Source organism: Miniopterus natalensis, chromosome 7, assembly GCF_054644295.1.
Source record: "Miniopterus natalensis isolate mMinNat1 chromosome 7, mMinNat1.hap1, whole genome shotgun sequence".
Lineage (NCBI taxonomy): Eukaryota > Metazoa > Chordata > Mammalia > Chiroptera > Miniopteridae > Miniopterus > Miniopterus natalensis.
This window is the reverse complement of record NC_142087.1, coordinates 15547356-15609518: the sequence shown is the minus strand read 5'-3', so window position 1 is coordinate 15609518 and position 62163 is coordinate 15547356. Positions and strand designations below refer to the sequence as shown.

The following is a 62163-nucleotide window of genomic DNA, read 5'->3' as shown; positions in this document are numbered from 1 at the left end:
AAACGTTCTCCTCACAAGGAAAAAATATTCTGTAACATGTACGGTGATGGATGTTAACTAGACTTATTGATCATTTTGCAATACACACAAATATCGAATCATTGTGTTGTATACCTGAAACTAATAGTGTTGTATATCAACTATACCTCCATAAAGAGGCAGATTTGAAAAAGAAATAAATAGAATTTATAGAAGTAAAAATTATAGCAAATGCTTGTAAATTAAAGAGAAAAAAAAGAGTACATTTAGTGCAGCTCTGGAATACAGAGCTAGGGCAGTGGGTACAGGACATAGGGAGGCAGGCTGGGACTCGGCAGGAGGAAAGTGCTGCTTGGGATTCTTCCAAGCAGTAGGCAGTCCACGGAGTGTGGAAGCCCAGCCCAGGTGGTCAGGGAGGCTGCGGAAGGGGCTGCTCTGCTCAGCGGTGGGGCCTGGGCCTCCTTCCGAGTGTGAGATGGACGGGGCACGAAAAGGGGTGTCGGGTAGGAAGCCAGGACACCTGGCTTCTAAACCAGCTCTACCAAGCTTCCTGTGTGAACTTAGACTTATCCTTTCTGTCTTTGGCTTAATGAGGCTCAGAACAGTTACTAAGTTGAGTTGCAAGAAATGTCACATTTCTTGTACGCTGGGGCCTACAGCTGAGATGCCTTCCGACGGCCACACGCGAGAACATTTTATATCAGTTTCTCCTTCTCCAGCTGCCACTCTCTAGAACCAAAGAGGGTCTGAGAAACTCTCGCCTGCCACAGTCACACCGCTTCTGAACACAGGGGGCAGAAATGATTTCCTCTCAGCAGGCTACCAGGTTTCATGTCGCATGGCCCTGTGACTACGGAACAACTGTCTGGATGAGAGGTGGCTGCCTGTGCCCAAGGCAGTCACCGACAGACTGGACGGGAAGGAGATCCTGCGCTTGTGGGTGACCGGTGCGAAAGGAACTGAGTTCCAGGTGGTGACCAAGGGAAGGGGCAGGCAGAAATCAGCAGGTGGCAGGAGCTGGAGCCAGGAAGTATGGCTGGGTGGCTGTGGCAGGAGACCAAGAAAGAGCTAGAGACTTGAAAGATAATGTAGGACAACCAAAATTTATGGATCTACTCTAGACCAGGAATCATGCTAAGTCCCTGCCATACATAACTTCATTTCATCTTCAAAATCTTTAGGCTCCAATTCCCAAACCATGTGCCATGGGACCCTGAGGCATGGCAGAAATCTCACAGAGGCACCGCAAAATATTTTAAAATTTCAAGGGAAACACAATAACATCTGTTGGGTACTGTGCGAACTACCATTATTAAGTTGTATAAAACTAATTGCTTAATAAATAACTGTTAGGTATTTCTTTGGGGCTGGCACACTGTGAAAAAATTACTGAAATGCTCAGGGTAGTGTGAACTGAGGAAGTTTAGGAACCTCTGGCTATGAGGGAGCTGCCATTGTTATCTGCATTTAGAGTCAATCACAGATAGATCCTATTATTAGCCCCTTTTTACAGGTGAGGAAACTGACACTCAAAGATGCACGGATTTTCCTAGGATCACCCCTGCAGGTAAGCAACAGGTCTGGAATTAGAACTGGTTCTCCCTGACCTGTGTGGAAAGTCTTGCCTGTTGTCTTAAAGTGATGGAGAGCTAAGCAGGGGCTCAAGCCAGGCCATCTGCTGACCACCTGGGCAGGTCCAGTGGGTTCTCTGCCCAACATAGTAGTGGGCAAATAGGAGTGTGTGGCAGTTAGAGTCTAGAGCTCTGTCCTTGGCCTCCAGCGCTGACACCTAATTACCCTGGAAAACCTTTTCTCGTGGTTGTTTTGATGCACTTTCATTTACTTTTAATCCCTCTTAGGATTCTGGCTCACTTTACTTCATAGGCTCAGAAGGGCGTGGCATGTGGGGATAAGGGACAGTGGAACCAGGAGGCCTGGGAAAGGAAGGAACTTAGACTCTGAGTAAGGAAATGTCTTCACCAAATACAAAGTCAGAACCACCATCCATTTGCCATCTATGGGCAGCTAACATATGGCTCCCATGTGTCAGGCCCTGTCCTGGATGCTGGGGGTACAGAGGTGAGCAAGAAAGACCTTACCCGTGACCTCAGGGGGCTCATGGTCCAGCCAGTAAGAGAATTCATTAGCAGTCAAGTGGTTCAAAAATTGTACCCTATACCACAAGCCTGGCACATATATACGCAGAGCAAATACACGAATGAAAGAATGAATGAATTTGCAAGAGAAGAAACTATGGCTCAGGTGGAGAAATGAGTTGCCCAAGCAATTCAGCAGCTGGGACAAAAATAGGCCGTCCCTCGATATCCCTTCTCTTAGTCACTCATGGCAAAAGACTACATTCCCCGTATCCCTTGCAGGTATCTGTGGCCATGTGATTAAACCCTGGCCAATGGGATACGAACAGAAGTGATTTGTGCAATTTCTGGATCGTGACCTTAAAAGGAGAGAGGGTTCCTGCCTCTTCCCCCTGTGCGGAAAGTCTCGCCTGTCCTCCTGCTTACTGGAATGCAGCCATAAGGGCTGGAAGTGGCGTAGCCATCCTGGACCACAAAGTGGAGGATGGCAGAGCAACAAGATGGAAGGAACCCAGGTCTCTTGGGACTGGTAAAGCCACCATGCCAGACTTAACTGCCAAGTATACTTTTACATGAGACAGAATTAAGTTCTGTTTTATTAAAAACACTATTTTTTTCATTCCCTTCAATACAAGAGTCAAACCAATGTCCTAAAAATATAGCAGCAGAGCTAGCAGCAGAAGTCAGGTCCCTTGATTTCCCCACTCAGGCTCTTTCTATAATCCTCCCACCTATGTTATTTTCTTCCCAGTGTTTTCTTGTTCATGACCTGACCTGCTCCTCACAACAGCTCTGTGAAGTTCACAGCAGAAAGCAGTCTTCCGTGATGCTCAAGGGAAGACAGGAACCAGAGATGTGAGAGTTGTAGGTGACCTGCCCTGAGGCACATGGGCAGAGGTCTCCCATCTCCTGGATGGGGCAAGTGGACTCAGCGATGTATTTAGCTCTGCCTCTACTTCTGACTCCCAGTCTAGGGCCCTACCCACCCTTGGGGCTGTCTCCTCTCCTATCCTAGGCACCTCAGCCCTCTCTCCCACTTAGTAAAATGCCAATGAGGTAGACATTTAGCAGAGAGAAGCTTCTACATGTTAGGGCCCTCAAACCTTCCCACCCTCTCTTCCTCCCCACATGAGCACATGCCATCATGCCAGCCAGAGGAGTGTGGGGGTGCAGTGCAGTTGGCTTGGGGTTCCTCACACTGCCTGTCCTTCTGTGGCTGTTTATCCCCTTCTAGCAGGTCTCCCTTTAGCCTAGACAAGCAGGGCCGGGAAGCCATGTGTTTTCTGCCCGTCCTGTACCAGTTTACTCATGGCTACTGAGCACATGCTCTGTGCTCCTGCACTCTCTAGAAATGCTGCCAGGGCCCCATCCTTAGCCCTCAACACCAACCTTCTCTGTATGTGCCCAAGGCTTCCCACTGCAAAGCACACCTGACTCTGCTTAAGGAATGTGCTGGAACTGTGCAGAGGACAGGCTGGAAATGCTGGGAACAGCCCTTAATAGCGACAGTCAGGTGTTGGTGGATAAATGCCTCCCTTCCCTCAGCTCCTAGGTAGGACAATACTCAGTCTGGCAGGGTTGAGCTCCAGCTGCCCCCTGCGGGCACGTGCTCATCAACACACCTGCAGTGCGTGGGAACCTTCCCCTTCCTGTCTCACTTCCCCAGTCCTCTACTGTGCTTCCTGGGACCACCTCCCAAACAAACCACTTGCCCTCAAATTCTTGTCTCAGATCTAATTCTGGGGCAACTTAATCTATGACACATCCTATCCACGTGTGCCCTGTGCACACGAGTCTGATGCACCTCTTTAAGAGCACACCTGTGCTGGACATGAGTGTCCTGTACACGGGTATTCCAGCCCTTCCGTTCCATACACAGATGCCCTGTGTACATGTGTCCCACATACACCTGTCCCATGCCCAAGCATCCAGTACATAGTCCTATGTCCTAAGTCAGGGAAGCAGAGCCTCTGACCCTAACGAGGTGGTGGAGACTGGTGAAGCTGAGTGGGACGCTGGGAAGAATGTCCCTTGCCAAGTTGCCCAATTGATTTGAGCCACAATTCCCTCCCCAGGTGAACTCCAAGTCAGCCGGCTATCGGAGTCTGGTGAGGGGACCAGGTGAGATAATGCACATCAAGCCCAGCAAGGGACCCGACCACAGGAGGTGCTCCATCAAGGCCCCGCCTCCTCTCTTCCTGGGCTCACGTTCTCCCAAGGGAATGGTTTTAGATCCAGTTAACCCAGTGCCTCCAGTGCACCAGGATCACACTGAGGATAACATGCTACATTTAGTCATCATGTCTTTAGGCTCCACTTGGCTGACAGTTGCTCAGACTCTCCTTGTTTTTGATGACCTTAATAGTTTTAAGGAAAACTGTTGAGGTATTTTGAAAAATGTCCCTCAGTTGGGATTTATCATGTTTATCTCATGGTTAGACTAGGGTTATGGGTTTGGGGAGGAAGACCACAGGGGTAAAGTGCCGTTCTCATCACATCATATCGAGGGTATACGCTGTCAACATGATTTGAGTGTTGATGTTGACCCTGATCACCTGCCGGAGGTAATCAGATGTTTCTCCCCTGTAAAGTTATTCTGCTCTACCTCAACTCCCTTTCATACTGGACTCTCTGAAAGACACTAGGCTCAGCCCACACTTAAAAAACTGAGGAGTTATATTCCCTCTCCTTGAGGATGGAGTACCTACATATTTGGAATTCTGCATGGGAGATTTATCTTTTCTCCCCATTGTTTCATTTATCACACTTTAGGTTATAATCCAATATTCCTTTATTAATTTTGTTGATACAATTTTTCCAGGTTTTGCCATTGGGAGGTATTCCAGTTGGCCCCTATGTCCTTTGAAATACCCCAACCTTTGTGTGTGCGTGTGTGTGTGTGTTTTGCTTTTTATTTAAGCACTTCCTTACTTTCTGGAACTATATGATGCTCCAGGCTCATCTTGCATATTTGCTGTCCCGGTCCTAGAATCAGCCATTTCTCCTTGGTTCCTTTTATTGGCGAATGGTATTAGAAACCAAGATCTGGGCACTAGGTGTGCTCATGGTTATGCAGTATCATTGCTTCTAGGACCTTTTGGCTGACAGAGAAATGAAAGCTATGCATGTATTCTAACCTGGGTGAATATACATATCTGTAAATATTTTTATATGGAATCATCTGCATCTATATTAAGCCAAGCACAAGTTCATACTGATATCTCCATTTCTAATCCACTCCCACATGGATCATTCCAGCCTCCTCCTCAGGGGTCATTTTTATCACAGCAATGTTGCCTAGTAACATAGTGGACATATGTTTATCTGTTTCCAAGGAAACGGTGCTAGACAGTTAACTAAAGGTATAATTCTCATGCAAAAGAGGAAAAGGTTTTAACCCTTTACTCTCACTGATCAGTGGCTACTCACTGCTCGAAGGATGAAGAACTAACACTTTGCCCCACAAGGCTGGGCAGTGACCTGGCGGGCTGGCAGTCCAGCCTTTTCTCCTCCCACATTCCTTTCTGAGCTTCCATGGCAACCCCTTTAGTCTCATCAAGCCTCACACTCACCATACTCCCTCCTCTCCTAGGGCGTTTGCTCGCGCCAGTCTCTCTGCTGGGCCTCCCTTCCTTGCCCCCTTTACCTGGCTGCCTCCTACTCATCTCTCCGACCTCAGCTCAGTCCTCCTGCTGGGGAGGCACCCATCTCCCAGGCTAGGCCAGCACTTCCTTCCAGGCTCACACAGCCCATGCACCCTTGATCCGTAGCACTTACTACAGTAGCAGCGCTACATTTCCTTTCCCTCTCCTCCCACTAGAACACAAGCTTCTTGCGGGTAGGGATGACGTCTGCCTAGTTAACCAGCTCTTGCTGTGTTCATCCATTCTTCCCCCAGGTCAGTGAGCATCTTTATGACTATTACTTTGAAGCCTCTGTCAGGTCAAGTACTTATCTCTATTTCATTGAAGTTTTTTTCTGAGGTTTTTATCTTGTTCTTTCATTTGGAACATATTCCTATGTTTCTTCCTGTTGCTTGATTCTCTGAGTTGGTTTCCATACAGTAGATGAAACAATCACCTCTCTCAGCCTTAAAGGGGTCGCCCTGCGTAAGAGATGAACTTTGTTAGTCAGCCCTGCCTCAGCTCTTAGTTATCTCTCAAACCTCTGTACTTGTCCGAGCAGCCGATTATATTCTTAATAGCTCCCAGTAGTTGAGGATGTGCGAAGACCTGTCAGTGGCCTAAGGGGGGGGGGGGGGGGGGGAGGTCCTCAGCACCTAGATATAGGCAACTGGAAGCCAGATGCTTGGGCAAAAATCAGGGCTCCAGAAGACTGTATAAGCTCTTTTCTGGGTGATACTGATGAGCTGTAGCAAGGCGGAGGGAGAGTGCCCAGATGGCATCCACAGCAAACATTCCTTGAGAGCAACTCTCTAGGCCACTAAATGTGCGCCTGACCCGAAGCCTGCCCCCTCAGACCAAGGATCCAGGATAAGCAAAAAGACCTTCCGCAGAGAAAGACTGGGGGCTCTGCCTTAGTCCACTGTTTGTGCAATACTCTGGGGGCAGCAGCTTGACAAGAACTGTCTTTCCAATTGCCATGGTCCCAGAATGCAAGCCCCCTTGGCCACCAGATCCAAGCAATCAAGGGGTTCCTCTGGGCAGCAGCTGCAAAAGCCAGTGTATCAGACTCACATAAAGCTCCTGTCAGGTGACACTGGTGCTCCTGAGCATGTCAGAAGGTGAGTGTAAAGGTGGAACCTGCCCTCCTGCTCTCTAGAAAGGATTACAAGCAGCCCCTAGACGTGTACTTAATTAGAAGCCTGTCCCTCAGGCTTCAGTCATGATGATTAGCTAATAGTGTCCTTCACAGGAAGACTGAGCTCCTGGGTCTGTGACCTCTTGCTCTGTGCTAGGGCAGCTGTTTAAAAACTCTTTCTCTAGTGCTTAGTCCTGTGGGGCCCAGGAGCATAAGCCCCACTGGCCACCAGAGCCAAGGCAGGATAGAGGTGTCCCTTGGCAGTAGTCATAAAAATTGGGGTGCCAGAGAAGGGTATAAGCTTCTTTCTGGGTGACACCAAATATTATAGTCAATGGCTCCTCTGGCCTCCAGAGCCCAGCAACAAAGAGGTGTCCCCTAGGCAGTAGCCACAAAAATTGAGACATCAGACACATGTAAAAGCTCCATTCTTGGAGATACTGGTGCTCTGGAGCATGGCAAAGGGAGAGTGTGAAGATGGCACTTGCCAGTCTCTATGTAGAGTCTTCTCCATAGAGAAGGCTGCCAGATATGTGTGTTAAATTACATGCCTGTCCCTCAGGCTCACACAGGTGAGCCTCCTTCGCTTTAACTCTGGGCATGATCGACTGCCTCTGAGCTGGGCCCTGGGATGAGCAAGTCTGAGCATGTGAGACCTTTAAAAGCAACTTCTCAAACTGTTTCAGTCTTGTGGGTCTCAGGAAGTGAGGCTCATTGGTTTTCAAAGTTAGATATTTGGGGGGTTCACCTTTCAAGTGTATGTCTTAAAAGTTGGAATGCCCAATGTGAGGTTCAAACCCTTTGCTTCTAAGGAAGAAGCTCTGGGTTTTGAGTTCCACTCATGGTGAATTGCCTCACCAGGGGTGGGTTTGTGGTGAATTGTTTCCCAGTCTCTCCTACAGGAAGCAGAAGATAGGATCAGTCAACTTGAAGACAAGGCAGTGGAACTCACCCAATTAGAGCAGCAAAAAAAAAAGAATTAAAAAAAAAAGTGAAGGTTGCTTAAGAGACTTATAGGACACTGTCAAACAGCCTAAGATTCTAATCACAGGGCTCCCAGAAGGAAAGAGAAAGAGAAAGGGGCAGACATATTATTTGAGGAAACAGTGGCTGAAAACTTTCCTAACCTGGGGAAGGAAACACATCCAGACGCAGGAATCCCAGAGAGTTCCAAATAAGAGGAACCCAAAGAGACCCACACCAAGACACATTATAATTAAAATGTCAAAATTTAAAGATAAGGAGAGAATATTAAAAGCAGCAAGAGAAAAACAACTTCTGTACAAGGGAACCCCCATCAGACTATAAGCAGACCTTTCGGCAGAAACTTCACAGGCCAGACGAGATGGCATGATATATTCAAAGTGCTGAAAGAATGAAACTTCCAACTAAGACTATTCTATCCAAAGTTATTCAGAAGTGAAGGAGAGATCGAGAATTTTCCAGAACGGCAAAAGCTAAAAGAGTTCATCACCGCTAAAACGGCCTTACAAGAAATGTTAAAGGAACTTCTTTATGATAAAATGAAAGGGCACATGTTATAACGAGAACATACATTAAAGAATAAATCTCACTGGAAAGGTAAATATATAGGAAAAGTAGTGAATGAATCACTTATAAAGCTAGTATGAAGGTTAAAAGACAAAAGGAGTAAAATTAACTATGATTCCAATAATTATTTAAGGGATACGCAAGATAAAAAGATGTAAAATGTGACATCAAAACCAAAATGTGTGAGGGAGAGTAACAATGTTGAGTTCTACAATGGGATCAAACCTAAGTTGTTATCAACTTAAAACAGACTGTTATAGATATAAGTTGTTATTATGTAATCCTCATGGTAAATACAAAACAAATCCTATAGTAAATAAACAAAAGAGAAAGAGGAAGGAATAAAAGCATGCCACTAAAGGAAGTCATTAAACCACAAAGGAGGAGCAAAAGCAAGAGGAAGGGGCAGCGGGGAACTACAAACAGCCAGAAAACAATGAACAAAATGGCAGTAGGAGCATGCCTCTCGGTAATTACTTTAAATGTAAATGAACTACATCCTCCAATCAAAAGAAAAAGTGGCTGGATGGATTAAAAAAAATAAGGCTCACCTACATGCTGCCTATAAGGGACTCACTTTAGACGTAAGGACACACAGGCTGAAAGTGAAGGGATGGAAAAAGATATTTCATGCACATGGAAACCAAAAGAAAGCTGGAGTAGCTATACTTGTATCAGATAAAACAGATTTTAAAGCAAAGACTGTAATAAGAGATAAAGAAGGGCATTACATAATGACAAAGGGGTCAATCCAATAAGAAGATACAACATTTGTAAATGTTTATGCACGCAACATAGAAGCCCCTAGATATATAAAGTAAATATTAACAGACCTAAAGGGAGAAATATAGCATATAGTAGGGGGCTTTAATGCCTCATTTACATCAATGAATCCAGACAGAAAAATCAATAAGGAAACACTGGCCTTACATGACACCTCAGACTAGGTGGACTTAACAGATATTTACAGAACATTTGGTCCAAAAGTGACATAATACATGTTCTCCTCAAGCGCACACTTTTAAGACAGATGATAGGTACGGCCACAGAACAAGTCTTAATAAATTTAAGAGGACTGAAATCATATCACTCATCTTTTCTGACCACAGTGGTATGAAACTAGAAAATAATTACACGAAGAAAACTAGAAAATTCACAAATATATGCAGATTAAACAACATGCTGCTGAACAGCCAAAGAAGAAAGCAAGAAAAATAAAAAATACCTTGAGATAAATAAAAATGGAAATATAATGCACCAAAATTTACAGAATGCAGCAAAAGCAGTTCTAAGAGGGAAGTTCAGAGCAATAATGCCCATCTCAAAAACAAGAAAAACCTGAAAAAAAACCCACAACCTAACTTTACACTTCCAGGAATTAGAAAAAGAACAAAGGCCAAAGTTAGCAGAAGGAAGGAAGTAACAAAGATGAGAGCAGGAATAATTGAAATAAAGACTAAAAAGATGGTAGGAGAGATCAATAAAACTAAGAGCTAGACTCACCAAGAAAGAAAAAAGAGAGAGGACCTAAAAAAATAAAATCAGAAAGGAGGGAGGAGATACAACTGATACCACAGAAATACAAAGGATCATAAGAGTCTACTATGAACAACTACCTGCCAACAAATTAGACGACCTAGAAGAAATAGGTAACTTCCTAGAAACATACAACCTACCAAGACAGAATCACAAGGAAACAGATCTGAACAGACTAATCAGTAGTAAGGAGATTAAATCAGTAATCAAAAATCTCTCAACAAACTAAAACCTAGGACCCAATGGCTCCACTGGTGATTCTACTAATAATTCAAAGAATTAATACCAATCCTTCTCACACTCTCCCATTTAATAGAACAGGTGGGAACTCTTCCTAACTCATTTTAATCTAGATACCAGCCTTACCCTGATACCAAAATCAGACAAGTAGTCCACAAGAAAAGAAAATTACAGGCCAATACCCCTGATGAACATAGATTAAAAAATCCTCAAAAAATAATTAGCAAACCAAATTCAACACAACATTAAAAGAATCATGCACCACGATCAAATGGGATTTATTCCAGGGATGCAAGGATGGTTCAACACCCACAATCAGTCAACATGATCCACCACATTAACCCAATGAATGATAAAAATCATCTGATCATCTCAATAGATGCAGAAATTTTTTTCGACCAAATTCAACATCTATTAATGATTAAAAAAAAAAATCTCAACAACGTGGGTATAGAGAGAACGTGTCTCAACATAATAAAAGCCATATATGACAGCCCACAGCGAACATCACACTCGGCGTTGAAAAGCCGAAAGCATTTCCTGAGACCAGGACCAGGACCAGGACCAGGGCCAGGGCCAGGGCCAGGGCCAGGACCAGGACCAGCACCAGCACCAGGACCAGGACCAGGGCCAGGACCAGGGCCAGGACCAGGACCAGGGCCAGGACGCCCGCTCTTACTCGACGTGGTCCTGGAGTCCTGCCAGTGCCACCAGGCAACCAAAAGCATCCCAACTGGAAAGAAGTGAAACTCACTATTTGCAGATGACATTATACAGGGTGGGGCAAAACTAGGTTTACCGTAGTGAGTACACGAAACACAGAGCACCTCTCTTGGGCTGTGCACCCCACTGAGAAAGCGGGGAGTGGGGGGGGGGGGGTCGTCAGTGGCTTTCTTCCAGTCTTCAGGCGGCGCCCTTGAGCCTCTGGGCTGCACGAATCTGTGAAGACCGTTCGGACCAACGGACTTGGGTCCTACCTGGGGCGTTGTGCGCCGGGCAAGAGAGGCGAGGGCCGGGGGGAGGCCGCGTCCCAGCGGGGCGCAGTCGGGCTCCCCGCGCGGAGACGGCTACGCGGGGGAGGGGTCTCCCTCCGCAGCCCCGCACGCCCCGCCCCTGCGCCCGGCCGCTCGCGCTCCGCGCTTCGGTTCCCCCAGCCTGCAAATGAGCCCCAGGGGAAGGGGGAGAAGGTCGGCGCCACGTCCCCGCGTCCTTCCCCGCGTCTGTAGCCGGCCTCCCTTCCCCTCCCCACGCTAACTCTCCGGGCGCCCTCGCGGCCGCAGGCGGAGCCCATCCTCCGCGCCCCGCGACCCCCGGCTCCCGCCCCTTCCCCGTCCCTCCTCTCCCGCGCCCCCGGCCGCCGCCGTGCAGCCCCGCACGGCGCGAGCAGGTACGTGCGTCTCGGCGGCGGCTCCGCGCGGGGCCGGAAAGGGGGCGGGAGCCGGGGGCGGGCGGTGGCGGCCGGGCCCGCGCCCTCTCGGGCTGCGCCGCAGCGGAGACGCCGGCGGGCGGGCGGGCGCCGGCGGGGAGGCGGGCGGGCGGCGGGGAGGACGCGCCCTCGCCTCGCCCTCGCCTCGCCCTCGCCTCGCCCTCGCCCCCGCCCCCGCCCTCGCCCCCGGCTCGGGGCCGCCCGCGCGGGAGGCACGGGGCAGGAGGCCCGGCACAGGTACGCGCGGAGAGGACTGCGGGGAGGCGGAGGCTGGGGCCCGAGGCGGGCGGGGCGGCGGCGGGGAGCCGGCTGACCTCGCGGCCGCCGAAGGACGTGCGCCGGCGACCCGGGCGCACGCGGAGCCTCGCGGAGCCTGGCCTCGCGGGCCGCCGGCCACCCTGCCCCGGCGCCTCCCGGCCCGGTTCGGTCGGGCCCGGCCCGGCCGCGTCTGCGGTCAAGGGCAGCAGCCGGGGTGTGCGCCGCGGGCGGGCCGCGGGTGTCGGCGCTTCCTGCGCGGAACTTCGGGGCCGCGGCGTGGACCTGCGCGCGCGTCTGTGCGCGCCCCAGGGCTTTGTGTACAACTCGCGCGTGTATCTGTCGATTGGGTTTCGTGCGGCTTCACCGGCGCCCGCTGCACGTCTGTCTTTCCGCGTGTTCGTGCTCGCGCGTGGGTGGGGTGCTGGGCCCAGGCGGGTCTTGGTGAGTCTGGCTTAGATCTTGGCAGTGGCAGCCCCGGGGGTTAACTCTCTCCCCGTCCTCCCTCCCCTCCCCCTCCCGCCCACGTGCGTGAACGGCCTTATCCCTTGGGGTGTGGGTTCCCGCGTGGCCCGCGCACCCGTGGGTCACGCGGGTGTGGCTTCCCGTGCCTGCGGGCGCTGCGTGGTGTGGAAGTGGGGTGTGCCTTTCAGGTGCGGCTGGACCGGGGGTGAAGCTGGAGTGTCGCCGGTGCAGTTGCGGGGTGTGAGCAGTGGACCCCAGCGCCTTTGTCAGTTTGTTTCTCCTCATGTTTTGAGTAATTGGTTGGGCATGTGGGTAGCTCTGGACCTGGGTGTGAGAGGGAGTCTCCTTTTTCTCTTCCCTCTTCTTAACTCTGGCATCCTAAGGAAAAAGTTTTGGGTTCCTGCTGGTGAAAGCGCCCTGCTGCCGGGATTTGGGTGCCCTGGGTTTCCGCTGGCAAATGGAGGCATCAGTGTGGATGGGAAGGGAAGGTGGTTCCTGGGCCGCTCCAGGAGCTCAGTTCTCCAGAGAGTGCTGAAAACTTGGGGTGGGGTGAGCACACCTGGCACCCATTGGGCAGCAGCCGTCATTGCCAGTCCCTGTACGGGTCTGGGCACTCAGGAAAATGCTTTCGGTGCAAAGAGTAGAAAAAGCTAACAGTATACCTCTTCTTTCATTTTACTGGGAGTGGGAGCAGTCTGGGCAGAACCTGGCCTTGAGTCAGCCTCCCTCACCCCTGTGTGGGACAGACTGTCTCCCAGGGCAGGTTGCCAAGCCATTCCTGGGGGCTGGCTGCCTGTGTTCTAAGCCCTGTGCAGGGCCTGGGGACCCGGGCGGAATTCACACATATCCCTGCACTCAAGCTGCTCATAGTGACTTGAACAGTGGGATAAAGTAGAGAGTCTAGAGAGAGGGCTGGGAGAGCCAAGGAGGGAGGGTGGAACGATGCCACCGGTGCAGGAGTGTGTGGGTTTGCAAGTTTGTGGGTGATAACAATTCTTAGGGAACCTGTGCAAGCCAGAGGATCTCCGCCACGTTTTGTCAAAGAGAGATAGTAATTCCCGTTCTCGGGGCGGGTGAGGGTTCCTGAGGGCAGTGCCCGCTATAGGACCCAACAGGGAGTGTAGGTGCTCAGTAAACATTTATTAAATTGGAACTCAAGAAAGAGGCATGTGGTGATAGAAATGGGTTGTAAGTGGAAACCCATGGCTTTGTACTCAGATGAAAGGCCCTGTGTGTGCTACAAGGTGTCCAATCCAAGTCCATGTTGGAAAAAAGATCAGAAAGATCGAAAACCGTGTCTTGCTGCACTGAGGCTCTTTGAGTTTCATTCATTCATTCATTCCATTCATTTTTCTTTTTTTCTCATTAATTTACTCATACCCCCCCCCCCCACACACACACAGAACAATGCACTGGAAAATAAACTCAGGCATGGCAGTGCAGAGAAACATCTAGAATCATGTGTATGTGTGTTTGTAGACACACAAGAGCATGTGAGCCACTCTGCAACGGGAGGGGTGTCTCTGTACAGGGTGGGGACTTGGTTCTTTGTGCCTGGGGCTTGGGTGTGTGTACTCCCAGGACATCGATGTGTACGGGGAACAGAGAAGCTCTGCTGTGGGACCAGGAATTGTGCAGGCCAGGTGGGGAAGGGGGCTTCGGTGGGACCTGTGGGGGACAGCGCGGGGACTGCCAATGGGAGGACTCCGTCATCAACTCCAGCTGAGGTGTTGAGAGGGCAGGAGGGCCTAGGGTGGTGAGATTCCTCCATTTTATAAGAGAAGCCAGGAATCCAAAACTTAAAGTGTAAAATATTTTGCTTTCTATATATTGGCAAATACTTTACCAAAAACAAATGAATAGAAACCAAAAAACCCCACAAATCTTCCGTGAGCCAGAGGTGGCCCACGGGCCGTAAAGTGGTATCCTCTGTCAGGAGTGCACGTGCTGCCTGCCTGCCTGCCTGTGTGCAGGCGTGTGTCAGGTTTGGGTGGGATGTCCCCCTTTGAGCAGAGTGCCCCCTTTTCCGCTCTCCTCCCCTCTGTAGTCCTCCCCAGCCCCCCATCTTCTACTTACATAAGGGCCTTTGGCTTTGACCTCCGTCATGGCTCTCAGGTGTGCTCCTTCCTCCCAGCCCCCATTCGTGCCGCCCCTGACCACACCAGACTCCCCTGGGCCCCCGGCCTCTACACAGCAGCTGGAGGGGGCTTTCTGGAACCTGAGCAGATGTCAGCACTCCCGGCCCCGCCACCTCACCCCCCTGGCTCCTTGGCCTGGCTTTCAGAGTCCTTTGAGAGTTGACTCCCAGCTGACCTCTGAGGCACCCCGTCCCCCTGTCCAGAATGCCCACATCCGCTCCTACTGCCGGGGTCCCACTCATCCTCTCAGACCTGGCTCAGTGCCACCCACTCCCAGAATCTCCCCTGACTCTCTCCCCTTTGTTCCTACACCACCTGTATCATCTCTGCCCCTCCCCCACTCCCAGTCATCCTCATGTCATCACTACGGTGCCCGGTAATTGAACTGGCTGGGGCCTTACATGCATTATGTCATGAAATCCTCAAATTGACCCTATGAGGGAGGCATTTTGCTTATTCCCATTTAACAGACAACAAAATTGAGTGTGGAGAGGTCACATTGCTTGCCCCAGCTCAGGTGGTGACGCTGGGATTTGAACCTGATACCCACTGTGTCTGAGTCCCTGATAACTCATTGCTGAGCTTTGTGTGGATTATCTCAGTCTCTACCTCAGCCCCGTTAAATAGGGAGTGGTAGTAGTGCTGTCATTTAATAGATGGGGAAACTGAGGCCCAGAGAGGCTAAGTGAACTGCCCAGGGCCACGTGCCCGTGGTGAAGGACCCTAGCATGGACTGGGTCGCACTGCTGTCCGTCTCATTCCGCACCCCCCCGCCCTCTGGCAGGCTCCCCAGGTGGGACTGCCTGGCTCACCTGCACGTTGCTTGGGGCCCGGTGTGCTGTCCAGCACCAGCAGGATATTGGTAGAGGTTTGCTAAATTCGACTGACTTTCTGTTTTCTCTTCCAGCTGCCAAGGGGCCAAGGGATGAGCTGGGCCCTCCTTCCCAATGGCATCTCCCCCTGGTCTGGAACTGAAGACACTGAGCAGTGGTCCCCAGACCCCAAGGAGACCAGCTCCTCTAGGCCTGGTGGCCCCATCCAGGGCGGGTGTGGAGAATGCCTGCTTCTCCTCGGAGGAGCATGAGACCCATTTCCAGAACCCTGGGGACATCAGACTGGGCAGCTCCCCCAGCCCCCCCGGGGGTGTCCCCTCAAGGCCCCGATCCCAGCGGGATGATCTGTCCCTGCATTCAGAAGAGGGGCCAGGCCTGGAGCCCGTGAGCCGCCCGGTGGATTATGGCTTTGTTTCCGCTCTGGTTTTCCTGGTGAGTGGGATCCTCCTGGTGGTGACAGCATACGCCATTCCCCGTGAGGCACGCGTCAACCCGGACTCAGTGACGGCACGGGAGATGGAGCGACTAGAGATGTACTACGCCCGCCTGGGCTCCCACCTGGACAAGTGCATCATTGCAGGCCTGGGACTGCTCACAGTGGGCGGCATGCTCTTGTCAGTGCTGCTCATGATCTCCCTGTGCAAGGGCGAGCTCTACCGGAGGCCAACCTTCGTCCCTGGAAGGGGCTCCAGGAAGACGTATGGCTCCATTAACCTGCGCATGAGACAGCTCAATGGGGATGGAGGCCAGAGCCTGGTGGAAAACGAAGTTGTCCATGTCCCAGAGACCAGCCACACCCTCCAGGGGTCTTAAGTAAGAGCCCGTCTGATCTGGCTGCTTCAGCTCCAGGGCTACAAGCCCCCCCAAGGTCTTGGGTTTTAGTCTGAGCTCCACACAGGGCCCTGGGAAAGGAGTCTTGGGTGCTGGAAGGGGAGCTTAGGGCCTGTCTCAGGCTCCACTGAGGAGGGTGGTCCCCTGATCTATTTTGTAGCTTGAGGTTTTGCATAAGGTTTTGTTTGGAGGATGGCTTCTGCTGCTAAAAATACAGAAGTTTGGAAACTGCTGCCCTTGGAAGATGAGGTTTCTTGGCATTTCTGACAATTGAGAGCAGTTTGAAAGGCTGCCCGTTCATGCCTTGGGAAATTCCAGAATCTCTGTAGTCCTCATCAGCAAAGTGTGGGTGTTGGGTGACTTTGGAGGGACCCCTTTCAGCCCTGACCATGTAACGTGGGAGGTGGCTTCACAATGAGGGGATAAGTCAGCACTGGGGTGACCCTCCTGCCTCCAGTCCTCAGTCCCCCTGACTGTAAAGTGAGGGTCAGACTAGACAATTCCTCGGGCCCCTCCAGCTCTGCCCTAGGAATGAGTGCCCAGTATCTGCCTCTGGCCACTCCTTCAGGGGAGAAGGGTGTTCGCAGGTGCTGACCATTCTCCATGCCGTTTTCTGGGACACTCCAGGAGCTCGCATGGTCCTGCTAGAGTTCCCCAAGTATCCCAGTGATGCCAGGTTAAATCCAAAATTTGCTACAGCCTGATTTTGGTTTTGGGATTGAATTTCCTGCAGTGACTAGATCTTAGCACACATTTCACAAAGTCAAGTGCACAGTTTTCACCAACTCCTAAAGAAGAGGGGTCTTTTATACAAGAAAGGGTGAGGGTTTGTTGTGTTTCTGTGGACACAATGTTGGCCTGCATCACCTCCCCCTCCTCCATAGTATGTCTCTTGGGCCTGACTTTAGTCTGATAGAAAAAATTTTTTTTAGTGCTGAATCTGTAATCTCCCCCTCTCCCCTCTCCTTAGCAGTAAAGTACAATCCCAAAATATTTGGGGAGAAGTCAGGCACATTCGGGGGGCCTGGAAACTCCAGCCACGTTCATCATGGTTTGTTCTGTTTCTCTTGTGGAGTGTTTTCAAGCTCTGTCCGGACTCTTTTTAAACTACTGACAAGGAAATACAGGGGGCAAGGAGATACAGGTGCTTGAGGACTGGGGGAGGCACTGTCCAGTCTGAATGGCCCTTGAAGGCTTTGAGAGGACATGCCTTCTAGGCCACTGGTGAGAAGACTCTAAAAGGGTTATTTCAGTGAGCCCCCTGACTCCATGCAGGTCCTACTTACTCCATCTCCGCTGGCCATGGATCCTGACTGTTTCTTGGGGATAGGAAGGTGGAGTGGGCATGGGGTCTGTAGGCTAGAGCAGCCCTGATTAGAGCTGTAACCTGAGCCTTCAGTCTGGTGAGTGGAACATCTGGGCAGTGTAACATCACAGCTTCTATGGGAGATCAAATATCTGCTCCTGCTGGCAGGTTTTGCCAGAAGCAGAGGGCTGGGAGAGGGCTGGAGGAGACAATGGCTGTTCAGCTTGGCCTTCAGGTGCTGTTCCTGGTGTTAAAGGGATGTGATTTGAAAAGAACAAAGCCTCACAGGCTTCATGGTGAAAGATTCACAAGTCAGGGTTTCCACTGCTGTGTACATTTCCCCTGGGCTCCAAGCAAGGAGTGGATGCAGAAGGTGGCATGTGCCGATCTAGGTGAACCACAGTAGAATTGAACATCCCAAATGGTGAGCTAAGGCCCTTCAAATTCATAATGATAATAAAAATACAAATCCAAGCCATATGGATTACTGTGATGGTGGGGGACTCATCTGGAGACTAAACCTGTTGAGTGGATGCATCTGGGACCATCAATTCCTATAGTTTAAATGCAATAAATTGTATTTAGGGGCTAAATCAGTTAGAAGATTAAATCCCAGGAATCTCAGGTTTTCTCTAAGCCAAAGAAGCCTGCTTTGCATCCTAATGCAGAAACTCCTTTAGAAAATGTGTGTAATGGATTGAGGCAGTCATTACCTTGTCAGTGAATTAAGAAAACCTGAGAGATGCCAAAAACATTTCTCTAAGATTGCAGCTGAAATCTCCCAGTCGGTAGATGAGCCAGGCTAGGAAGGAGTCGGGAAGGAGAATGGCATAGGGTACCGAGGACTTTCTTTGCAGGTATTTTGGGGGCAGGTGTGGAGTGGTCCCACAGGACCCTGTGGTCACTGGAACGTGCCTCACCTCCAGGAACATGCTGGTAGGGTCTCAAGTCTTGCTTTTCCCGGTGTCTCAGAGTAGATACCGATCTGGGAGTTACTCCACCTCTGAGTATATTGTTTTCTTCATTTGGGAAGTGAGAGGAATGAAGGCTCGGGTTCAGGGGGGTGGTAAGAGATATGTAGAGACCGGCATGGAATGAAGTCCGCCACAATCACCGCTCTCCTTGCCCACCTCAGTTGGAGATAACAGGGCCACTGTCCGCCTTCTCTCACACCTCTCGTCCTGCCTGTCAGTGGGTCTTGGTCCTATCTTCGCAATCTGACCACTGCCTGCCCTCTGTTCCTGGTTCAGCCTCCACTCTGCAACCAGATGAATCCTGTTAAAAGGTTAATTGAGGCAGGTTACTCTTCTGCTCAAAACCCTCCAATGGCTCCCTCTTATTGCAGACAAAAGCAAAAGTTCTTGCCCTGGCCACAGGAGGGTTTACCGTGCAGGCCTCTCACTTGCATAGGCTCCAAGGCCCTGAGTCAAATTCTTATTTCTAATTTTGATTTTTTTAAAAAAGGATGGCCGCCTAAATTGCATAAATTTCAGGTCCCCCCACATCTGGGTCCATCCTTCACAGTTGCCTATAAAACCCTAAGCAATATGGCCTCTGGGCCTCCCTGACCTTATTTCCCACCCCTTGTCTTTGGCTGATTCCAGGGCAGCTACACTCCCCTCCTTCCTCTTTCAGGGCCTTGGTGCCACTTTATGTGGGAGAGGTAGAGGGGTCTCCCTGATGGCAGAAGATCCCTCTTCCCCAGCCTTGTCAGGAGACAGCCAGGTCCCAGCTAGTCTTGGGGGACATTTGCTGGGTGTTTAGGAGCCTGTGAGGTACACCAGCCTGATTCTACCTCACGGGAGTGCCCAGGCCTGGCTCTTTGGGACCCGGTATCCATCATTGCATCTGCTATTGCTCCTTTCCCTGGGAATAAGCATTACCTTCTCGGGGATTCTCTGTAAAATGTCCTCTTCCTTCCATGTGTACACCTACACACGCACACACATGCATACATGCAGAAGCACGCACCTGTGCATGCATACACACATGCACAAACCTTGTGCACAAACGCGCGCGCGCGCACACACACAGCTCTATCTTGCCTGACCTAGCTCAGAAGCCAAGGACACACACTCGAAGCAGCTCCAGGTCAGGCCAACCTCTGGGTTATTGATAACGTTTTCTCTCTCTCCAGAAACCACAGACCTTGCAGTTCCCAGGACACTAACCTCACAGCAACAGTTTCCCTTCTCCATGCTAAGCTGGTATTATCCTTCCTGCTCCCCAACTTGGGTGGAAGTGGAAAGATACCCAGGGAGCATTTTCCACCTGGAATTCTGTGTGGCTCTGGGCTGAAAACCCAGTAAGTGAGGTCCTGCAGGCCACCCCTTCCCTGTGGGCCTTTGGGCAAATCATTGCACCTCTCTGATCCTCTGAAATAGTTGCAAACCTTCCCACTCTGCCTCCTCTGGGGAACTAAGGGAACCAGGAAACCCAAGCAGAGGGCTTTTCAAAGTTAAGAGCTTGTTACCCTGTGTCTAGAGAGCTTTGGAGGGGCATGAAGAGGGGGAGGAAGAAGGCATTATGAAGAAACCACAGGAGGTGGATTTCTGTCTATAGGTTCTGTCTGGGAGGAAAGTGGGGTGTCACTGGTACTGACAAAGTCAAGGAGACACCCGCCAGCTGAGCCTGTTGTTTCTCTGGGAGAGAGTGGGCTCCCCTTGATGTCCCCAAGGAGGTAAATTTCAGCTAAGGGAAAGAGAAGCTTGCTGAGATCTTGCCTGGGTTGGAGTGGTAGGGAGCTCCTTGTCAGTAGAGGTATGTTAGCATTTACTGGTCAAGTGTTGGGTATCTTCAGGGATACAGTGCAGTGGAGTTGGGCAGGATTTAGTTAAGAGGCTCCCTAGCTTCCAACTCCCCTCCTCTGAGAAAACCCAGTGCCCCCACGGCCAGAACCTGGCTAGAGACAGTAGCACCCCTGGGCATGCTGTGTCTTCTTGTCTTTAGCCCAGACACCCTCTTCCAGGATCGGGTCGTCCATGAGCAGATGGGAGGTACAGAGGGCAGGATGACCGCCTTCCTCCTCCCAGGAGGCCGGGCACTTCTGAGCTTTCTCCCTACTCAAACCTGAGTGACCTGGCGCAGGGCGCGTTACAGGGGGTCCACTGAGAATCACCCATCGGATAAGAGCGCAAAGGCGCTGGCTCCGGGATCTGATTGCCTGGATGCCTGGTGGGTGCTCAGTGCACCTGGGCCTGTTCCCTCATCTGTGAAATGGGGATGTTAAGAACAATGCCTTCCTCGTAAGGCATGGTACGCAGGAAATGAGATGATGCCTGCAAAGCACTTAGCACAGTGCCTGGCATTTCATAATCGCTCAATAATCTTAGCTATTTACATTCATTCTTCCATTCATTCACACCTAATCTGCATTCTTCCCTGGGTGAGACACTGTGGGGCAAATGGCCCCTGCCCTTGAGTTGGTCACAGACCATCTAAGGAAAAAGGACAGTGCCTGGCAGGCTGTGTGTGTGAGTTGGGGGGTACAGAGGAGGTACAGGATCACCTGATTGAGTTGCGGCTCAGAAAAGGCTTTAGTGGAAGGGATGATTTTAATAGGAGTCTTAGAACAGTGAGGCAGTCTCCAATGTGGGGAAGTGGGGAGCAGGAAAGGTATTCCAGGCGGAGGAACAGCATACACAGCGGCTCAGAGGCATGGAACAGCCTGGAGTGTGCTGGGGAGAAGCAGGCGGGGAGGGAGGCGGCAGGTTCTGTGCTGGAGTGTCGAGATGACGCTTGCTGAAAGGGGGGGGGGCATCATCATGGGAGTTTGCATTTCATCATCTATAGAGTGGGGGCAACTGGTCCTCAACTCATAGGGTGGTTATGAGGACTCAAGTTCATGCTGGTACAACATAGAGTGCAGGGCCTGGTACGTGCTGAGGCTCACTGTCCGCCGTTATGATCGCTTGCATTGTGTGTGGCAGGAAGAACCTTCTGAAGCCAAATGTATTGAAGGGGTGACACTGGCACTAGAGAGGCCAGTCCATGGGACTGTGGTCTTTAGCTGCAGCCAGAGGACTGACCTCAAATTCCAGGACTCTGTCTCTACAGCCTGCCCCTTCTCAGCAACTGAGCTGCCAAGGTTGAGGTGGCAGCTGCTGCTCTCCTGGACCTGGGGGAAGGTGAGTAGAAGGATCTTCTGGCAGGAAAGCTGGCCCCAGGGGAGCAAGCATGGTGGGGCATCTGAGCCCATACGGAGGTAGGGTCAAGGGCATTCAGAAAAGGCCGCCCTCTCCCTCTCCCAGTTCTTCTCGTCCTCCAATCTCTCCCTATCTTTTTAATTCCTCTCTGTGTCCACATTTTCTTTTGCTGAAGCCACTCCTAGGGGCTGACTTGCTGACAGCCATCTGACTCACATCCTGAGAGTCTCCCCCCAAAAAAACAAAAGCACGGGCCCAAGAGCAAATGCCTGTAAGTGACATTCACGAATGAAGCAGGTGGCTGTGCACAGCAGTGGCAGGATTAAAGGGGTGCCTGGCTGGCTGCTGCTCTATGATGGATGGGCTCAGGGTTGCCAGAGCTCCTGATTTTCGTTTTAAAGCAGCTGGACATCTGGACCTTTGTGTGGGTAAAAGAATGGAGAAAAGGGTTATCCCACTGCCTGAGAATTGTAACAGGCCAAAAGTGAGGACCAGGGAGTGTCCAATGAGATGTTACCTGCTGGGCCCAGACATCCATTCCCCTCCCCTGCCCAGGGCTTACTAAATCACTCATAGAGATGGGGGTGACCTCAGGAAGTGGACTAGCCTCTGCCTCCCAGCTGGAGGCTTGCTGAGCTGCATGGTCTGCAGGCCACTTGAGCACTGCTCATCTGAGATCCTTCATTCTGTCAACAAAGACGAGTGCCAACTCTGGCTTTGGAGGTATAGCAATGAACAGATGAAAGACATAAGGAAGGTATTCTCAAGAGTTCTTGAAAGGTGTCTTCTGGAGCTTAGGGGCGATTGTGAACATGGAGATGAGGTCTGTTTGTGACCCGCAGAATTTCTGATGTGGGAGGTCCATGGGTACAGCCCATGCTAGCTTGAAGGGATGGTGCTGTTGATGATCAGGGAGGAAGGACGTCAGTCCTGTATGCCCTCCCAGTGTTCTGAGGCCCTTGGAGGTAGGTGAAGGACCCCAGTGTTCCTGGGCTCCAAGTGTTGATGAAGGGAAGTGAAAGAAGACTAGAGCTGGGGGGTGGCCCAGGTGGCTATGAAGCCCAGCATATTTCCTCTAGAAGCAGATGGACTGTGGGTACTGGACAGAGACCCTGCCTACCCTGACTCTTCTCTGAGAGTCTAGGATGAAGCTCTAACTATTCCCCAAATTATGCATGTTGTGTACTAGAGACCCCAGCGTTAAAAAAAAAACCAACCAATTAACCCCCCCACACCAAACCAGGTATGAGTTAGAATACGAGCACCCCACCCCCACCATCCCCATCATCATGGCCAGTGAAGAGGTGGTTTATCTTTCTTCCATCGTCTTCCCCCCCACTGTAGTGGAGCAAGGGTTCAAGAGGTCAGAGGAAACTCTTAGAACTGGATTGAGTAGGAAAGTTTTAAATTGGACTGAGTTTGAAATCAAATTGACCAGTTAGTTACTGGTTGGACCCTCGCTGCTGAGATGAGAAAGGGGGATCTGACAGAGGTTGGTTGGATAAAAAGTCTTCATGATTCTACATTTCAGTGAACCAGTCATGCAGTACACATTAGATCATCAAAATTTTAAAGGACATACAGTGTCCTCTGTGTGCCAGGCACTGTTAAGTCTTTGCATCTACTAGCTTATTTAAACCTCAAAGCGACCTTGGAGAGTGGATGCTATCATTATTTCCATTTTACAGATGAGGAAGCTGAGGAACAGGCAGGTCAAGTGACTTGCCCAAGATCACAAGGTGAGAGCTGGTAAATAGTCAAGACTCAAATTTGACAGTATGCCATGCTGCATCTTATCAAATTTAATAACATGCAGGCCAGTCAGAGCATGTTTGTGGACAGACCTGGGCTGTGGGCTTCCCCTTTGAGGCCCGTGGTTTAAATATGAGCTGGAAAGTTCTGTGGGGGAGAGGAGGACAGGGGGGCGGGGGAGGAGTACTGAAATTGTCCAGGCCCATGGCCCACTTAGAATCATGGAATCTCACAGATGGGCAGGATCTTTATCCCATTTTACAGATGGAAAACCAAAGGGAGGACAGGACTTGCCCAAGGTCACCATGGCCCGGGGCCCCTGAGCATCCCTCTCTTCTTCATAGGCTTCTTGCTTGAATTTATATCCCGGGAACCAAGAAGTCTACAGGATGAAACTGTGCTCTTGTGGTTCTAATCTGAAGGAGAGGGAGGACACCCAGGGCCAGGGCCCCCTTCTCTTGGGGATGCCTGTCTGACCCAGGAGTGGGTTAGGCAGTAGGAGACACTGACCTCACCTGGCCTAGCGCTGTCTCTGGCAGCGGCGAAGAGGCTGGGCGCTGACCAGAGTGCTGAACCTGTATGGCGCCTTCCTCTTCGCGCTCTGACTACCTGAAGGGAGAGAGGGAGGTGGAAGGGAAGACGACTTTGATCACTTGGGGACCAACCTGTTTGGGGCAGTTTTTAGTGGGAAAGCCTTGGAGCTAGGAATTCTGTGGTCTGCATGGCCTTGGGGAGGTCATGTAACTGCAGTGGGCCTTTTTCATCTGTTTGATGAGGAGAGTAGCTCCCATCCTACTAAACTCAGGAGGCAGAGGTGAGCATCATTTGGGGACAGTGCCAGGTGAGAGCCCTGCACAGAGCCCAAATCCATCTCTGGGGCCCAGGGAAGGTGCTCAGGAGCTCACCATAACAGAGGGACTTTGTGGGCCTGTTTTTTCCTCTGTGTAATGGGTCCTGTGCTGGGTGGTTGTAGATGCCCTAACCTGGGTGCCCTGGGCACTGTGGCTGTATGTGGAAGTCCTCAGATATATGAGACACACTTTACAAACGGGACTGAGTTAGGAGTCTTAGACCATCCTGGAGTTATGCTCCTGTCTCACACAAGTCCTGACTTGTTTTCCAGCTTCAGGAATGGGCTTTGCCCAGGGATCCATGCTCCTCACCTGCACAGGGTACAGCAGTTCTACAGAAAGAGTACTGGCTTAGAGACAGGCCGAGCCAGGTTCCCATCACGCTTCTACCATCCCTAGAGGGCAAGTCCAGCGCCTCAAACAACGCTGCTCAGCATTGTGTCAGGGGTGGCTAAGATACTACCCAAGACTAGGAAAAGCAGCACTCTGAGTACCAGACAAATGCTTCTTTCCAGCACTGGAGGCAGCTTAAGGTCCCCTTCGTCTCGCCCATGAGCCCCCAGCCTTATCTACCCATGTGGCCTCAGTAATAATAGCTGGTACCCACTGAGCTCCAACTGTTCATAAGACACATTATCTGGCTGGACCCTGCAACAATCCCGAAGGCAGAGGTGATGCTCACTTTGAAAATAAGGCCACACGCCAGCAAAGGTAGGGGCTGGGAGTCACACTCATGCCTGCCTGATTCTGAGACATCTGCTTGGCTTTGAGCAAATTACCGGACCTTTCCAAAGTCTCTTTTTCTGGTCTAGAAAATGAGGATAGTATCTCATTATGGTTATTATTTGAAGATATAATGTATGATATTGCTCAAGGGTCTATGCATATTTAAAACATGAAACACATTTGACTCACAGAGGCAAGGGAATAGAGCTGTTGGGGGGGAAGCAGAGTAACTTAAAATGAGGGGGCCCTTGCATGCACTAAAGTCATGGTGTGCCACGAACCCAGAAGACTTCATCCTTTGCACCTGATATCCAGGTGAAAGGAAACGTTGTAGTTTGTACACTAGAGCATCTTAAACTTTAATATACACACGAGCCACCCGGGGAGCTTGTTAAAATGCACTCTCTCATTTAATAAACCTCGGGTGTAGCCTGAGATTCTGTATTTCTAACAAGTTCCCAAGTGCTGCTGCTGGTTTGAGTAGCAAGAATGTAGAAAGTATTCCCTTCCCTTCTCAGTTCTCACACTTGCCTGATAATGTAAATCACCTGAGGAACTCATAAAACTGGCTTTAAAGGCCCTTCCCTGAGACCTGGATCTCGGTCTGGGTTGGCCCAGGGTGTAGTGTACTTTGAGCAAGCACTGCAGGAGACGGCTTGGCTCGGGTGAGCTGGGGAAGCATGGCTGTGGTGCAGACAGACACAGACCAGCTCACCAGACCTCTGTCCCAATGCACCTTCCTGAATGGAGAGGTGGTGTAACCACCTGATCTCTATACCCAAACATTTTTGTTTAAAAAATGCTAGTCATTTCTGTTTACTGCAGCTGAACCCCAGGACTAACAATTCAGCAGGACCCCCCGCCACTCTCCTCCCTCTGAACCCCCATCACACTGTCACTCTCACAACGCTTACCTTATGCGGCTCGCATGGAACAGGGCCTTTCACGCGGTCGGTCCCCCAGTCTCCTTAGATCGCCTCAGCGGAGACTGGGCCTTCCACGTGGTACCTCCTACCCAGCCCTGCCACACGTGGAATACTCAGGCCTCATGATCATTGCTGCTCTTTGCATCCTAGGGCCTGTCTGTAAGTCACCTGGGACTCGACCCCCATCCTCACTGCCTGCTACTCCTGCCTTTTGACCCACCTTCCAGGTCAGATTCAGGGCCAAGCACAGTTGGGGTGACTCAGGTGTGCCTTGTGGTACCCCAAGGACAAACAAGAGTTGGGGGCTTGGCTGCCTGCCTTTGAATCTCTCCCATGGTGCAAAGTCGGTAGTGGCCCACAAGCACACGTTTTATGACAGAAAGCTGAGGATATGCATGTGGGGGATCTTTCCTCTCCTTGGTGGTGGGACCTGTCTTACTGGAACTGCACCAAAGGTGACAGAGGATATTAACTGTCCCACACATTCTAATGTTCCTTCTGTGAGGAGAGGCATGGATCAGTAACAATGTCATTACGACAAAAGGGGAATCCGTGAAGGAAGCTAAGTTCCAGAATGAGGTTGTGTGGAACTTGCTACCCGTTTTCAAGCTACGTGTCAACAGGTACTGACCATCTAGCACAGGAATATAAAGCCTCCTTTTGAACATAATACATTCTTGGAGTTGAGGTCTCAGGAGACTCATGACTTCATAATGGAGGCTGACAGCAGCTCATGACTGGGTACATGCAATGAGAAACAGCCAGCTCAAAAACTGGGAGGGAGAAAAGGCAAAGAGAAGGTGGGGATGTGGGGCTGCCATGGATGGTTGTACAAGTGGCCTATGGCACTTCACCAAAAGACAGGATTTGAAATATGACCTTTATTTTACTTGTAAGCCACCAGATAAGCAAAGAAATTTCAAACCAAGCAAAAGTGATGCCATGAATGTCACTAGACCTGGAAAGGTCATGGGAACTTTCCTGCAGACAGCACCTGTTATCACCTCTAGTCCCAAAGTCAAACCCAACTCCTCTGTGGCTCACCAGCCATGGCAATCCCAAAGTGGTTATTACCAAAGCCAGAGTTGGTTCCCCAGGGGGACTGGCTCTGGTCTCTGCCTTGTTTGTCCAAGGTCGAAATTATTTTTAAAAAGATGACCAAACCACAATGAGCTACCACTTCACACCGACTAGGCGGGCTATACACTGACTAACAAGTATTGGCAGGTTGAGGAGAAACTGGACCCCTCATATCCTGCTGCTGGGAATGTAGAATGGCACAGCCGCCTTGGAAAACAGTCTGGCAGCTCCTCAAAAAGTTAAACATCAAGTTACCATATGATCTAGCAAGTCCATTCCTAGGTACATATCCACATTTCCATACAAAAACTTGTATACAAATGTTCATAGCAACGGTATTCATAACAGCCAAAAAGTGAAAGCAATCCAAATGCCCATCAGCTGATAAATGGTTAAAGAGTGGTACAGACAATGGAATATTCTTCAGCTCTGAACAGGAATGATGTACTGATATATGCTACAACATGGATGCACCGTAAAAACATTAAGCGAAAGAAGCCAGATGCAAAAGACCACATATTATGATTCCACTTATGAGAACTATCCAGAATAGGCAAATCTTTAAGGCCAGAAAATAGACTCGTGGTTGCCTGGGGCTGGGAATGGAGAGTGACTGTTAATGGATACGCGGTTTCTTTCTGGAGTGCTGAAAGTGCTCAGGAACTAGGTACAGTGATGGATGCACACTGTGCATACACTAAAAACCACTTAAATGCACACCTTTAAAAGGGTGAACTTCATGAGTATGTGAATTATATATCAATAAAGTTATGAAAAAAGAACTAGGTTAGTAAGTGCTAACATTTATTAAGGCTCCAACCTTTTGGGTTCCAAAAAACATACACCTGAACCATTCCCATTTGCAACTTGGTGATTACTCGTGGCTGAAAGGAGGGATTGTGGCCCGACTGAAGTTCCTAAAAGCGCCCACAGAATTAAGACTTCACCAGTGTTACTCAATGTCCTTGATGCAAGGAGACCCACATACAAAAAATGGTTGACTCTGCAGATGAATCACTAAAGTTTCTGTTTTCAGAGAACAGAATTCTGTATCAGACTATCCTTTCGACTTCTGCTACCAGTAAATCTAGGTGGCAAATTTATTGTTTCAACCTTGTCTTCTCTTTGAACCAGGGTCCTAAGAGTGATCTACCCCTTCCCTGCTTGTCAGATGTTCTCTGGTCTGATATTCCTTTAAAAATGCTTCCTTTTACAGTAAAGGATATTTTTATGAGCAAATTTCCCCAAGTCCTTTGGGTAGCAGATATAACCCAATTTCAAAACAGAAACATTCCACCCATTTGCTGACCCTCGAGGAAAACTCGGAGTGACTGCATTTGTACCTCTGCCTGACCTCTGGGTCCTTCTGCAGAGCGCACGTTCTCAAGGACTCAGGTGGTCTTTTACTAGATCAGTGCTTGAGATGGGGTCTGCCAGAAATGCCCAGGGAGCCCACTCAGGCTAGCCTCCCACCCAGGCCCAGCCTCCATCTTAGGCTGACCCTGAGCCTATGTGCAGGTTTGTTTTGCCCCTAACCCACTTGCAGGCAGGGCAGACAGGCAGTTCCAGGCTATAGCACATTCACAGAATCCTCAGAAGGGCTCTGGTAGCCCTCTGCCCATAGGCAAATATGTCCTAATTTAGGGGAAGGGGAAGGAACCCAAGGAGCTGAGAAGTGAGAGGACTCAACATGGTTGAAATGCTAGTTGTAGAGCCAAAGTGTCTAGTCCTTTGACCTCTGGCCTCTGAGCCTGGTACTCTATGGTGCTCTTTTCACTCCAGCACAAGGCTGGACCAGCACGTGGTCCATCACTGACGTCTGTCAGGCCTTGGGCTGAAAAGGATCCGGAGAACACCAGTCAGGGGGTGAAATGCCTTTCTGGGTTGTTTCGTGCTTGACTAGTTCTTCCATCCACCTCAGCCAGTGGCTTCCAGGCTGGCCTCCCTGCTCCTCCCAGGGTTCAACACCATGCTCAGGTGGAGCCCGTGCTCCTGCGCTCATCTGCCCCCACAGGGGGTGAGAAGCACAGAGTTACAGACTCTGTAGGTACCACACGAAGCCTTGGACCTTCATTTTCCTTCTGCCCCAGTTCCCAGGGGTCACCATACACAGAAGCAGGCATCTGAAGATTTTAGAGTAGGAAAGGCACCTGATTCCACAGGTGGGCACAAAGGCCAGAGAGGGGGAGGGACTTAGGGCACTTAGTAATTTAGTGGTAAGAGAGATTAGCTCTCAGGTCTGTTCTTTTTATAGGCTGCCTTTGCCCAGGCACAGACGGACTCAGGACTGGGTCAGATAGGCGACCTGGAGGATTCTGCCCTCCATAGAAGCATGCAGTCTTTCTGTGTCTGCCTGTGCGAAACCATCCTTGTGGCCTATGGCATTTCCAGTCACTCATTTTCATCCATGCAGGCACACTGGGACCCATCCTGGTGATGTCAGGAGCCAAAAGCAATTTATGAAGGGAAGGTGCCTGAGAAGTAAGGATGGGCCCTGGGCAAGAAAGGAGTCATTTAGCCCCACAAAGATTCAAACTCAGAAGTCTCATAATTGGAAGGAACTGTGCAGCAAAGAAAAGTGGGACACGGCAACATGACTTTTGTATTGACATTTGGTTCTTAATAATAACATCCAAAATGCGTTGTTCTTTTAGCGCTGCATTGGGTCGAGGGTATATGTTGCCAGAGTCTCCCTTGGAAAGTGGGAAAGAGCTGGTGGGGAGAGAAACACTGATTTCTCTTTGGGACCTATATGAAGCCAAGCAGAGAGCTGCAGCAGGTGCCTTGGCTCTGACAAGGGGTAGGGAGGCGATCCCAGCCAGCCTGCAAACACGTGGGCAGTGTCCCTTGCCTCCAGCCCGCAAGAACTCGGTTGCTGACGGGGCCAGAGCTGGCAGCTCCAGGAGAGTGGAGAGAAGGCTGGGATGTCACATTCTTGAGGCTTTCACAGGTACATGTCATCGTAGCCCGGTGGGGGGAGATGGTCTGGGTTAGGTCTGGAATGGAAAGAGGGGCTGGTGAGTTGCAGCGATGGAGGGCAAGGGGCACACTGGCGGACAGGCCCTGAGCTGAGGGAGCCTGCACTCCGGAATGATGTGGTGCTTCGTGGAGTTTAAGAGCGTGCACTCTAGAGTCAGACAAGCTGGGACTGAGTCCTGACTTCTACCTTGGGTAAGTTGCTTTATCATTCAAGGCATCGATTTCTGTATCTACAAAATGTGGACAGTAATATCTACCCATGAGTGTTGATAAGGATCCAGTGAGCTCCTACACCTGAAAAACTTCCAGTGAGTGAGTAGCTCCTCCTCTGGGTCCTCCCTGAGGGGAGCCGGGGGAAGGGTAGCATCGAGGAACGGGGAGCTCCTGGAAGCTCAGGGGCACCAGGCAGGGCCTGGACGAGGCTCCACTCTCTTGGCCGTGGAGGATGGAGCTACTGGCATCTGCGCTGCGTCAGATACCTCCTTCCCGCAGCGCTGAGCTGAGCTGTCATCGGGTCCTACTTCTCAGCATACCTGAGTGTATACCTACCCAGCTGGGCTGGTCCCAATGGGTCCAAAGGGGTCAAAGCGCGCTCCTGGAGGCACAGCGCCGGGAGGAAGCCGGTTTGGGAGGCCTGAGGATGGGTCAATACGTGCTCTTGGGAAGCCCGATCTCAGGGGATCCACAATCATGCCACCTCTCCGATACCTGAGGCAAGAAGGAAAAATGGGTCCACAGGTGTGGCAGGGGACTATTGGAGAAGAGGTGAAGGAGGCGAGAACAGACTAAGAATGCCTGGGATAATCCTTCTGGCTGGTGGTGGCTCAAGCAGACACGTGGGGATGGCTGCCTGAGCACCAGCAGGAAGTGGGCAGAACACAGAGAGCACACCTTCCCTGGCAAGCACAGTCTGGACTTTTCGCTCTCCAGGCTCCGAGCCCACAAAATTGAGATTCCCACTATGTCCTACGCCCAAGGGGGACAATCTGGTCAAGCACAGGTGCCAGAACTTTCCAAGGTCAATGCAGAACCATCACAAGGTTCTGCAGGGCACTACTTTAGGTCTAAGGCGTAACAATAGCATTGAGACATTTCATGCTGCCAGCTTTTCTGCTGTTCACTTAAAGAACCTCAGGGCAATCTATGGTCCACTTGCGGTCTCCTGTCTGGCTCCTGACAGCCTCTCTCTCATAGAGTTCCATGGACTCGACACCTCATGTGCTCAAACTAGGACACATGAGCTGACATTCCCCTAAACTTTGAGGTCACTGTTCAAGCTTAACTTCGTACTTATGTGACTTCATCACTATCTGAAAATCAGATGGTCAAGCTGAGTCACTTTGCAGCAGAGGTTAAAATCTAGTGTGAGTCATTCAGGGAAGACAGTGCATAGCTCAGGCTGTAATGACTTTACTAGGTGTGTTACAAGAACCATTCAGAGCTTAGTGGGGATTAGAGACTCCTCTTATCAAGTGAGGTGACATGTGAATAGCCTTGAGATGTCCTAAGGTCTGCAGCCTACCGTGTACTCTTCAGTCCAGACGTGATAAACCCACGTGGGATCCTGCCATCCAAGGGAGGGAGGGCTGCTGTCATCCACAGGGCAAAAGGGGACAGAAATGACACAGGAGCTGCCCACTAAGCTTGCTTGGCCCCTCCTCAACATTCAGAGCTCTCCTGCACTGCTCCAGGCATGGCAGAGCTGAGCAAGTAGCAATAACTTCTTAGCTGCTCGGCAACAAACTGTCTCCTTCACCCCAAAGGAAGACTGATGAAAAGCTCTAAAATTAGAAGATGAGCTAGGGCTGAAAAGCCAGGAGAGAAAGTTGTGGTGCTGCCACCTCCCCAGGGGTACTCACCCAAAGGGGTCTAGGTCCTCTCCCCCGACAGCAAATGGGCCCAGGGGATCACACCTGAAACAAACAAGGGACAATTACCGTAATTCCCAGAGCAGCCAGGCACCTGGGCTCCCAGAGGACTGAACTGGACACCGGGGTGGGGGTGGGGGGGGTCACAAATGCAATCCCAGGCTTGGGGACAAGGGAAACCCCTGCATGAGACCCTAGCACAAGGGGTATTGCAGAGTGGTTCTTGGCACAGACCAACACTGACAACATTACAGTGGCTGAACAGGAAGCTACAAGACGCGGAGGACCCCAATTCTATACGCAGAAAACTACTAACAGTGGCAACCTTCACATAAGTTTTATTTGATTCACACCTTTCTCAAACTCCTAAGCTTTGGATAAAGAACCAAGATCTTTTAGACCAGAAAATTATTCTAAAACCAAAAGCTCAGGTTTAAAAGCTTCCAAGGGTAGAGTGAGATGGGCACTCACATTCAGTGAGCACAGTGCTCCTCAACCTTTTTTCCATTACGGTCCCTGTGTGAGATCTTCATAGCATGAGTACCAAGTATCTGTTTATGCACTGAAGCCCACTGGAGGGCCACAAACCTGTAACCACTAAAATTTTTTCACACACACCCCCATTGCCCTCATGGACAATGCATGAGCTAGGAGCATAGATGGAGATTGTATTATATAATATATATACTCACAAAATAGCTCTCTTTCAAAAACTTTATATATATATATCTTTATGTTCTTTGATTCAACAATTTTATATCTAGGTATCAACCTTAAAGAAAGAACACTTAATTCAAATTAAAATATCACCATAAAAACTAATCAAGGGAACCAGCTGGCCTAAATGGGGACCAGTTAGGTACATTATGGCATATCCCTAAATGCAGCCAAGGAAACAATGTTCCTAGAATGTTTTAAAATGATGTGTAAAAATGTTTATGCTCAAGTGTTAACTGTGGGAGGAAAGGGGATTATCAATAGCCTAGGAAATCAACCGTGAAAAGTGTGGGGGTGTGTGGATAAATAAAACTAGAAAGAAGCATACTGAAAATATAAGCAGTGGGGAGTTTCTTCTATTTCCTATTTTTTTCTATAAAGGATATGGGTAAGAATGTAATAAAGTAAAAAAGATTTGGTATTTTAAAAAATGGTCTTTGGAATCTGCGTGGAGCCCCAGCCAGCAATCCGAACCTGACAGTTGTGGGGCATGGCAGGTTCTCGCCAGACCTCAGGAAAGCCTCAGAAAGAGCCCCTAAGCTTACAGGTAAGAAACCATTAATTAAAGAACTGGGATAAATCCAAAAGTAGGTGCTTCTCCAGTCAGTCCTACCTAATGGGCTGGAAAAGACAGTGGATCTAGGTAGACTAGGTTTCCAAGGGAAGGTTACTGCTCCCAAGCTATGGCTCATGAAGTGGGCAGTCAGAGTCTCTGGTGCCTCCAACATCCTGCCTCACTGGACAGACCAGGTGGTGCCAGAGGGCAGCAAGCATTTTGCCTGTCTTCACAAACTGCCTTCAGAGCAGCAAGCAGAAGGGGCTTCTAGTGGCTATAAAACTGCCTGGGAGAGCAGAGCCTTAATGGCGCCTGAAACATGCAGCCATCTCTGTTTCCTCTCCTGGGCACAGCGGGGGAGGGAGAAGTGGAGAACAATGGTGCCTAGAAAGGCGGCTGCAAGGCCAGCCCCAGTAATGTGTGTGCTTGAAGCTGTTACTACACATCCTTTGTGCCTGCGCTCAACCCAGCCTCGCTGTAACACATGCGCACTTCAGAGAGCTCATGATGTACATGCGCAGGACTTACTTTAAAATAGTCTCTGTTCTAGATGTGCTGAGGCACTAGGGTTTACAACAAGATGGTAATTTTTGCACATGGTCTCTGAAATCAAGCCCCTACTACTTCATCTGGTAATCAACTGAAGGAAACTGTGCTGTCCATTAACCTGTGGGCCCAACTTCTTGGCTGGCCCACAGTATGTCCCAGCTCCAAAAGGGGCCCCTCTCAGAGATCTGAAGTGAGCCTGGCCACACATCCTCCTTTTATGCTCCCCTCTCCTTTCACATAAAAACAACACTCCTCTCCTGGACACACAACTCTGGTTGGTGCTATTCTAACAGCTGAGGTGCTCTGGTGAACTGGAAAGGCCTCAGGACTGAAGAGATGGGCTCTGGACTCTGGGTGGGAAATTATCTAGCTGGTTGGCAGGGATCTGTCACCAAACCTCTGCATCTCAGTCTTTTAAGATGTAAACCTAAGTGGTAACACTCACAGGGGCTGCTGCAATGGTGAAACACAGTATGGCCATGAAGAGACTTGTTGGCAGTTCAGAAAGGCCTGGAAGGACGGATTAACAGCAGCCACCACTATTTACTGTGAGCTTGCTTTGTGTCAGGCATTGTTAAATTTAGTTTTTATAAGATTAAATTTTTAAATTTAATTTTCTGAATAGGTAATGCATTCACCAATTTCAAAATCCCAGAATAAAAAAGGATCCATAATCTTAGGCAGGCTGTGTTTTGGAATTCAGAGCTTTTCATGTTTTATAAAGGTCAGACGAGTACATCTAATATGTATTGTGTAACACTCCGAAGCAGTACCCTGCACCCAATACCCTAATATTTCTGCAGAATGAATGAGTAGTCACAAGTGGGATAAATGAAAATATAAGGAGTTTCAGGCTCCTTTAGGTCAGGTTTTGCTACCAAACAAGGTTTGGGACCAACCTTATTTTTAAGGAAAACAAACAAGCAAACACACAAACAAAACACCTTGGTTTTCGGGTCTGATTTCAGAATTATAGGTAGAAGATTATGGACTCATAAAAGTAAAAAAACTCCTTCTCACCCTTCTCCCCCCACCAGCCTACCAGGTCTTCAGTTTCTTGTATGTCCTTCCAAAATACTCTCCCTATATGAGCAAATATGTATCTCCTTACCTTTTAAACAGATAAATTACCTAGCTCCCTTGTACATTATCTTATTTCATCTTTGCAGCAGCCCTCTGAGTATGTGAACTTGTTAGTTCAGAAAAACAACTGACAGTATATGTTGTCAATGATAAAATTCAAGCTTTCAAGTGAAAATTAGCAATTAGGTATTTATACTAGTAGCTTGATGGCTTCCCAATACTGATGCTGACAGAGCAGTAATATTAATGAGAGTGATTTTTTGATATTGTGTAATAAATTGTGTCATTTAGCAGATCTGCACATATCAGTGAACCAATATTTTCCAAACAACTGATACATGCTCTTCTAGTATCATGCATGTGTAAAAGATCCATTCAAAAGGCATGGCAGGCCAGTGGGTTTCAATGTAATAATGTATAAAGAATTCACTGACATGGATTCAGATTCCACTTACAACTAACCCTTAAAGAAACGATCACATGTCAAGTTCTGGTGAAATGCAAAGAATATGCACAATTACTTGAAAAGCTTATTACACTATTCCTCTCTTTTCCAAAAACCTTTAACAAACACAGTATTACCACTTACAGACTAAACAGAAGCAGAAATGAGAATCCAGTTGTCTGATATGCCAGATATTAAAGCGATTTGCAACAGTGTAAAACAATGTTATTCTTCTCACTAATTTATTTTCTGTTTTGGAAAATATAGTTATTTTCATAAAATTTCTTATTTCTGTTAACATATAATGGGTTTATTATTGTTATTTTTAAATTAATGAATAAATGTGTATTTTAAAATTTTTGGCTGTAATTTCTAATATGGTAAACACTGATAAGATATAACTCAAACAAGAGCTCCTTGGGGGTCCTCAATACTTTTTGAGTGTAAGAGGGTTCCTCAGACCAAAATGTTTGAAATCTGCCAGCATAGGAAATATAGCTCAATGAAGTTAAAAAACAATTATATATAGATGTTCATAGTGTGTAATTTAAAGTGAAAAATGATATGTTTAAAATACCCCAGAGGTTAGGCATATGACAACATAGCTATATTATATAGTATCAGATACTAAAAAACATATATTTAGTACTTTAGTTGATGAATTATGAAATTCTAAAAAGAAAATGTAGAAAACAAAATATTGGGAACATTAAAAAACATGTAAGATACAGATTGGGATTAAAAATGAATTTTGAAATGACAAGAGCTTTATATCTAAGGATTTATTTTTAGCAAAGCTGGTTAAGCATAGGAAAAATTGTTTTTTCAAAATGGGGAACAGGATTTGGGGCAGAGTCTGAGGACAGATGGAGCAAAGGGAAATGGGTTAGAACTGTAAGTAATAACAACAAAAAAGTTAGGCTTATATGAAAAAACAAAACAAGAACCCTACCAAAACCCAAAAAATCTTCCCTTACAGATGTACTGTTTTCAGTATTTCTTTCCTAGAGATCTTAGGAGTAGGAGAGATCTACTTTTCACCCTCAATTCTTCCTCACAATGGAATGTCCTCTCCATCTATACCAGCACCAAACCAGCAGATCCAGTCTCCTTTAACAAGCTCCGGGCACACCGCATCACACAGAGAAGCAATTCTCGTTAAGCCCAATGGCAGACATCCCAACTTCAGTTTGCATTTGGACATGTGAGATACGCAAGATGAGGGTGTGGAAGGTGAGGGGTGAGACACAGGACTGTGCCCCGTGGGTAGAGACAGAGGCTGCTGTTTCCTTCTGGGAGCATATGCCAAGCTTTTCAGGGATGGGGTAATTAACACCCTGCAGTACCAGATGGGCCTGCCGCTGAGTTGCTCTTTCCCTTCTCCAGCCCTAAAATCCCACCCCCAGATCAGGCATTTGAGGAAAAATCAGAAAGGTGAAAGTGTGAGTGCTTGGTTGCCCAGCAACATGGTGGGGGGGCTATAATAAAGGAATTGATGTCATTACAGACATCTGTGCTACAAAGAAAGGGGGCTGGCAAAGAGTGGGGGTGGAGGGAGAAGGAAGATCTGACAGGCTCAAGTCATTAGTGGCTGATAAAAGCCGCCTCTTCCAGCCATCTCACCCAGTTCAGTGTCCGAGTCCTGGGAGACGGGCTTCTTGAAAAAAACCTAACGGGGTGAAAGGAAGGAGATGGATTTTTCTCTATACGTTCACGATGCTGAGCTTGAACACAAACTGATTACGAGAACTAAAATTGAAGGGTGCAGTGGGGAAAGCATAAGCTGAGTCAGACCCCCGCAGGGGTAAACCTCAGCCTTCACCCCCCCAGTTAGATAATTCTGGGAAGTTACACTACTCCCTGCCACTGTCTCCCCCCGTGGTGCAGTAGTGTTGCCACTGATCTTGTAGTGCTGCCTGGAAGATGACCAACCACAAATGAAAGCCAAGAAATGATAGTCACGCCTATCCTCGATAAATGGCTGCCAATGTTGATAAGGAAGCAATGTCCATAAAGGGCCTGGGTCTAAACGCAGTCTCCCAACACGCCCTCTGCTCAGTCAGTCCTCTCACAGCAATGTGGCTCCACTGCATCAAATCCTTTTCCGGGGGGATGACACTAGGTTTTTAAAAACATAAAACAAGGTTCTCTCTGGGGACACCCTCTATTCATTACACTTTCCGTTTTGTTCTAATCTCTGCTGCTACCTGAAAGGAACCCGCTGAGTATTTAATGAATATTTATTATATTCTGAGCAATGAGCTCCATGTGTGACATTCACCAAATTCAATCCTAAGAAACCTCTGAAACAGAAATAATGATCCCAAAGTGCAGATAAGAAAACCAAGGCTCCGAAAGGCTTAATGTGCTGGCAGGTAAAGCTACAAGGTCAGCCTCCAAAGCTGTGTTCCTAACTGCCATATAATACTCTCTCCTTGACATGGGAGTTGGGTGGGTGGTAAGAGTGGTATGCAGGTGTGGTGAGGCTCAGCCTTCTGCCTTATGCCCTCCAACCCACCAGGCTCTTTAGCCAAAGGCACTACTGCCATCATCAGAATCCTTCAGTGGTTTCCAACTGTCCATGGGAAGATTCATGCACTTCACATCAGGGCCTTCCAAAATCCAGCCCCATCCTCCACAGCTGTTATATCCTAGGACTCCGGACATGAATTCTTCCCCTATAGCCAAACTTCAGGGACAGTCCGGTGCATCTGGCCTACTGTTCCCTCATTATGGAACAACGTACCATCTTGATAGGGAGCATTGTATCCTGTCCCTTCCCCGAGTGGGGAAGCCTGCCCTGGGCGCTGTGACTGACTCACCACCACCACCACCACCACCACCACCACCACCACTCTACTCCACCTGCAACCAGCTGTAAAACCACACTGTGGCCTGTCCTTCCAGGGCTCTGGAAAGGTCAGTCCTTCAGGCTGAAGCACCCTTCCTGCCCATCTCTTTGCCTGGCTAAGTATCTCCTGTTTAGAGGTCAGTCCCTTCTTGGGGAAGCCTTCCCTGAATACCAACTGTGGTTCAGGTTCCTCTTCCTATGTGTTCCCAAGTACCCTGCTGTTTCCCGATGAGATGAGATGACAACAGAAGCCCACATGGTGTCACTGGCCTTAGTGAAGTACCCAGGGTTAGATCTAGTGTCCCACACATAGTGAGCTCCATAAATACCGTAGACTTAAGAACCTAAGTGGCTCCTTAGCATCTAAATTTTAATATAATTTTTATTTTAAAATAATTACCCATGAATGTATGGATTATTTCTGGACCCTCAATTGTATTCCCTTGCTTTATATGTCTATCCTTATGTCAGTTCCACAGTCTTGATTACTGTAGCTTTGTAGTAAGTTTTGAAATTGAGAAGTGTAAGTATTCCAATTTCCACCCCCAAGATTGTTTTAGCTATTCTGGTTCCCTTGCATTTCCATATGAATTTGTGAATCAGGTTGCCAATTTCTTAAAAAAACAAACCAAAACAAAACCCTACCAACAAACACAAACACTCCAGGATTCTGACTGGAATTATACTGTATATGTAGATCAATTTGGGGAGTACTGACAATATTGTCTTTTTATCCATGAACGGGATATCTTTCCATTATTTAGATTTTCCCTAATTTCTTTCGACAATCTTTTGTAGTTCTCAATATACAAATTCTGCACTTTTTTTGTTATATTTATTATTCTTTTTGGGGTTATGGTAAATGCGATCATTTCCTTAATTTCATTTCTGGATTGTTCCCTGCTACTGTATAGAAATACAAGTGATTTTTGTTTATTGACCTTGTATCCTGCCACACTGCTGAATTTGTATATTAGTTCTAAAAAGGTTTTTTTTGTTTTTTTTAAATTTCCTTAGGATATTCTATTTACAAGATCCCATGTCATTGGCAAATAGAGATTGCTTACTTACTCTCTAATCTGGATACCTTTGATTTCTTGAGTGATCGCCCTGGTACTTGTTATACAACAAGTACTATGTTGTATAAAAATAGCCAGAGCAGATACCCTTGCTTGTTCCTGATCTTAGGAGAAAGCGTTCAGTCTTTCTCCATTAAGCTGGATGTTAGCTGTGGGCTTTTTGCAGATGCTCTTCACTAGGCTGAGAGTTTCCTTCTATTGCTGACTGCTTTTGCCATGAAAGGGTGTTGAACTTCGCAAATACTTTTTCTCTATTTGAGATGAACATGTGGTTTCTTTTGTCCTTTGTACTATTAACATGGTGTATTACATTGATTTATTTTCAGCTGTCAAGCTAACCAATTCTGGAATAAATTTCACTGGATCATGGTGTATAATCCTTTTTATATGTTGCTGGATTTGTTTTGCTAGTATTTTGTTGAGGATTTTTGCATCTATATTCATAAGGGATACTGGTTTGTAGTACTGTGATGTCATTGGTTTGGTATCAGGGTAATACTGGCCTCAAAAAATGAGTTGGGAAGTCTCCCTTCCTCTTATATTTTTTTGAAGGCATTTGTGGATTGGTATTAGTAAAAAATCAGTATTAAGGAAATTTTCAAGTGGACCAAAACAGTACAAACAGTATAATTTATGAACCCCCATGCATCCTTCCACTCAGTTTCAATAATTACCAATATTCTACCATTCTTATTTCACCTATACTTGCTTCCTAATGTCTGATTCTGTGGGGGGTTAAAGTTACTTTAAAGAAAAAGACTTAATTATATATATATATATATATATATATATATACACATATATATATATAATTTATATATATATATATATAAAACAAAGACTTCTTTTTATATATGTATAACCAAAATTTAATTGTTTCACTTAACAAAATTAGCAGTAACCCCTAATACCTGGTCCATGTTCAAATTCCTCCAAATGTTTCAAAAATGATATTTAGAATTAGTATGAATCAAGATCCAAACAAGTCCAACACTGTATTTTGTTGATATGACTTTTATTAGTAACAATCCTTTTCTCTCCCTTTTCTCCCCATGCCATTCATTTGATGAAATCACAAGGTCAATTTATTGTGTTAAAATTTTCGTGTTCCATGCTTGGCTGGAACACGTGTCCTCGTGTCTGTAACTTGTTCCTAGTCCTCATGCTTCTTTTAAACTGGGAGTTCGACTGAAATTCAGGTTGCTGTGAACTTACTTAAAAAAGTTGCAACGTTCGGCTGTCCTACTTTCAGTGTTAAGACTGATTATGGTTTCCAGTGCTATCAGTCTGATCCATCTATTATAAAGTTCCCCATCAACCTAATGGTTTTGGCAACCATTGACAATTTGTGCCTAGAAGTTTACAACACGGTGATTTTCTAATTCTTTCACTTCCTCCAAGGCCAGGATTTTTTTTACCTTCACAATTCTAGACTCCAGGTCTATGATTCCAAACTTAGGATGGCACAGCCTCCAGGTGCCATTGTGGAAGCTCTGGGGGTGTTTTTGCTTGTCGCGGTGCCTGAAGAGACCTCGTGGCATTAACAGGCAGAGACCAGATGCTGCCTGCTCTACAATTCACAGTAGAATTCCACATAACAAAGAATGCCCTGCATCCCACACAGCTTTTGAAAGTGTTATTAGAAATTAATGGAGATGTAAAGCCTACATAAATATCTGAGTCTAAGACTATTTTATATATGAACACAAAGCATTTTTCATACCATTCTAATACAATTTTTTCCAGGAATATAACTGATATAATTAAGAAACACTGTCTATCCACTATTTTGTTTATCATTCTAAGGGCTACTCACCATTTCAGAAAAGTCACGTTAGTAATAGCAACATAGTTTATATTCTCAAGTTGCTGATAAGACTCATCTGTGTGTGCCAGCTTTTGTTGCTGTCAAATTCAAGATAATTTAATATACAATTATAAATATCTGACTATGCTTTCCAGTGAAATCTTGCTCAGGCATCTACACAACAAAATACACATTATCTTATTATTAATTACTCTTTTTATTTCTCATTTATATTATAGTTAGGACTTTATACCAATTCCTTTTGAAACTGTACATCCGGTAAGTGTATCAATGAATTCTATTTTGAGGGAGTAAAGGAGATTTCACAGACTATTTACTTTGAAATGGGCACTAAGTCTGAGAGAACTGAGAATTACTATCTACTTAAGGTCTAAAAATCTCCTCCAGTTTGACAGCTGTCCAGGCCTTACTCTTAAATCTTGCCACCATATTCTGGTTACTTCATAGCCAGAGCACTGTGCTAGGTGTGAGGACACCTGCACCCCAGCCCTGGCTCTTTCTTAGTGGCTCATGACTTTGGGAGGGTCATCTTACCTCTATACCTGTCTGTAAAATGAGAATGTTAGGCCAGACAAGCTGTCCCAGCCTTTCAACCACTTTTTGTTAATTTCTACTCTCCCACAGGACCCGATATTTCTGAATATTGCCAGAGACTGAAAATTATTACTTATTGTAATAATTAAATCAATCTCCTATTTTAAAAAAACTAACCAAAGGTAAATAACTGCCAAACAGAGTAAGACAACAATGGCATTAACATTTACTGTGCATGTTATGGCCCCAAAGTGAACCCTCCCTGCCTGCCAGTCCCACCGCTACCAGCACACTGTGGGCTTCGAGCTGGAAAGCGCTGGCCCAGTCAGGGACCACGGTCTCCCTGGTCCTTCTCTCCTCCCTTAGAGCAGAAGTCTCCGTCCTAAGGGGAAAAGTTCTGAAGCTGTATCAGAAGAGGTCAGGGGGCTACAATAAAATGAAACAGGCAAGACACCGGGACTACCACCTCTCCAGGAAAGCACTTCAGCATCTCTGCATTTCCTCAAAAAGCCTGTCCAGGGCCCTGTACGCAGAGCTCTGGAATGAATAACTGTATCACCCGGGCAGCCACCCAGGAGACTGCACGCAAGCCCCATGGGCTTTGACCCGTGGGCTGACTCAGAGGCCCCTGGACTCTAGGAAGGGGGCGGGCAGCTGTAGATGCTGGGTGGTTAGGGTGATCAGTAGCAGCACAAGAAGCCACTGCTCTGTTTAATGTCTTCTATCTCCATACACTACGACTCTGACAGTTCTGTTAAAGACACACAGGGGCCAGTGAGGAGGTCAAGTGAGAGGATGGTCATGAGTGGAACCCTCCTGCAGAAGCATGGGCTGCCCACTGGGGGCTCTGTACTCACCAAGGAGGCTGCTGGCTAGTGTGTGGGTGCTGTGGGTGAATCCGGAGCGGGTCCACCTCTCTGGCAGTGGCAGGGGGAAACTCCCGTTGGGGACTGCTTACACTAGCTTTGTCCCACTGTTCATGGATAGGTGTGATGATTCCAGACACAATACGAGACCGAAGCTCCTCACTATTCTTGAAGGTCCTGCAGGAAGCAGATGAGATGTCAACTGCTTGTCGCTGGCTGGCAACCCTGCATACAGTATTTTGGTGGCTACCGCGGCTTCGACGGCTCTTGACGTTCCGCTTAGACTGTTTGTAAGGGTGGGAATGGGCCGCCCAGCGGGCCTCAGTGAGGGGGGCAAGAGCCCGAGGTTGTCTCCGAGACTTGGGCCTAAGCTTCTTAGGCATCTGAGTTGCCCCTCCTCATTTACCACCCCATTAGAAAGAGGTGAGAGTGTAGGGGCATAGGGTCTGGACAGGCTGCTACTCTGTGCACACCCCATCCCCCCCACCCTCAATTGTGTGTTCATCATGTGTCACAGGGGTCAGGGAAGGCCAAGTCTCTGTGGGGAGGATGAACTAGGTTCCTGGTCCAGGTAGGCAGGGCTCTGGGGGCTCAGGGCTAGTTCTGTCACTAACTCGGGGGCCCTTGGAAGGCTCCTCTGGGCCTCTTTTCTCTGCCTGTGAGAGAGAAACAATGTGAGCTACAGATGAGGTACTGAGGCAGACTAAGGTAACAGGAAGTAGGCAGGGCTCTAGAGTTCCTAAAAATCAGGTGTTTTAAAATGAGCCATATCCTGGGTCAAAAAGCAAACCTCACAAATATAAAAACTGAAATCATATTATGTTCTCAGACCATATGGAATCATATTAAACATCAACACAGAAAGAAGTCTTTAAATACATGGAAATGAAGCAACATAAGTCTAGATAATCCATGAGTCAAAGAGGAAGTCTTGAAAAATACAAAGCACTGAATAAAAATTAAAATATAATATATTAAAGTATATTAAAGTATGTGGGATATAGCTAAAGCAGTGTTGAGAGGAAACTTAATGGCATTAAATGCTTATACTGGAAAAGAGCGGGGGGAATCATAATCAAAATTCTGACTTAAGAAACTAGAAAAAGAAGAGCAAATAAACCCAAAGCAAGCAGAAGAAAATAATAAAAAAGAGAAATCAATAAAACAGGAAAATAACAGAAAAATTAATTAAAAAGCTGGTTCTTCCAAAAAAAATAAAATTGATAAACTTACAGCAAGACTGGCACACATAAAAAGAGAAGACACAGATCACCTGTATCAAGAATGAAATGGGCCTAGCCAGTTTGGCTCAGTGGTGAGAGTGTTGGCCCTTAGCCTGAAGAGTCTCGGGTTCGATTCTAGACAAGGGCTCGTACCTTGGTTGCGGGCTAGATCTCTGGCCCTGGCTGGGGTGCATGTGGGAGGCAACCAAACGTGTCTCTCTCATGCTGATGTTGCTCTCTCTCTCTCCTTTCCACTCTCACTGGAAAGCAATGGGGGGAAAAACCTATCCTCGGGTGAAGATTAAAAAAAAAGAATGAAATGGGATTTTACAACAGCTCTGTTGCCAATGAAAGAATAAGAGACAACTTAACAACTTAGACCAGCTCTTCAAAAACCACACAGTGTAACAACTCAGCCAAAATGAAATAACTAATTAAAACAGACAAGACATGCCATGATGACCTGAAAGGGAGGTCCCCATGGGGGAAGGGGCCTAGAAGTAGGCAGCCCCGGTGCTGGCAGTAAGGCAGAGGGAGGCCTTATGATTAGGAGGCAGCTCTACACCCTAGCTTTCAAAGCCTCAGTTTCCATGGAGATGATTCCTAGTGATCAGATTTCCCCCTTTGCTATTTACTAAGAGCTTGGGCCCAGCACTAAGCACTCTGTGCTGACATCTTATTTCATTCTCAGAACAACAGCTGAAATAGTACTATTGTGCCCCTCATTTCACAGTAATCAACAAAACAAAACACCCACACACATAAAACCTAGCAACAAGTGTATTTAAAAAAATAAATAGAAATATTATCCACTGTTTCTCTCTCAGTATTGCTGAGGCAACTAAATGCTCTAATGTGCATGAACAGCTTAATACAGGCTGGGTTCTTCCACAAGTTCTGTCAATTTCTCTCCCAGTGGAATTCCAGAATGAAGATGACAAGAGAGACCACACTCCAAATATCCTTCCCTTATCTTCTTAAGGGTATGGTGGGGTCATGGTGTGGGCAGCTCTGCCAAGGCCAAGCCTGGCCTCACTTTACTTCTTGGTTCCTTTGTCCACTACAGTGATTTTCAACCCTTTTTGTCTCATGGCACACATAAACTAATTACTAAAATTCTGCGGCACACCAAAAATCTATTTTTTGCTGAACTGACAAGAAAACAGGTGTAGCCTGGCTGATGTGTCTCAGTGGTTGAGTGTTGACCCATGAACCAGGTGATCGCAGTTCGATTCCCGGTCAAGGCACATGCCTGGGTTGCCACCTTGGTCTCCAGTAGGGGGTGTGTAGAAGGCAGCTGATCAATGACTGTCTCTCATCATTGATGTTTATATCGCTCTCTCTCCCTCTCCCTTCCTTTCTCTGAAATCAATAAAAACATATTTTAAAAAAATAGGTGTAATTGTGATTGATCCACACCAAATGGCTATTGTGTTGGCTGCTGTCATTCTTTTTTAATCCTTACCCGAGGATATGCTTTTACTGATTTTAGAGAGGGAGGGAGGAAGGGAGAGGGAGAGAGAGAGGAACACTGATGTGAGAGAGAAACGTTGATTGGTTGCCTCCCATATGTGCCCCAACTGGGAACTGAACCCGCAACCTGGGCATGTGTAGATAAAAAGTAAAAGTATCAGTTTGAAATGTAAGAAAAACAAATTTTAAGGAAAAGCTTCCGAGCTCTGTTCTCTGACAAGGCCTGGAAGCAATGATATCCTTAGTCTTAATAAACATGCTCAAGGTGCAGATTTTGGTTTTTAAGTAATATTCTCCATGAACAGAAATCATGGTTCCTTAGAAAAACTGCTAATTTCAAAACAGAGGCAAGGAAAGTGCAAGATGAGACTATAACACCTTATTGTGCCAGAAAGTATGAAAACGCTCAGGGAAGGGTGAGGACATGTCAAGAGGACAAAGGGAGCAGCTGGAAGGGTCCTACTGGTCAACTCCGGAACAACTTGAGCATTAAGAGAATGGCAGAATTGGACTACAGCTCCGAATAAGAAAGAATCCGTAAGTCTACGCTGATATTTTAAAAATTAAAAATAAAGAGGACAAGAAGAATAGAAAACCTTTTTTAAAAAGTGCTAATAAATGTAGAAATAATAAACAAATTACTGTTTTATAAACATCACGATAACTGATTCAGGCAGGAGTCATCAGTAGACGCTAAACCACTGGGTGAAAGACCACTGCAAAGCAGATTATTCATGGTCTGCTAGTATAATCCCACAGATCGCTTATTAAACACAAGGGACAACAGATGCCTTTACTACAGAGAAAGCTGGAAGATACTGTCATAACCAAGCCATCCAACTGAACAAAACCAACTGTGAGACAGACGTCACATGCCTGATATGAAACACTGAGAACACAGCCTCACCTATGTAGTGTTCTTGTTGAAAAGTTCAACCTACATCAAATGATGAGGAAACAATTGATAAATCCAATCTGAAGGAAAACGATCTGAACACTCTATACAACTGACCTCAAGTCTTCAAAAATACTGATGCCGCACGCAAAAAAAGTCTAAGAAACTGCTCTAGGTTAAAGGTAATTAAAGAGACATGAAAATAAATGCAATGTGTGATCCTGATTGGATTAAGAAGAAAAAAAACCCTTAAACCAAAACCCAGAAGACTAGCTAGCTAAAAGGGACACTGCTGTGATGACTGCAGAAATCTGAACATGAACTGTGTATTAAATGATACTAATGTGTCATCGTTACAAAGAACTCCTAAAACCCAGTAAGAAAACAATTAAGTAAGAAAACAATTAAGTAATGAAGACTACAACAGCAGCCTCACCAAAGAGGATATACAGATGGCAAATAAGCATATGAAAAGACGCTCAACATCATATGTTATTAGGGAACTGCAAATTAAAATAACAACAGGATACCACTACACATCTATTAAAATGGCCAAAATCTGAACCACTAATACCAACAAATGCTGACCACGATGTGAAACAATAGGCACTCTCATTCACTGCTGGTGGAATGCAAAATGGTACAGCCACTTTGGAAGACGATTTGGCCATTTCTTACAAACTTAAACATACTCCAACACCACCAAGAGTGAACTCCAAAGTGAACTATGGAATTTGGGTGATAACATGCATCAGTACGGGTTCATCCATTTTAAAAAATGCACCATTTTAGTGAGGGATGCTGACAGGGAAGGAGGCTGTGCGTGTGTGTATGTTTGGGGGGGCAGGAGGCACATAGGAACTCTGCACTTGCTGCTCAATTTTGCTGTGAACCTGAAACTGCTCTAAAAGTAGCCTGTTAAATAAGAGTTGGGCCCTGGCGGTGTTCTCAGTGGTTAGAACACTGTCCCATGCACTGCTGGGCCTCAGACTCAGTCCCCGCTCACTGTGACTGCAGCCTATCAATGTTTCTCTTACATCAGTGTTTCTCTCTCCCCCTCCTCCTCCCTCCCTCTCACGAATAATGAAAAAGCGTATCCTCGGGTGAGGATTACAAAAAAAGTTGGGGGCAGAATGACTAGGAACTTTCCCAGGAGCCTCTGGCTCACCCCCTGGCCCTGCCCCAGCTCTCCTCATCACTACAGCGCTTGTGGGCTCGAGTGCATGATTTTGTTTCACAGGGCATTTCCCATATGAGTCTTCTCTTCAAGCAAATTAAAAATAAGAGAACTGAGAAGTGACTGTGCCCAGGAATGAAAGGTCATTCTGTTAATCTTCCTTAATTCTCTGGATTCCTCCAACCCCATTCCTCTGTCTGGCCACCGTTCTCTCTGTTTCCCAGGGAAAGCTACACTAAGAAGTACCTGTGGAAGTCAAGCAGGTGTTCTGAATCGATGTAATCATCCAAGTTGAGGGTCAAGTCTGACACTTGCTGTGAGCCATGTTCCTAGAAAAATAAAAGTAAAAAGTGTGACACTGGGAATAGTTCCGAGCTAAAGAAATATGTATGTGTACAAAGAGACACAGACAAGGACGGTTTGAAATACAGGAAATATCCTTCCAATGCTTGGGGGCTTCTCTGATTTTGGAATAGTGTTTTTCTGAGGCACGGCCCAGAAAACCTACTTCCTAGGCTCCTTTGCAGCTTGGGCACAGGCATGTACTGAGGTGCCAAATGGATGCACAACTTCAACTTGGAGATGGGCAACAAGGGGAGGCAGGCTGAGCAAGAGACTGACATCTTGCTAAGGAGGGGTCACAGCATCAGGGATTCATGAGAAGGAGCAAGGGGCTGGCAGTATCGGCCAGCACCTAACACCCCAGTGTGGTAGCAGGAGCAGAGGTCTCCATGGCATGGCTTGGGACGCTATCCTGTAGCCCAGACTTGAACCTGTTCTCTAGCCCTCCTAATAATTCAATGCGTTATCCCAACTCTTCAATAACCCTATCTGCTTAAACTAAGGGGACTTTGTTGTTTGTAATTAAGAACCTTGTCTCATACAAGACCTAAATGTTCATCAAAAGGGAAAGGGGTACATAAATCACAGTCTTATGGAACACTGCACAGTAAAGACCTCCAAACCACACTGCGCGAAAAGCCAGGTGCAGTACAATACAGACCATACAGTACTTTTCTATGAACATACACAGATAACCAGGGCAAAACTTAACAAAGAGAAAATCACTGCCCTAATGGTGCTCACTGACCAGTGACAGAACACAAACATTAACTCAAAGTGTAAATAAGTACACAAGCACACACTGTGGTACCAGGCAGGAAAATGAAATGACAAAGTAGAGGCACAGTTTAGACTTGCCTGACAGGTGAGAGTATGTAGTCAGGACTGAGCTTCTTAGGGAACTGAAAAATGAGAGGGAGTAGGCCTGGCTAAAGAAAGGATGAAAGGTGTGTATGCATGCGAGGCACCCGCAGTGGAGGGAAGACCGTCCCAGCACAGGAAACAAGAAGTGTAAAGGCTCCAAGGCAGCAGAGAGCTAAGCTTAGTGAAAGAACTAAAAGTATCCCCCAGGAGCTATGGTTTTTTTCCTCCCATGTCACTGAATGGATTTATCTTAACTTGCTTAACCCCCTGTGATGGAAAGTGTCCTCCTCCCCCGCCCCCACAGTACCAGGTGATGAAAATCTTTGTGCATAAAGCTTTTCTATATTTAGGGTTCTTCCATCAGGATAAAGTACCAGAAATAGGTTCACTGGGTAAAGACTTCACAAACATTTAGGGCTCTTTATCCATACAGTTAAATGAGTTTCAAAAAGGTGTTCCCAACATCCTCTCCCATCAGTAGACCCCTCCATGTCTGAGAGACTCACCAGCACATTGATGATCATGCTCCTCTCCACGCTGACAGCCTTCACAAGGAGCTTTCGGGACCCATCCTTCGACTCATACCGGAGAACATACAGATCTTTATTGTTGTTCCACTCAGCAGGCAGCAGTTCTGATTTTTTATCACTGGGACCCGGCTGAGAAGACACCAGGGTTGAGAGGAGGAAGGTCATGAGTTCAGAACACAGAAGGAAGGACCTTACAGGCAATCTGATCTCGTCCCTCCACAGACAAGGGCACGCAGGTGAGATAAAATGTCCAAGGCCCTACAGCAAGTTAGAGGTCTGGGACCCAGGTCTCTGGACTCCCACTCCTGCTCCTCTCATCTCTGCCTTTGTCACACAGCACTGGAACCGGTCAAGAATCTACAGCCTTGCTTCAATAATAATCTCCTTGCCACCCCCCTGCCAAGAATAAGGCCAATCATCTCAAGGTAGTGTGAAATCTAAGGTAGTGTTTTTCCAAGTTTGGAACTTGTGCCATCTACAATAGGATCACCAAAGTGTTGACTAAACATACAGATTCTAATGCACCCCTCTCCAGACTACTGTAGTGGTTTAACAAAAATTAAGAACAATTTTCATACACATATGAAATGTAGCATATGTATAAGATAAAAAAGAATTATAAAATGGACACCTATGTATCTCCCACCTGCTAAGGAAATGGAATATCACCGATACTGCTAATGTGTTGAGTCGAGTACCCACAATGAAGCTCCCTCCCTCCCCATCACAGGTAATTACTACTCTGATTTCTAAAAATTTCTTTACTTTTCCTCATAGTTGTATCACTATGCCCACAACCCTAAAAATAGCATCAAGTGTTTTTGAATTGTATGTAAATCGCATCAGTTTATCACTTGCCTTTTTCATTCCTTAGTTTTTTGAGATTCATCCGTGTCAATGCATTTAACTCTAGCTGATTCACTACACAGCATTCCATTGCTCTAAGGTTCACAGCTATAGAGTATACCATTGTATGAAGATGACACAAGCTACACTTTCACTTTGGAGTGAAACTTGATACATCTGTTTAGGTATTATAAAGACTGTTATGAACATTCCTGTACACATCTCCTAGTACACATGTGGATAAATTTCCATACAGTATGTCTGGGAGGACTTTAAATTTTTAAGATAAAGTGTACTTGTTTTCCAAAGAATTACTGATTTACACTCCCATTGGCAATGTATAAGAGTTCCTGTTGTTCTGTGTGGTCTGCAACACTGCTATTGTCCAATTTTTAAGTTTTTGCCAACTTGGTGGGCGTAAAAATGCATCATTGAGTTGTGATGTCTTCCTTTCTTTTTCAGCAATTCTAGGACTTTCCTTTTGGACACTAATGTCTGAAAAATAGTTCTCACACTATTTCTATAATAAGAACTAATATAGTGATTTCCAGGTGGGGAAAATATCTTAAATAAGATTGACAAAAGAAAAAAAGTGCTGTCTTTAGACTATTCATAATTTAAAGCTTCTCTTCAACAACAGACACTACAAAGTTAACAGGCAGCGACAGGCTAGGATGAGATACTTGCCATGGCTACAAATAAAAAGAAATGCTTGGAAAATGAACAAGGGCAAAAGACAAAGGTCAAGCAACGCAGGCCTTACACATGCCAAGGAGAGCCAGAGACCAAGAATGAAAAATTGGGGGGCTCTCCTTTTTTGTTACCCCTGGTATTCAGGAGTTCAGTGGGGGAAGAGGTCCCAAATAAGTCAAGATGCTGCAGTTGGCATGGCTTAAAACCTGGTTGGACGACAAGGAAACTCACCCACTTGAAGCAGAGAAATGAGTGACCAAAAAACAAAAGTGAAACTAACCAAACAAACCATTCTGCTGAGAAAGAGAAACTCTCCCTTCATCCCAAATGGGTAAATTTCCTGTAACGTGTTTAGCATTGTGGACTTAAGGTTTACTTTGGAAGCCAAGAATTTGATAATATACCTGTCTTTGTTCTGTTAAGTGCCTTTGAATTTATGTTCTCCATCGACAACAACCTATCAGAATTTTTTCTCAGAATATAGACAACTCAGTCTGCTCACTATCCCATAACCTCTGGCTTCCAGAACAAGAGAGAATCCTGAGGCCAAATGAGGCTGATGCCCCTGACTGCAGTGGAACCAATGCTTCCCAGCCCAAGGGCTGCCTTGATATGGGGAAAACAGGTGGGACAGAAAGGGACTGGCTCCAGTGATATCAGTCCAAACATGGCATTCAACTGCCCTCTAGGCCCTGAAATCAAATATCAGGCCTCCCAGAAAGCTACAACTGGAAAGCAGCCCAAGTGCAGTTGTATAGTTTAATTTCCTTGGATGAAAAATCTAAGTAAGGGCTGACAGGGCCTGAGAATTGCCCAAAGTCATCGTAAGTCAGGCACAGAGCTGGATTTGGCAGTCAGAGATTCTGGTTGCCCAGGCTATGGCTGGAGATTTTTCCCAGCGAGGACCACCAGATTGGCCCCAAGAAAGTAAATATAGTTGTCCCCTTAGGCTGAACAGTCTTTACTGGTCTTGAGTTCATCCCAGTGCCTCTGGGCTAAAGTGCACCCAAAGAAACTCAAACAGACCATTCTGGACATTTTCTCTCTTTCATCACAACCCTTAGATTCTTACAACAGAAAACAAAATTCTCTAAGTCTATGGCCATCTCTATCCTCCTGCCACCTAAACCACTTGACACGGCTGTAAAGCTTTTATGAGGCGTGGTGCTGACATCAAGAAAGAAACCAAAATTCAAATATTGGCTTTTTATTGAAGCCAGTGAATGCACTGCTCTCCTAATCAAGTTTTATGTACACAATTCCCCAGTACCAAAGGAGACCAAACCAAATAGAAAAGGAGATAAATTAGCTTTTTATTTAACTGCCAATATATTATATAATCAAGCACATACACACTTTTGGGACCTTCCTCTCTTTCTTATCACCCCCAGAAGGGTGGGGAGCAGGAGATGACTAGAGAGGCAACACACATATCTTCTAAGCTTGGCAGACACTACTGATCTCTGCTGAGTCTTCTGGTCTCAGGCCAGAAAATTAAATTCTCTCTTAAATAAATTAATAGGAAAGATGCCTCAACTCTGAATGAAAGTAGACTCAGCAGAAGTGAGAGGAGGACCTGTGCAACCTGAGCTCCAATGATACCTAAAAAAAAGGGCCAAGAGCAGCAAAAATACACTCTAATGTGCATTACAAAAACCCACCCCCTCAAAGGGCATGCATGATTTAGCACTGGGGTAGCTATATGAACAGTGGGCAATGCCTTCTGAAAACCCTCATTCCCACTCTCTCTGGCATCCTCCACTATGTGTGGAGCCAGCACCATTTTCTGCATGAACTCAGCACATGGCACCATGAACAGAGTGGAACTAGATGGGCCTCTGGGAATTAGAATCTTTTTTTTTTTTTTTTTATAAACCACTATTGAAATGAGATTGTATTCTTTCTGCACATTCACCTGAATGTTTTGGGGTTCAGAGTATATGGCAAAAGGTCTGATGCTGGCAGGAAGGAGGGGATAACAAATACGAATGAATGTCCCTAAGCTGCCAAAGTGAATCAGAGTTCCTAACGGGGTGTGTGAGGGGATGAGTGGTGGATGCAGATCTGCAGTGTTGGTGTGTATCTTTGGCATGGGGAGAAAAGAAGGGAGTCACACAGGCCCTTGGTAACAAAAACCTGTTTCTGGGAAGAGAGGTTCTGACAGTGTGTCAGAGTAGCAGTAGCTAGCTGGAAGTAAATAAGAAGAGTGGGGTACATGAGGAGGGGCAGAGAGCAGAGCAGACATGTTAGATCTGAAAGACAAGGGGTGGGGGGAGCTGAGGGCTGATAGAGGAGCTCCAAGGTCAGGACCAAGTCTTAATTTCCCTCTCCTATCCCACATGTCAGCTTCCTGGGAGAACTTCCCTGGAAAGGCTGAAATGAAATGATTGGGGCAAGTGAAAGAACTGTTAAAGACTAGAAAGCTAGAATGGGGCAGTCTTCTGTAGGGCACACTATACCATGAAAAGGGGAAACCTGACACCTGTGAGTGGGGACTGTCTCTACCTTGTCTCAAGGTCTGAAATGCAGGGTGAAAAGACAGGCCAGCAAGAGGCATTTGGGAGAGAGAAATGATTCCTGCACAGTGTGAGTGTGTGCGCGCGTGTGCGTGTGTATAAGACTGGTCCTTCTTTTCCAGCCTTATCTCCAGTCCCAGAGTCCACCTGAGGGATGACGTATGTGTGAGCCTAGAGGTGGGGATAAAGGATGCTAAGTGTGTATCGGGGGTCTCAGTGAGAAACTTGAGATGGGGGGGGGGGCGACCCAGAAACCCATGACAGTTCTTGTGCTTCTCATTCCTATTGGTGAGGGTAAAGTGTGAGAGGAGCGTGGTGGTTTGGTCACTAGTGCTAAGAGACAGACGAATGGGGCAGCCAGGGACATGGGGACAGATCTGGCTCTAAGTGCTCAGGATGTATACACCACCTTTGAGGAAGGATCCCTAGAGCTCTATGCAGATGAGGAAAAGTTTAAGACTCTGGATGTATATCTGAGAAACTAAAAAAGGATTAATAAGCTTGAGAACTGAAGCAGTTAGAAATGAGATTAGGGCCCGAATGGCGTGGCTCAGCAGTTGAGCAATGACCCAGGATCCAGGAGATCCCGGTTCAATTCCCTGTTAGGGCACATGCCTAGGTTTCGGGCTCAATCCCCAGCAGGGGGCGTGTAGGAGGCAGCTGATCAATGACTCTCATCATTGATGTTTCTCTCTCTTTCTTCCTCTCCCTGAAATCAATAGACATATATTTAAAAAAAGAAAGAAATGAGAGTAGGGTTAAAAATCTCACTGTTAGATGCAAGGGGTGAGGTGCCCTGCTCCCCAGAGCTGGTTTAGGTTCTGAGAGTGAGAAGAGGGTAACAGTGAGGAGCTGGCTTGGAGTTCTGAGTGTATTTGGGAATCATGGCAGGGAAGATATTTTCTCTGGTAGGGTAGAAGGAAAATAAAGGGGCAGTAAGGGGGCCAGGCTGATGTGTAGGATGAGTCACAGGGGAGGGTCAGGGACGATGAGAGAATGCTGCAGCAAGGGAACAGTGAGGTAGGCAGGGTCCCGAGGCCCTGGGGCTCTGCGGGGATAACAAGGCCCCCAGAGGCACAGCCTGTGGATGCGAGAGCAGGAGGGGCTGGTCCTGTAGGGAGGCTTTGGGGAGGAAATCCTGCCTGGCCCTTACACCCAGGTGCATGTGTGTACTTGCGTGAGGTGCTTGTTTTCCAAAGCCTAAGCTGGGGATGACAGCGGTGTGTGGTCTGCAAAGGATGAGGGGTGCGTGAGTTCTCCCGGCCCAGGCTGAGGAGTGAAGGAAGGGCCCTCACCTGGGGCCGAGTAGGCCAAAGCTCAGCCCTGTAGCGGAGCTTGGGTCCAGTTACCTGGGACAGCAGGAGGGCAGACCGAATACAGTTCCCCACCCCCACCGCGTGGGAAGGGGCTCAGTGGACACCTCGGAGAGGGCCAGGCTGTGCTGAAAGCAAACGAGCGTCTGGCCTTGGGTTTCTAATTACGTGCCGGCTGCGTTGGGAGGGGCTCTGGGCTGAGCTGTGGCGGGAGATCGCCTCCCCGACCCGCGGACTACACCGACGGTGTCATGGGCTCCAGGTCCCAGGCTGGGGAGAGGGGCGGGCTGGGTGCCCTGGTCAGGCTTGGGCCTCGGGTGCGGGGAGAAGACCCCTCAGCCCCCACCCGCCCGCAGCCGGCGCCGCGGCGTACCTGGTCGCCCGCGCCCACGCCGTAGTAGCCGTGCGTCACCACCTCCCAGTGCAGGAAGCAGACCAGCGCGTCCTGCGCACAGGTGATCCCGGGCGCTGCCGACGCGAACAGGACCTCCAGGCCCGCCATGCGCGACCCCGGCCTCTGCGGGCAGCGGGAGGAAGGGGGGAAGTGCGGTGAGCCGACTCGGACCTCTGACTACTGATGACTCCGCACCGAGAAACCGCTCGTCCCGGCGGCCTCTCTACTCACGGCTAAAATGGAGACGCCCCGGGCGGGGGGCAGGGCGGGCCGGTCGCCGGAAGTAGCTCCAAAGAGCTGCGCAGCGGCGTGAGCGCGCCGGGGCCGGAAACCTGAGCGCTCGCTTAAAGGTTCCGCGGGGCAGCGCGGGCGGGGCGGGGTGGGGCGGGGTGGGGCGGGCCCGGGGGGTGGGGGGGGGGAGCTCTGCTGTCTAAGCTGGGATCCAAGTCTTCCGGGATCGCAGCTGGGCTGCAGCGGGGCGGGGCGTCCTCTGCGAGAGCCCACCTTACTCTGAGCCACAGACATCCCACCCGCAGAATGGGGAGAGGTTATAAAATATGGGTAAAATTTATTTATAAGAATAATTGGCTCTCATCCAGTTCTTGCTACGTGCTATATTCTTCGAAATGCCTTACTACTTGTATTCATTTATTTAATCCTCATGACCCGACCTTATAAGGTTGGTATTAATGATAGTCCCATTTTACAGATGGGTAAACAGAAGCACAGAGGGTTGAATTTGACCAAGATGACACAGCCAGACAGTGAGTGGCAGAGACGGTATTGGAACTTAGCTGTCTGGCTCCTAGGATAGCATTTATTAAATGTTTAATTTGTGCTAGATCCTGTGCCAAGATCTTTACATCACCCTAACAACAATTCTATGAAGTATGTTCCGTTATCACCCTTGTTTTTCAGATGACAAGACCAGCTCAGAGAATTGAGGCCCTTTCGCCCGAGAAGACATAGCTGCCCGCCGCAGAGCTGGAGTTTCTGATCCACTACCAAATTTCAATAGTTTATCTGCTGGTCTGCTTCGTGATTTTTACCACCTATTATTTGTTCAACAGTTTTCTTGGAATCCAGTTTCCCATCCCAGTCAGCACTCTGCTGCAAGTCATCGTCATCTCTCATTTCCATGCCTACACCAGCCTCTGAACTGCCCTATTCCATCTCTGCCTCCCTAAAGTCTGTTCTACATTCTGCATCTTTAGATTCTGTTAAAACACATTCCAGATCACATCACTCCTTTGCTCAAAACTCCCACAAAACTCCCAGGGCTCCTATACACTCAAAGGAAAAGTATAGTCCTCCTCATGGTCTACAGGAACCTGCATATGGTTTGCACACCCCACCCCACCCTCACCCCTTACCTCTCTCTGACATCATCTCTAACTCCCTTCATCACCTACATTCTTGGCTGTGGTAACCTTGACTCCCATCTCCTCTCACACCCACATCTGATTCAATAGCAAAGCTAGTCAACTTTATCCTCAAAATATATCCTGAGTCTGACCGCCTCCATCCACCCTGGTCTGATCCTTTAGCATCTTATACTTGGACTGTTGCAGTAGCTTCCTACCCAGACTCTCTCCTTCACATGTTATGTTCTCCAGGCCTTTGCATGTACTGCTGTTACTGCCTGGAGTGCTCTTTCCCCAAACATCTGCATGGTTCATTCCTTCCTTTTAAGTGACTCCTTCCCTCACCCCCTACTAGCCTCAGCAGAGGGCATCCCTGACACCCATCCAAAACAACCTCCTCCACCCTTTAACCCCTTACCCTGCTTTCTTTCCTGCAAAGCATTAATCATAACCTGATGGTATTTATTTGCTTGTTTATTTAATGACTGTGTTCCCACTAGACTGTGAAAGGGAGCAGGGACCATGTTTTGTGTACAGGTATGCCTGAGTATCTTCCAGCTCAATATATATTTATTGAATTAATACTTGCATGAATGAATGAATAATGAATGAATGAATTATTGGCCTAGCCTAAACCCAGTTGGGCTAGTCTCACTCACTGCTTTGCAGTCAGTTCATCACTCACTTTGTTAGCTGGCCCAGTATCTCCAATTTTTTTTCCTGAGGTTCCCCTGGGATACCCAGATTCTCAAACCCCATCTGCAGAGATTCTAGATGAGCAGGTCTGAGATGGAAAGCAGGTGTGTTGACCACACTCTGGGTGATGCTATAGCTGGGGGCTGTGGAACTACTGAGGTATACTGCCTGTGACAAAGTTATTGGCTTTTTCCAAGAACCTCTGCACTTTCAGGCATCCCTGACTTTGCTTGCTCTGTTTCTTCTGCTTGCAATGTCCTTTCCCAGTTATGGAAAATTCCACCAATTCAACCATTCACTAAACCTCCATAGGCTGGGTTGCCATGGATGGTGGTGCAGGCTGTGTACGCACAAAGATGCCCATCCCAGCAGCAGCCCGATCCCTAAGTGCCTACTGTGATCCAGGCCCAGATTAACAAGCCATAGTTCCTGCCACTATGGAGCTCACTGGCTAGTGGTTAAAAAAAAAAAAAAATTACAAAGGTAACCCAGTGTGAAAACTGTTATGACAGAGGGACACCTGGAGGTCTGTGCAAGCCCAGAGGAGGCAACTAATTCAGGCTAGGGGTCAGGGGGGGCTTCTTGAAGGAATAGATGCCCAACTGCACTGAACCTTAGTGGAAGATAGGGAGAGAACTGAGGAATAAAAGGTGTTCCAGAAATAGGGAACAGCATATGCAAAGGCTTGGATGTGTGAAGTGCAGCCAGTACTATGTGATTAGAGGGTCGATGCTGCCCCGAGTGAGACTTTCCCTCATCTCTGCCCGAAATTAATTACTCTCTCCTTAGTGCCATTGGCTAGCGGGGGTGCCAAATACTGGGCATGGGGCAGAGAGAGCTAGCAGCCTCTGTGGGGAGGAGAATTTTATCATTGAAGTTGATTAGAATGCCTGCTTCGTGGTGATAATAAAAAGCAGACTGGCTGTTGATCAGTTTTATTATTGCTTTGAAAAAATTTCACAATATGCCCCCACCCTGTTGCCTGCACTTGGGCAGACAGTTCCCCCACCTCCTCTTGGTTCATCCACTGCTTTGCATACAATTGGTTATAGCTCAAATCCCACAGAACTTTGGTTCCCTGTTACACAGCAACGTCCGTATCCGCTTGGGTTCCCTCAGAAGCCAATGTGAGACAAGGATTTGAATGGTTTGTTTGGGAGCTGATTCCAGAAAATAGTGATAAGGGAGTGGGGGAGTGAGACAGGGAAGGGAAGGCAGCCATAGGTGTTATGTGATCAAGCCAAAGTGTTACATCTGGGCACCTGGAGCTTGGTTCTGCCCGCAACTCTGGACGGCAGTGTGGGACGTGTGCTGTCTCAGTTGAGAGCAGAGGAGCTGGGGTGTTCTTTCACTCACTCCCTGTCTGCCACAGGTTGGGGGCTGCTTCTGGAGGTATGAAAAGCTCTCAGGCGGAGAATTGAAGAGGTTAGAGAAATCAGCCTTTGGTGCTTAGCAGTGAGTGCTGAGGAGTGAGTGGGGCACTGTGGCATCTGCTGTGCCCCCTCATTAAGGGTGAGCCGTGTCTTTGACAGCCTCTGGTCCAGCTGCCATCACGGAGGAGGCACTAGCATCTGTCCACTGAAGGAATAAGTTTAGCTCTGTCTATTGCACTGGCTGTGAGTCCTGAGGGCCAGGACTGTGTTTTGTCTACCCTGGCCCCAGGGTCTCCAGGGGTCTCTGTGGATGGGAACAAATAGGAGGGTCCTGTGGGATTAAAGGTTGTCTGTGTCTGTCCCTAGTCCATCCAGCACTTTCTGTGGACTTACCTGCATCACCAAGAGCCTCAGTTGTTCCTGTGAGGCCTGTGTGTGGCTGAGAAGGGGAACGGGTGGAGGGTGCCTCCCTGATTGGGCACCCGCTGCCTGGGCAGCGCAGAGCCCATGGGCCCAGGATGATGGAAGAACGTGGCAGATGACTGCAGCCACCAGTTCCTGGTTGCCAAGTGACAGCAATGTGAGTATTCTGAGTTCCCTGTAAATTGTCTCCCTGGAAACTGTAGAGAGGTGAGCTAAGGGGCAGGTCCCAGGTGGGCACTGAGGTAGAATCATTCACCACTGGAGTCCTTCTTCTGTTCCTTTTGCCTAGCATCAGTCCAACCACTTCACCTCCTCCAGGAAGCTCTCCATGATTAATGCTGTTCAGTATTTAGGTACCTCATATAAGTGGAATCACACTGGATTTGTCTTTTTGTGACTGGCTTATTTCACTTAATGTTTTTAAGTTTCATCTATGTTGTAGCATGTGTCAGAATTTCTTCCTTTCTAAGCCTTAATAATATTTATTACCTATACTTATATTATCTACATCAATATATACACAATGGACTATTTATATCCAAAACTATCACATTTTTCGTATCTACTCATCTGTTGATGGACTTTTGGGTTGCTTCCTCCTTTTGGCTACAGTGACTAATGCTGCTATGAACATGGCTGGACAAATATCTGTTCAGGACCCTGATTTCAATTCTTTTGGGGATATACCCAGAAGGAGAATAGCTGAACCATTTGTAATTCCATTTTTAACTCTGAGGAACCTCCTCACAGTACTGCTTTCTTCGGCCGCGGTGCCGTGTCCATCCCCCAGCAGTGCACAGCGCTCCCTTTCCCCCACACCCTTGCCCACGCTTGCTGTTTCCTGGCGTGTGCTTTTCATAGTGGCCGTCCTGATGGGTATGGGTGTGTCTCGTGGCTTCGATGTGCATTTCCCTAATGATCAGTGACTTCGAGCATCTGTTCATGTGCTCTTTGGCAACTTGTATGTCTTCTTTGAAGAAATTTCTATTCAAGTCCTTTGCTCACTTTTGAATTAGGTTGTTTTTTTAAATAGATATTATTTTTAAGAGCAGTTGCAGATTCACAGCAAAGCTGAGTGGAAGATAGAGATTTCCCATGTGCCCCGTCTCCACACACGAGTAGCTTCTCCCTTTGATCAGCGTGGCCCCACACGGTGGTACTTTTGCTATAACTGGTGAACCTACGCTGATGTCACTATCACCACAGTTCATGGTTCATATTGGGGTTCACTCTCGGTAGTGCACATTCTATGGATTTGGACAAGTGTATAATGACATTTCCACCGTTATAGTTTCATACAGAGTGATTTCAGTGCCCTCCAAATCCTCTGTGCTCTGCCTGATCTGCCCTCCCTTCTCCTAACAGTGACTGATCTTTTACTGTCTCCATAGTTTTGTCTTTTTCAACAATGTCGTATGGTTGGAATCATACAGCAGATAGTCTTTTCAGACTGTCTTCTTTTACATAGTAATATGTATTTTAGATTCTTCCTGTGTTTTCATGGCAGCTTTTTTTTTTAAGTGCTGAATTACATTCTGTTGTCCGAATGCACCACAGTTTACTTATCCTCTTACCTACGAAAGGACATTGTGGTTGGTTCCAAGTTTTGACAATTATGAATAAAGCTGCTATAAACATACATGTTCAGGTTTTTGTGTAGATACAAGTTTTCAACTCCTTTGGGTAAATACCAAGGAGTGCAGTGGCTGGATTGTATGGAAAGAGTGTGTTTAGTTTTGTAAGAAACTGCCAAACTCTCTTCCAAAGCCGCTGTGGCATTTTGCATTTCTCCCAACAAGGAATGAGAGTTCCTGGTGCTCCACGTCCTCACCAGCATTTCATGTCGTCAGTGTTCTGGATGTTGGCCATTCTCATAAGTGTGTAGCAGTATCTTGCTGACTTGATTTGCATTTCCCTGATTGTGTATATGTGGAGCATCTTTTCATATGCTTGTTTGCCATCTGTATATCTTCTTTAGTCTTTGGCCCAATTTTTAATTGGGTTATTTGTCTTCTTTATTGCTGAACAACTATTATTGTTAAGAATTCTTTGTATATTTTGGATTAATATCAGATATATCTTTTGCAAATATTTTCTCCCGGACCGTGGTTTGTCATTTTATCTTCTTGACAATGTCTTTGGCAGAGTAGAATTTTAAAAGTCTTAATGAAGTCTACTGATTCTTTCTTTCATGAATTGTGCCTTTGATGTTGTATCTGAAAAGTCATTGCCAAACCCTAGGTCATCTACATTTTCTCCTATGTTATCTGTTAGGAGTTTTATAGTTTTGAATTTTATGTTTAGGCCTGTATGATTCATTTTCAAGTTAATTTTTGTGAAGGATGTAAAGTCTATGTCTAGATTATTTTTTCTTTTTTTTCATGTGGATGCCCGTTTCAGCACCATTTGTTGAAAAGAATATCATTTACCCATTATATTGCCTTGCTCCTCTGTGAAAGATCAGTTGACTCTATTTATTGGGTCTATTTCTAAGGCCTCTATTCTGTTCCACTGATCTGTTTGTCCAACCCATCACCAGTGCCACACTGCCTTGATTACTATAGCTCTACAGTAAATTTTAAAGTTGGGTAATGTCAGTCCTTCAACTTTGTTCTTCTCCTTCAATATAGTGTTTGCTCTTCTGGGTCTTTTGCCTCTCCACATAAACTTTAGAATAAATTTGTCAATTTCCATAAAATATTTTTTTGAGATTTTGATTGGGATTAGATTGACTCTCTAGATCAAGTTTGGAAGACCTGACATCCTAACAATATTGAGTCTTACTATTCACGAACGTGGAATATTTCTCCTCTTAGTTAATTCTTCTTTGATTTCTTTCATCAGGGTTTTGTAGTGTTCCTCATATAGATCTTGAAATTCTTTGGTGGAATTTTAAGAGTTCTTCATGTATCCTGAATATCAATCCCTTATCAGATATATGATTTGCAAATATATTTTCTCATTCTGTGGGTTGCCTTTTTACTCTGTTGATACTGTCCTTGGATGTATAAAATTCATAATTTTCATGAAGTTCAATGTGTTTATTTTTTCTCTTGTTGCCTGTGCTTTTGATTTGGATTCAGGAAATCATTGCCAAATCTAGCATCATGAAGCTTTTACCCTATGCTTTCTTTAATATTTTTATAGTTTTAGGTTTTATATTTAGAACTTTGACCCATTTTGAGTTTTGTGTGTAGTGTGTGATAGGGGTTCATCTTCATTCTTCTGCATGTGGATATCCAGCTTTCCTGGCACCACCTGTTATAAAGACGGTCCTTTCCCCAAGGGTGAATGGGCTTGGCACCCTTGTCAAGAATCGCTTGACCATAAGTGAAAGGGTTTACCTCGGTGCTCTCTATTGTTTCATTGGTCTATATACCCATCTTTATTCTAGCACCACATTCTTTTGATTATTGTAGCTTTGCAGTAAGTTTTGAAATCAGGAAGTCTGAGTCCTCCAATGGATCATTCCCCCATTTATGTGGCAAAATTCTTTAAAATAATAATCAATGAAAATTATTTCCTGTATTCATTCTTTTTTTCATGAAAGTATAACTTATATATAGTGTAAATCCCCCTTTTGTGTGTACAATTCTATTTTGACAAATGCACACAGTCCTGTAACTACCAGACACTGTAGATAGTTCCGGGAGGCAGAGATTTTTAAAAAATCATCTTTATCAAAGTATAATTTACATACAGTAAACCCACCCACTTAATTGTACATTTCAGTGAGATTTGGAAAATGGATAAACCAGCGTAACCATCATGACACTCAAGATGCAGAAT

At 47.1% G+C, this 62163-nt stretch overlaps 2 protein-coding genes across 2 annotated transcripts; one reads left to right on the top strand and one right to left on the bottom strand.

Annotated features, from left to right (window-relative positions):
• Window positions 1–15126: 15126 nt before the first annotated feature.
• TMEM74B (transmembrane protein 74B) lies at window positions 15127–17616 on the top strand. The gene has a single exon (XM_087818564.1). It carries the CDS (start codon window positions 15395–15397, stop codon window positions 16091–16093), a length of 699 nt encoding a protein of 232 aa, XP_087674690.1. The 5' UTR covers window positions 15127–15394; the 3' UTR covers window positions 16094–17616.
• An 11865-nt stretch (window positions 17617–29481) lies between these two features.
• Window positions 29482–54780, bottom strand: PSMF1 (proteasome inhibitor subunit 1). The gene is made up of 7 exons (XM_016222102.2): window positions 54498–54780; window positions 48733–48885; window positions 47267–47349; window positions 42244–42429; window positions 31736–31789; window positions 30426–30584; window positions 29482–29893 (listed from the first exon to the last, which is right to left on the bottom strand). The coding sequence occupies exons 1-7, from the start codon at window positions 54624–54626 to the stop codon at window positions 29842–29844; spliced, it is 816 nt and encodes a 271-aa protein (XP_016077588.2). The 5' UTR covers window positions 54627–54780; the 3' UTR covers window positions 29482–29841.
• Window positions 54781–62163: the final 7383 nt, after the last annotated feature.

Coding starts and splice junctions, on each gene's coding strand:
- TMEM74B (XM_087818564.1), top strand. CDS start 15,395: ATGGCATCTCCCCCTGGTCTGGAACTGAAGACACTGAGCAGTGGTCCC.
- PSMF1 (XM_016222102.2), bottom strand. CDS start 54,626: ATGGCGGGCCTGGAGGTCCTGTTCGCGTCGGCAGCGCCCGGGATCACC. Junction 31,790..42,243: donor ACTAGCCAGCAGCCTCCTTG/GTGAGTACAGAG, acceptor TGTTTGTTTCAG/GTGTGATCCCCTGGGCCCAT. Junction 30,585..31,735: donor GAGGACCTAGACCCCTTTGG/GTGAGTACCCCT, acceptor TTCTTGCCTCAG/GTATCGGAGAGGTGGCATGA.